Source organism: Humulus lupulus, chromosome 5 (assembly GCF_963169125.1).
Source record: "Humulus lupulus chromosome 5, drHumLupu1.1, whole genome shotgun sequence".
Taxonomy (NCBI): domain Eukaryota; kingdom Viridiplantae; phylum Streptophyta; class Magnoliopsida; order Rosales; family Cannabaceae; genus Humulus; species Humulus lupulus.
In genome coordinates, this window is record NC_084797.1 from 196,992,782 (window position 1) to 197,064,870 (window position 72,089).

Here is a 72,089-nt window from a genome sequence, read left to right on the forward strand (position 1 = left end):
GCGGTGTAGTACAGGAGAAGGGTATTTCTAATGTTTCAGATTTCTCTTCTTCTCATGTAGACTCTAAAGCAGCGAGCCTTGTGGAGCAAGGCCGCCGAATCCAATGAAAATATTCTGTTGGAATGTACAAGGTCTGGGAAATCCTTGTACATTCTCTGCTCTGAAATCCCATTTGGAGGTGTTTAAACCTGATGTGGTGTTTTTATCTGAAAGTAAATTGACAAGAAAGCAGGTAGAGGAAGTGGTTGCTAAAAGTGGGTTTGATAGATTTTATGCAGTGGATAGAGTTGGTTTGAGTGGGGGTCTGGTATTAATGTGGAATGAAACTCTTGTTGTTAGAATAAATTCTTTTTCTCGTTTCCATATTGATACTAATATAGTTGATGCGGAAGGTGGTTGCTTCCATTTTACTGGTATCTATGGAAATCCAGAGGCTTCTCAGAGAATTCTTACGTGGGAATTATTACGAAGAATTAGTGAATCGGTGCGGGGGGCCTGGTTATGTGGAGGGGATTTTAATGAGATTTTGTCTAATATAGAGAAGCAGGGAGGGAATGATAGGAGCATGGAAGTAAGGGATAGGTTTCAAAGAATGCTGGATTATTGTGCTTTGGAAGATCTTACTAAGGATAAGATGACTTTTACCCGGTGTAATGGTCATAAGGAAAACTTTGTTATGGAAAAATTGGATAAAGTGTTGGGTAATATGGATTGGGTTGATGCTTTCCCTGAATTTCAGATCCAATATTTAGACTGGTGGTGATCTGATCATAAAGTTATGGTGTTATCATTTGGGAAAGAGAGTTGTAAAAGCCAGGACAAACAGAGGAAGCATTCACGTTTTCATTTTGAGGAAGCATGGTGTGAAGAGGAGGAATGTAAACTGATAATTGAAGATAGATGGATGAATGGGATTTATTGTACAAGTCCTGGAATGTTGAAAGCTAAGTTGGGGGCATGTGGGCATGGCCTGAATAATTGGAATATTGACAAGAGGAAACAACTTCATTGTAAGATGGCAGATATTAAGCAACGTATGACAGATCTGTCCTTGGAGATGAATCAAAATAATTGGTTGAAGTTGAAGGTGGAAGAAAGACAACTCAATGCGTTGGTAGGGAAGAATGAAATGTATTGGAGACTACGTAGTAGAGCTATTTGGTTGAAGTGTGGAGATCGGAATACAAAGTACTTTCACCACAAAGCGTCTCAGAGGAAAAAAAAGAATTTTATTGGGTCTTTATTGGATTACTCTGGTGTGGAAAAGAGAGGGAAAGAGGATATTGCTGAGATTTCTAGCCGATACTATGATGATTTATTCAGATCTACGAGACCTTCCTTTGAGCAATTTACTGAGGTGCTTAGTAGGGTTCAACCAAGAATTTCAAGGGAAATGAATGACCAGTTGTTAGCTAGATTTACCGAGGAGGATGTCTTAAGGGTAGTAAAAAATATGAATCTGATTAAAGCACCTGGGAAGGATGGTCTCCCATCCTTATTTTTTCAAAAATTTTGGGACATACTTAGATCTGATGTTACTAGGGTATGTTTGGAGGCTTTAAATCAAAATACCCCTTTGCATCAACTAAATGAGACTCTAATAGCACTAATCCCTAAAGTGGACAAGCCTATAAAGATTGAAGAATTTCGTCCTATCAGTTTGTGCAATGTGGTGTATAAGATCATTTCAAAGTGCCTGGCAGATAGACTCCAAACTAGTCTTCACTATGCAATTTCTAGCTCCCAAAGTGCTTTTGTTACTGGCAGATTGATACATGATAATGTGATTATTGGTTTTGAAGGACTTCATTGTATGCATAATGGTAGGTTTAGGAATGGTGGCAACTTAGCACTCAAACTGGATATGTCTAAAGCATATTATAGAGTGGAATGGTGTTTTGTGGAGGCAATGATGCTTAAGCTGGGATATGATAGAAGATGGGTGGCCAAGATTATGAACTTTATTAGCTCTGTTTCATTCACTTTTCTAATTAACGGTGAGATCCAGGGAAGAGTAATCCCAGGTAGAGGGCTACGACAAGGAGATCCCTTTTCACCATTTCTACTTCTATTATGTGGTGAGGCTTTGTCTTGTTTGATTAAGGATGCAGAACAGCAAGGTCGTCTTCATGGACTACAGTTTGGACGCGATGGTGTCACGGTATCTCATCTCTTCTTCGCTGACGATAGTATCATGTTCTTAAAGGCTAATAAGGAAGAATGTCTCTGTTTGAAGAATACTTTGCATTCTTACTCACGTGCTACAAGTCAAGTTGTGAATTTTTCTTAATCTGAAATATGTTTTGGATATAAAGTCAGCCCTTCATCTTATGATCTCCTTGCTGATATATTTGGTGTGAAGGTTACTGATCATTTTGGAAGATATTTGGGGATGCCATGCTATGTAGGAAGGACAAAGAAGGAAATATTTAAGTATATTAAAGATAGGATTTGGAATAAAATACGAGGGTGGAAGAGGTCGTTGTTTTCTTCAGCTGGAAAGGAGGTTCTTATTAAGGCAGTCATCCAAGCGATGCCAAATTATGCTATGAGTTGCTTTAAGTTTCCTAAAAGCCTTATTAATAATATTCATAGTTTAGCTGCAAAATTTTGGTGGGGTTCGACGGAGAGGAAGCGGAAAATACATTGGTGTAGGCGGGAAGTTTTGTGTACAAGGAAAGAGCGGGGGGGACTGGGTTTCAAAGATTTAGAACTTTTTAATCAAGCCATGTTGGCTAAGCAGGTTTGGAGATTGGTGAGGTTCAAAGATTCTCTTGTTGCTCAAGTGTTGAAACATAGTTACTATCCAAATGGTGAGGTATTGGAGGCAAAGGTAGGTGCGAAGCCTTCTTTTATTTGGCGTAGTCTGCTATGGGGGCGACAGATAATTTTGAAAGGATATAGGTTGCGTATTGGTTCGGGAGAAGAGGTTCGAATTTTGGAAGATAAATCGTTGCCTAGACCATGTCAGTTTTCTTTTTTTGATAAGCCGATCCTGCCAGACAACTTAAAGGTAATTGATTTGAGACTTCAATCGGGTGAATGGGATGTGGAGTTTATTAAGGTTGTCTTTAGTAAGGAATATGCAGATATTATTATTGGAATTCCGCTTGGATCTCTGGATAGTTCTGATAAAATCATGTGGCATTTTAGTAAAAATGGGGAGTACTCTGTACAGAGTGGATATAGAGTGGCTATCCAAATGAGAGAAATTGTAGAGGGTTCTGATATGAGTGATATGGAGTATTGGTGGAAGAAACTTTGGGGGTTGAAGGTGCCTCCTAAGGTTAAACATTTTTTATGGAAGCTTAGACATAATTGGCTTCCAACTGCTATGTTGCTAAGTAGAAGGGGTATGGCTGGAGTAAGAAGTTGTGGTAGATGTGGTATGTCAAACGGAATGGAGGATTTGTATCATGCTATTTGGGGATGTTCTGCTATAAAGGGACTATGGAAGGAGGGAGGATTTAAAGCTGTGATTAAGAGAATCTCCAATGAAGATCCTACTGCTTTTCTGGTTCGTATTGCTAGAGTCTTACCTATTGACAGATTTGAATATTTTGTTACTCTTGCTTGGCAGGCCTGGTATGTGAGAAACTATGGTATTCATCAGAAATTTGTTCCTCAAAGGGGGGCAATATTGGAGTGGACAGCAGGGTACCTTTCTGGATTTTGGGAAAGGAATAACGGTGTTAGAGGTCGTGGACCTCGCCCACCTCAGAAATGGAAGCCACCTGATATGAATGAGCTTTTGGTTAATGTTGATGCTGCGATGGATGTATCTAATGGCTGCTGTAGTACTGGGACTGTGGTGAGAAATCATCTTGGAAATGTAGTAGCATCTCAAGGTACATTAGTTGAAAGACCCTTCTCCCCTCTTCTTGCTGAATTGATGGCCATTAAACATGGAATTGGACTGGTCTAATCTTTAGCTCTAGAGAGGTGTATGGTGGAATCAGATTGTAGTATGGCTGTTGCAATGCTTAATAGACCACCTGAGGAAAGTGGGACATTTGATTTGCTGGTTGCTGATATCTGTAGGGAGGCATCTGAAGTTGGCCTCAAGGGTATAAGATTTAGTCCTAGAACTACTAATAGAGTTGCACATTGTATAGCCAAGAATGTTATTCATTGTAAAACTTCTGGCTTTCGGGATGGAGGAGTTCCTCCAATGGCTGCCTCAGTTTTGCTGGAGGATATGCTTTTCCCTGTTTAAGTTTGGTTGATGTCTGTATTCTCTTTCAAAAAGAAAAATTAAAAAATATTTTGAATTACACAAGTGGCATTGACGTGGCAATGCCACATCAGTGCCCAAAGTGTCAAATCATCTTTTCATTAGGCATATAGAAGGTAAACTAATGAAAGTCCCACAACTCAATAATGGGAATAGTTATGACGGAATTTTTAACAACTTAAAAAATTCAGGGGACACGATTTGAAAGTTGTAATGATTCGGGGAAAAAAATCATATTTATTCTTTATATATAAACACCATATCTAGTTAATATTAAGGAAAAAAAAACAAATATAACATAACACTTATTTTAAATTATTATACTCTTCTTTTATTATTTTCTTCAATACGTTTGTACAACAATAATCAATTTTGTAATGTTCATCAATATTTTAAAGAATGAAATGAAATTAATTGAATAATAATCAATATTGGACAATATGTGAACAATTATCAAAGTTAAGGAATCAAAGAACACATTAATACAATTGATATATTAAAACACAAATATGAGATTAAAATGCTTGACGAAATTATGAAAGAAGCAAAATTAAGAGTTTTGGAAAAATGATTTTCTATTGATTAACTATAGTAGTACAATTGCATCAACTATAAATAGAGCTCAAGGAACTAAGAAGAAAGCTAACAAAAACTCTAACATAAAAGTTAAATGTACAGCAGTCGACAACTAACTAACCAACAAACAACAGATTAGTTATAATCTATTACTAATGAGCATGCTTAACAGTCCCCCTCAAACTCTGAGTTGGAAGAGTTTCAACATTGAGTTTGTAAGCAGAGGAAATCTTGAGCTTGATATACCCTTTGTAAATCAATCTGTTATTTGGTCAAAAATTGGACATGCCAAATTTCTAATTCTTTTAATCATTTTTTCTAACAAAGTAAAGATTCAACTCTATGTGTTTGGTCCTAGCATGTAATATTGGATTTGTAGCTAGCATGACAGTGCTAAGGTTAATTGCCACATCACACAATAGGGTCCCGAGGCAACCTAATGTGTAGCTTTTTAAGTAATGATCTAATCCATGTGAGTTCAGCAACCAAGTTTGCTAAATTTCTAAACTCATCTTCAGTAGAAGACCTTCATATTGTTTTTTGCTTTTTCAATTGCCAATCTATCATATTTGAGCCAAGAAAAATGCAGTAGCCATTCGTAGATCTTCTATCATCCAGATTCGCAGCCCAATTCGCATCACAGAAACCAAGATCAGGTGAGTCAGCCTTATGAATGTGCAAGCCAAAGTCAACAGTTCCTAATAAGTACCTCAATATCTTTTTCACTGCACACCAAATTGGAAAACTTTGTTCACACTAAAAGTTATCTCAGGTCTAGTCGCAATTAAGTATTGTAAAGCATCAACAATTGACCAATAAAATTAAGTACTTTCTATAAGATCATTTCCATAAGATGATATAACCGAAGACCAGTATTCATTGGTGTTGAATGAGGCTTGTCAAACTGAAATATAGCTTGAGCAAGCAAATCTTTTAATTACTTGGTTTGAGAGAGGTGAACACCTTCTTCTATGTGAGTTACTTCAATGCCGAGGAAAATATTCATCTTTCCAAGATATTTTAATACAATTTTTTTGTTTAAATCTGAAATATGAGATGTTATGGTCATAGAATAGCTACTTGTCAAAAGAATATTGTAACGCCCTGGATAGCCAAGACCATTACATTGTGTATTTTAAATAGAGCTGGACTTGCTAATCAAGTTATTTAGATTATAAACCTTTTTATGATTTATTTTATTGATGGGATTCCATATTTGGTTATGACTAGGTGACCGCTAAAGGATCAAAGGATTGATCGTTCTCAAGGGTCGTTCTTTTACAAATTCTTGCTCGAACCCGAGGTAAGAAAACTGCACCTTGTGTATATGTGACATGCATGGTTATTCTTGATGCATGTTGGATGTTTAAATGTAATGGATATGATGCACGAGAAACATGTGATTAGGGCATGCCGTGAATATTGAATATGAGGTTGTTCAGAGCTTGAGCCTCTGTGTTTATGCATGATCCTAATTGTGCTAGTAATTATTGAGTAAGTATGCCAAATGCCCTGTATCTGGATATTTGACATATGATATATGTTTGGTGGCATTGCTTACTTGTGTATGGCACTGACTAGTCAAGGTCGGCACTGGTCGAGTATCACAGACCTAACAGCCGAGAATGGCATAGCGTCATGAACGCAGAGCCGATTAAAAGATTAGATCTAATTGATATCAGCATTGAATGACTCTAAGGCCTTAATGCTGGACCAACCCTAAGGTCGATGAATCTTATAAGCGCTTGACTAGTCTAAGCTAGATACTCAAAGCCAGGGCCTAAGACCTAGGTGACTGCTTATCACATGGCTAGGGAACAGAGTTCCATGGTTATGACTCTATGGCCATGAGGACGGTTATGTTGGTGACTAGTCATCATGCACCTATCATGTTTAAGCTAGTGAAAGGTTCACTTATCTATAAAGCCCCGGTGACCCTATCGTCACATGGCTATTGGGAATAAACCCACCTTAGTGACTATTACAACTGTCACTCTTCTATTTAAGGCTAAAAGCCCTGGTTGATTATTATGATCATTGGTTGATGTGTTATACTCAACAATACGTGAATTCATTTGCCTGCTTGACTAGGGCTATATCTGCTAGGCGTGTGCCTTATGATTTGATGACATGTTATTACTGTTCATGAGCATATTGAGTTTTCTTGCTGGGCTTCGGCTCACGAGTGCTACGTGGTGCAGGTAAAGGCAAAAGAAAGCTGGACCATCCTTGAGTTGGAGAGCTTAGGTGACGATGTGTACATATGCAGCTGCTCAACCGCCACGGCCGAGGGTTTGAAGAGGAACTAGGGTTAAACCCTATTTTGCCGCTTAGGTCGGCCTGTTGTAAATATTTTCTTGTAATAGACCTTTAAATTATATTTTTGGGATCTCAATGTATACAGTAAACGTTCTAGTGAAACGTTACATTTTAACTAAAAATTTTAACCCCTAAACCGCTAATCATACTTAGATACACAATTTTGGCGAAATGACTCGATTAGCGAGTTTAGCACTGTTTACAAGGCACACCGTAACGATCCCTGGAGTTTGGGGCGTTACACTTATCATCCGTAGACTGATGGTAAATCAGAGAGGATTATCCAAATTTTGGAGGACATGCTGAGAGTATGTGTATTAGACTTTGAACGGTCCTGGAATGAATATTTGCCTTTAATAGAACTTTTCCAATAATGATAGCTACCAGCTGACTATTGGAGTGGCACCTTATGAGATGATGTATGGTAGGAAGTGTAGATCACCCATTCAATGGGATGAGATGGGTGAGAGGAAATATTTGGTTCCTGAGGTAGTTCAGAGGACCATTGAGGCCATTGAAAAAATTGGAGCCTGGATGCTAGCTTCTCAGAGTAGACAGAAAAGTTAAGATAATCTAAAACGCAGGAACGTGGAGTTCCAAGTGGGAGACTATGTCTTCCTTAGAGTCTCGCCATGGAAAGGGGTGAGGAGATTTGGGGGAAAGGGCAAGTTGAGCCCTAGATTTGTAGGACCATTTGAGATCCTGGAGAGGATCGATCAGGTGGCCTATAGATTGGCCTTATCTTCGGTACTGTCGATCGTACATAATGTATTTCATATTTTGACACTACAGAAATATGTGTCAGACGGGACTCATGTATTGAGTTATGGGGATCTAGAACTGGAGGCAGAGTTATCCTATGAGGAGCAGCTAATTCAAATATTAGACAAGAATGACAAGGTCCTAAAGAACAAAACCATACCTTTAGTTAAGTTATTATAGAGGAATAGCAAGGTCGAGGAAGCAACATATGAGCTAGAGTTAGATATGCAAGATTAGTATCCCGAGTTGTTCATGAAAAATTTTGAGGACGAAATTCCTGTAAGGGGGGATAGTTGTAACGTCCAAAATTATCTAATAAGGCTTAGGGCCTTTATTAGGGGGCCATGATGGTAAATTATGGAAATTATGTTTTTACGTGATATATATGTGTATTGTTATTATTAGAAAAACTTATACAGGATTTTTATTTATTTTCATGTAGATCTAATATTAAACAAATTAATGAGATAACCTATAACATGTTTTTGTTGGGGTTTTATGCCCTAATTAAAATCCAAATTCTTTGTAATCTCATTTTATTATCAATAAAAGAATAGAAATCATTTTTTGACTTGGTCAATCACTTTGCTCACATGTTTTATTTTCATGATCATTTGTTTAATATAAACTTCTATTAAATCCCGAGCATATAGCTAATCTTATTTATAGTGACGTAATCACAGTGGAATATAAATATGATTATATGTTCAAATTAAGTTAGTCCTAAGATTAGTCAGTGCACCGGATTTACACTGACTTGCCAATCTACGATATGATCTACTTACACATTACAGTGTTATGTTCTTTCCAGAACATTAGCAAAGTAGATAATATCGAATGTATTTGTTACATCGGACAGGACCGATATTGACAGTTGATAAGATAAGTAAACATACCGTTATCTATTCTAGTCATATCATATAGTTGACCATAGGTCAATTCAATCTCAATTCCGAGTGGTTAGTATTCTAACTAATTGTATTATTTGAGTTCTTTGACTTGTTCGTTACCAGCTTACCCTACAGACTAGCCCATACTTACATCTTGGGAACTCGGTAGTATAATTGAGTGGGAGTGTTAATCATAGATATGAACATCTATAGCTTCTGATGAAGAAGTGAAACGATGGTTTCCTTTTAGTTTGGTTGAAGGTGTTAAATGATAGAGATCTCATTTCAGTAATTAAATTAGTTTACTAAAATATCATTTACAAGGAACTAAGTGTTTTAAGGATAAAATACAATGAGGGGTAAAACGGTATTTTTAGTCATATCTCATTGTAGACCGTCTATAGAGGATTGAGTGACAATTATGGTTGTAACAATGGATAATTAATAGCGTATCTATATTTGTTATAGAGCGTTCTATGAATTCAAGAGTGCAATTCCAAGTCTATAGTGGAGTCACGAGGAATTAATAAATTAGTAAATTTATTTGTTAGATTTATGATAACTTATTGGAGCTTGATTTCATAGGCCCATGGTCCCCATTGTACCTTGGATAAAATCATCTAGATAGTCTCAATTAATTGATTTAATCATCAATTAGAATTATCAAAGTTGACCAGGTCAATTTTGGATAGTTTCACAAAGTTGTGTAATTTTGAGAAGAAAAGAGAAATTATAGCAAATTTATTAATTAAGATAAATTGGTATCTAAATTAATAAATAAATTTAAATCAATGTTCAAATTATAAATAATTAATTTGATAAAGGATTTAAATAATTATTTAATTAATTAAATCAATAGAAAATAATACAGACCTTGATTTTAAGTCCAATGGGCTTATAATCAAATGGGAAATTTCACGGGCCTATAGCCCATGATAATTTCGACCTAGGGCTTCAAAATGGCTGTTATTTTATTGATTTTTTAATAAAATTAAATGGCCTAATTGAGTCTATAAAAGGAGTGCTTAGAGAGAGGTCAGTGAGAGACGACAGATAAGTCTCAAGTCAGATTTTCTGATAGTTTTTTATTCTCTCTAAATACAAGTCCTTTTCTAAGCCTCTTTGTTATTTTATCTTCTTCTCTCTATATCTATCTCATGTGTTGAGAATTGCCCACACTAGTCTAGGTGGTTCTAAGGATACATTGGAAGATCGTGAAGAAAATAGAAGATCGGTTCAGTTTCTTGATAATACTCTGCGACAGAGAGGATACAAGAGTTAGAGAAACTGAAGGAAGGACTCTTAATTCCGTTGCGTATACTGTAAGTATTATATTATTTGTTTCTCTTTGAATTCAATTTTAGAAACATGTTTTAGGCTATCTCGTATTAATTTGTTTAATATTAGATATACATGAAAATAAATAAAGATCCTGTATAAGCTAATTGTAACGCCCTGGCTACCCCAGAACAGTTACGGTGAACGGTGGACCGGAAATTTGACTCGCTACCCAAGTCCTTTGGTCAAAAACGTGCTCGAAGTGTAATTAACAGGTTAAGTTATAAACCAATAAAAAGGAAATGGAGATTTTCATTACAAACAGCTCTGCAGAGCTAAACAAAACGTTTACAAGCAGTTCTCAGTACAAAGTGGTCACTACTGTTTTAAATTTACAATCCCGCCGACCTAAGCGGCAAAAATAGGGTTAACCCCCTAGTTCCTCTGAGAACTCCCTGGCCGTGGTGGTCAAGCGGCCGCATATGTACACAACACCACATCAGCTCTCCACTCAAGGCTAGGTGAGCTTTTCTTTCCCTTTACCTGCACCACATAGCACCCATGAGCCAAGGCCCAGCAAGAAAACATAACACTTTTCAATAACATTATCAAATGATTATCTTTATAATCACACTAAGCATAAAGCTTTCAAACAAATGAGTGAACATCACATGATTCAAGAGGGAGAATGGCTGCTAGGTAAGCCACTAGCCTCCAAGTGCTTATCTCATTCATCGACCCTCGAGGTCGGTCAGGCATTAATGCTCTTTGAGCCATTCAATGCTAATGGTCGATTAGATCTAATCTCCGTTGGCTTGCGTGAACCACGCTAAGACCGTTCTGGCTAATAAGTCAGCGCTGGGTGACCAATGTCCAGTATCACTACCGAACTTGACTAATAAGTCACAGCTTCATAGCTGATACTAACACCTTTGCCAATTCTGACTAACGAGTCAGTGCAACGTGACCAGTGCCCAGTACCACTGCCGAACCTGACTAATAAGTCACAGCTTCACAGTTGATACTAGCACCTTTGCCAAACCTGACTAATAAGTCAATGCTATGCATAAGTGAACAACATATGCTAAGCATTCCATGTACAATCCATGTCCATATTACACAATCAACATGCCTCACGAATATCCATGCATGTCACACTAGGGGTGCAGTTTTCTTACCTCCGGTTCGAACTATAACGAATAAAAGAGCGACCCTGAGAACGATCAACCTTTTGGTCCTTTAGCGATTACCTGGTCATAACCAATTATGGGATTCCATCAATAAAATGAATAATAAAAGGTTCCCAAACCAAAACCTAACCTCCGGGACCTCAAACACTACTCAACCGGGTAGTAGGTTCAATCCCGAGGCCTTAGGTTTGAATCCCCAAGCCAAAAAGCCAATTCTGGCCAAAAAGCCACTAAGGGCCGCGGCCCTCCTTGGCCATGCCGCGGCCCGCCCCTCAAACAGAGGCGCCCAAACTCAGACAGGCACCTTTGGCCGCGGCGCACCTATGCCATGCCGCGGCTCAACACCTCCTTCAGCCAAAATCCAGCATCGCACCAGAAATTTCCCTGCGTTTTTCCCCTTGGAACCAGCCCTTCAAACCAACCCAAAACCTCAACCTAACACCCATTTAAACCTCCAAACATCACCCATAACTTCCCCTCATCAAAACCCAAGTAAAACACCACAAAAACTCCCCTTAATTCCAACTTTCCACACCAAAATCTAGAGCTGAAATCTTAAAACGAAAACAGAGCATACATGAAAACTAATGGCTAAAAGCTTACCTCAAGTTCAGGTTATGGTTCTCTTCCACAGTGGAACACTCTCCCAAAGTACCAAGGCCTAGCTCCCAAGCTCAAATCCTCAACAAGATCACAAGAACTCACAAGAAAGATGAAGGAAGGAGAAGGTACGGGAAGGAGAAGAAGAATTGTCTCTGTTTTACTCTGTTTATTCTACAGCCTTCCAAACTTCATATATATCCAAGCCAAAAGACTAAAGTACCCCTAGGTCTTTTAAAGCTTCTATAACCACTTCAAGGGTAATTTTGGCACTTTCCACCTACACCGTTAATCATAATTAATGCTTCCCAATTCCATCTAATCTCAAAATTCTCAAACACCAATAATTCACCTCCCGTTACCCTTTAATACCCGGTAACACTCTAATCATTAAAACACCCCGAGACTCACCTCGAGCCTCGAGCTTAAGCCCGTTATGACCAAACCGATATTTAACATTCCTTGATCGTCTCATGCCAAATGGCTCGAACAAACCCACATCATAATGTGGTCTCAAATTATATCACCAACATGCGAACAAATAATCAATTTACCCTCAACGGGCCAAATTACCATCACACCCCTGTGGATAGAAATATGGACTCACATGCATGCATTTCACATCATATCATAATATAATCAACATATACATGCATTTTATCAATTAATAACATAATTAAGCAAGTATGGCCCTCCCGGCCTACTATTCACGCCGTTAAACACATCGGAGAATTCGGGGCATTACACTAATCCAACAGTTTTTAAAATTGAATTCATAGAGAAACGAAGACAAGAATACTTACAGTATACGCAGGGGAATGAAAGAGTCCTTCCTTCAGTTTCTCTAACTCTTGTATCCTGTCTGTCGCAGAGTATTATCAAGAAACTGAACCGTTCTTCTAATTTCTTCACAGTCTTCCAATGTATCCTTAGAGTCACCTAGACTAGTGTGGGCAATTCTCAACACATGAGATAGATACAGAGAGAAGAAGAGAAAATAACAAAGAGGCTTAGAAAAGGACTTGTGTTTAGAGATAATCTAAAACTATTAGAAAACCCGTGATTAAACTTATATGTCGTCTTTTTGACTTCTCTCAAGGCACTCCTTTTATAGACTTAATTAGGCCATTTAATTTAATTAAAAAATCAATAAAATAATAGCCAATATGAAGCCCTAGGTCGAAATTATCATAGGCTTTAGGCCTGTGAAATTTCTCATTTGATTATAAGCCCATTGGACTTAAAATCAAGGCCTATATTATTTTCTATTGATTTATTTCATTAAATAATTATTTAAATCATTTATCAAATTAAGTATTTATAATTTGAACATTGATTTAAACTTATTTATTAATTTAGATACCAATTTATCTTAATTAATAAATCTGCCTTAATTTCTCTTTTCTTCTCAAAATTACATAACTCTGTGAAACTATCCAAAATTGACCTGGTAAACTTTGATAATTCTAATTGATAATTAAATCAATTAATTGAGACTATCTAGATGATTTTATCCAAGGTACAATGGGGACCATGGGCCTATGAAATCAAGATCCAATAAGTTATCATAAATCTAACAAATAAATTTATTAACTTATTAATTCCTCATGATTCCACTATAGACTCGAAATTGCACTCTCGAATTCATAGAACACTCTATAACAAATATAGATACGCTGTTAATTATCCATTGTTACAACCATAATTTTCACTCAATCCTCTATAGACGGTCTACAATAAGATGGGACTAAAATATCGTTTTACCCCTCATTGTATTTCATCCTTAAAATACTTAGTTCCTTGTAAATGATATTTCAGTAAACTAATTTAATTACTGAAATGAGATCTCTATCATTTAACACCTTGAACCAAACTAAAAGGAAACCATCGTTTCACTTCTTCATCAGAAGCTATAGATGTTCATATTTGTGATTAACACTCTCACTTAATTATACTACTGAGTTCCCAGGATGTAAGTATGGGCTAGTCCGTAGGGTAAGCTGGTAACGAATAAGTCAAAGAACTCAAATAATACAATTAGTTAGCATACTAACCACTCAGAATTGAGATTGAATTAACCTATGGTCAACTATATGATATGACTAGAATAGATAATAACGTTATGTTTACTTATCTTATCAACTGTCAATATCGGTCCTGTCCGATGTAACAAATACATCTGTTCTTATCTACTTTGCTAATGTTCTGGAAAGAACATAACACTGTAATGTGTAAGTAGATGATATCGTAGATTGGCAAGTTAGTGTAAATCCTGTGCACCGACTAATCTTAGGACTAACTTATTTTGAACATATAATCATATTTATATTCCACTGTGATTACGTCACTGTAAATACGATTAGCTATATGCTCGGGATTTAATAGAAGTTTATATTAAACAAATAATCATGAAAATAAAACATGTGAGCAAAGTGATTGACCAAGTCAAAAAATGATTTCTATTCTTTTATTGATAATAAAATGAGATTACAAAGAATTTGGGTTTTAATTAGGGCATAAAACCCCAACACTTATATGATCATGTGAGTTATATTATAATATGACTTAGTATGCATGTTTAGCTGTATTAAATATGCATGTGGGCTCGTTTCTTATCAGAAGGGCAATTTTTGTAATTTGGCTCGTTATGGGTATATTTGGCATATATGTGATATATGTGTGAGACCACATTATTATGTGGATATATTTGGGTTACTCGGCACAAGGCAATCCTAGGGAGAAAGTTAGCAAGAAAGTCACAACAGGACCAATACTTGACTCGGGGTGAGTCAAGGGGTATTTTAGGTATCTAGTACATTACTGGGATATTGGGTAATGGGAATGAATATTTGAGAATATATTGGGATTTAGAGAGATCAGGAGGGAATTCTGGGGATTTTGACCATTTAACCCTCGGGGACGTTTTTGGTACCCCAGGCCTTGGGATTTACTTAAGGTTACTTGAGCCTTAAGTGAACTGACAAAAATAGAAAACACGTTCAAACTCTCTCTCTCTCTCTCTTGTGATCCTTTTTGACGCTCAATAGCATTTTCGAAGGAAACTCGAGTTTTAGGACTCATATTCAAGCAAGGTTAGAGTCATAACGAATCTATGGGAGATTAGAAACTTGATAGCTGGTGGATTTAGAGGGAAAACAACTTAATCAGAGGTAATTTAAGCTTTGAATTTCTGAGTTTCTGTTTCCTTATGTTTCTTGAGTTTTGATTTGGATCTTATGGTTCGGCGAGTTTTTGATACATTTGAATGACAGGTGTTGTTGCGTGGGACATTCTAGGGATGTTGTGAGATTGAATTATGGGTTTGGTACAGATTTGGGGTGAGATTGTAGAGGTTTTGGATATGAGAAATCTGAGTTCGTGGGGACGCACTGCGGCCCTGTTCTTGGGGCGTCGCGCCCTCATGAACCCAGAAGACTAGATGGCTTCCCTGAAGCAAGGTCGCACCACGGCACCTGTAGGCTGCGCCCTGGCCCATGTTCAATGATAGGAGAGGTTGGGCCTCTAACTTGGGTGGTTCGCGGCTCAAAGCTTTGCGGCCACAGCGCTTAAGGGATTTTGGGCCTTGGGTAGGTTTTGAGTGCGCAAACTCAAACCTAAGGGCACGAGATCAATTCTACTACCTAGTTTAGTAGAATTCGATGTCCCGGAGGCTAGGACTCAGTTCGGAAGCCTTTATTTGCTCTTTATTGATGGGATTCTATACTTGGTTGTGACTAGGTTATCACTAGGGGCTCGAAATCAGGATCGTGTTCGAGGGTCGTTCTTATTTTACATTACACTTGGACCTGAGGTAAGAAAACTGCACCTAATACGTGATGTACATGAATAGGGCTTGGCCTAAATGTTGAATAAACATCTAATTAGGGCTTGGACCCTTGTAAATGTGCATGATTATGATTATGCATGTGATTGTTGATTAAGCATGTTGAATGCTCAGTATCTGGATATTTGGTATGTGTCTACATTATCTAATTGCGTAAAGTATTGACTTATGAGTCAAGGACGGCAATAGCAAAGAGTGCTAGTTGAAAAGCATTGACTTATAAGTCAAGGGTGGCAATAGCACGCTGAGTGTTGGTTGATATGGTTAAACCTAATCAGGTGCACATCATACGCTTGTCCGACCCAATGGTCGTGGAAAAATTTAGCACTAGGTACGCTGAGCATGCTCCAAGGCTGGTTATACAAAGGCTAGGGCAATGGGCCCCAAGGTGACTTAATAGTCCCATATCCTAGGGCGTTGAGGCCCGATATGTTTTATTAATCATGTGGTTTGGGAAACGGGCCCCAGTGTGATTCATTAATCATTTAATTAGGGATAATGGCCCCCATATGACGTTGTAATCATTTATATGAATGGTATGCATGCATGAGTAGGGTTATTACTGCTAGGCCTAATTATTATGGTTTGGTAACATATTATTAACTACTTATGAGCATGTTTAAGTTTTCTTGCTGGGTCTTGGCTCACGGGTGCTATATGGTGCAGGTTACGGAAAAGGGAAGTTGGACTAGCCATGAGTTGGAGAGCTTAGGTGGAGACATGTACATATATGGCCGCTTGACCACCACGGCCAAGGTTTCTCAGGATAACTAGGGTTGAACCCTATTTTGCTGCTTTGGTCGACGGGTTGTATCTTTTGAGTTGTAATTACCCTTTTGGAATTGTAAACAACTTTGTAAACATTTATTTTGGGATCACGTGTACAACTTAACGTTTTAATGAATATCAATCCCTTTTGAACGAAATTTTTAACCCCGGACAGCTAATCACATTTAGTTGCACGTTTATGGCCAAATGACTCGTTTAGCAAGTTTAGCACGATTTAAAAGACACAGTGTAACAGTCTTGGCTGACCAAGGCGTTACACCCCCATGAGAATTGGAGAGTGTAACTGGGACCCCTCAATTACCTCCAATTACATAGTTATTGTATAATTATATGGTCAAACAAAATAACAAAACTGAGTAATTACTCCGAATGACACTCAATTCCAATTATAAAGTGGCTTTCCAAACGCACCCTTAGTGAAAGCATTACAAAGCTTTAACAAAATCCTTGGTTGCTTACAAGCTTGAACCAAAGATTCCTAGTGAGAAAATCGGTAATACTTCACACACAACCACTTAACCACTCCTTTTCCCACTTTGATGTGCTCATCCATTCATAAACTTTCCGAGGACAAACTTAACTCCCATGAGAGGTGGCACCACCTCTAAGTTCATATCGGTGAAGTTCTTACAATATCTTTGCCACCTTTAAAGATGTTTGTTGCACACAACTAAACTTCATTAAAAGCTTTAAGCTTAACCATCATGTTTAGTAGCAACCTACACTAACCATCCCTAGATGGGACTCAACAATATGTTATTGTTGAAACTATCCACTTATCAATGACTTATTCTTATCTATTGAACTCTACACTTAAATTTAACGAGCGTTAAGTTGGGTTGCCATCATTGGTCAATCTATATTTCTAGAAGTTTCAATCTCATCCCTCTAGATGTAGAACAAACCAAACCTCTTGTGAGAAGTTTGGTGAACGAATCCTCTAGGTTCTCACTAGTCCTAACATATGAAATTGATATGATTCCCTCTTGAATCAATTGTCTCACATACTCATGTCTTAGACTTATATGTCTAGTGTATTGTCCCAAATTCCATAATGTGGTAAATGCCTGGATTAGGGAGCCAGGAGGGCCATAATTGATTTAATATGCAATTATGTGATTATATGCATGATTATGTGAGTTCTATTATTATATGATGATAATTGCATGCATGTGGGCCCACTTCTTATTAGAAGGGCATTTTTATCATTTTGACCCGTTAAGGGAAAAATTGTATATTTATGTGCATGTTTGTGATATATGGGTTAGACCACAGTATTATGTGGATATGTTTGAGCTTTTTAGCATGGGACGATCCTAGGATGCAAGTTAGCGGTTTGATCATAACGGAGTTAATTGTCGGGCTCGGGGTGAGCCTGGGGTAATTTGATACTTAGTACATTACCAAGAATAAACGGGTAATGGGATATGATTTAATAATTATTTGAGGATATTGGGAGTAACGGGAATAGGAGGACGTTAATTATGATTAACGGGATAGATGGGAATTGACAATTTTGCCCTTGCTTAGCTTTCAAGGATTAATTTGGACCTAGGGGTAATTTTGTCATTTAGGTTGTTAGATAGACTTAAGTTAGCAGGTTGTAGAAGGAAATAAGCAGCAAAAACAGAGTTTTCCTCTCATGACTCTCGATCATCTCTTCCTCTTCTTCTCAGTTTGGAGTTTTGAAGAAAATTAGGATTGAAGCTTGAGGATTTAAGGTTTGGGAGTCTAGGATTGTATTGCAGCAATTGAGGGGTTCGATTCAGGGATTGAGGTAAGGTTTTATGTTTAAATTTCAAGGTTTACTATGTTGTTAAGGTGATGTTTAAGCTTGATGTTTGATTGTGTAATTGGGTGTTTTATGATGTTTCAAGTGGTATAAAGCTTGGATTTTGATGTTAGGTTGGTGGAAATGCTGTATAAATGCTTGGTTGGGATTTTGGAATTGTTTGGTTGAATTTTGATTGAGGTTTGGATTGAGAAAAATACAGGGGATCTGGGTTCGTGGGGTCAAGTTGCGACTTGAATGCATCATAGAGTCTCCCCTGGGTTCTGTCTAGCCGGCGCGCTGCGACCCACAGGGGCAAGTCGCGGCCCGCTCCTGGTACCCTAGACAGGGGGCTCTCTGTCTTGGGGGTGATTCGCAGCCCTTTGGGGCAGCTCGCTGCCCGGCCCGTCTCTTTTGTGCCAGGATGGGTTTTTAAGGAGTTTTAGGCGCGACTTTTCATTTCTCTAAGCTTGGGGTCGAATCTACTAACCATTTTAGTAGGATTCGAGGCCCCAAGAGCAGATTTTTAGTCCATGAAATTTTTATTGATTATTTTATTGATGGGATTGCATATTTGGTTATGACTAGGTGACTGCTAAGGGACTTAAGGACAGATCATTCTCAAGGGTCGTTCTTTTATTATTTCACGCTCGAACCAAAGGTAAGAAAACTGCACACAGTATGTGACATGTATGGTTATTGATGAGGCATGTTGAGTGCTCTATTTATGGACATTGGTTGCATTGTAAATTCCTCATAGCTTTACTTACTTGTGAATGGTGCTGACTTATAAGTCAGAAATGACATTGGTGTTTAGTATTGGTCGTGAAGTTCTGACTTATCAGTTATGATCAGCAGTAGTACTGAGCACTGGTCGTATGGTATTGGCTTATGAGTCAACAGCGGCATTAGCGTGTTTAACGTAGGCTGAAATGATTAGATCTAATCAACATGACCATTAAATGCCTGACCGACCTATTGGTCAAAGAAAACCAAAGCGCTTGTCTAGTCTAAAGGCTAGTTACTTAAGGCCAAAGCCAAAAGGCTCATGTGACTGAAACGTCATATGGCTTGGGGCGTAAGACCCCAGAGAAACTTATTAGTCATCTATTCAGGGAGACTTATTAGTCATCTACTCCAAAGAGACTTATTAGTTATCTACCCAGAGAGACTTATTATTCATCTATCCAAAAAGAATTATTAGTCATCATCTGATTAGGGTTGCAAGCCCCATAATCATTTAATATTATTTGTATACATGCAGTAATAATTTTTCTTGCTAAGCCTTGGCTCACGGGTGCAATGTGGTTCAGGTAAATGGAAAGAAAAGCTCACCCAACCTTGAGTAGAGAGCTTAGGTGGGGATGTGTACATATGCGGCCGCTTGACCACCACGGCCAAGGTGTTTCTCAGGGGAACTAGGGTTTAACCCTATTTTTGCCGCTTAGGTCAGCGGGTTGTAACTTTTATACTGTAATGACCATTGTGGATTGTAAATAACTTTGTAAACACTTTTATGGGCCCATGTACAGTTTAACATTTTAAATAAAATATATCCATTCATTTTTATCGAAATTTTCACCCTGGCCTATTAATAACACCTAGATGCACGTTTATAACCTAATGACTCGTTTAGCGGGTTAAGCACTATTTAAAGTACACAGTGTGACGGTCTTGGTCTATCCAGGGTATTACAACTTAGTATCAGAGCGTGCCAAGGTTTAGGGTACCTGTAGACTTGTTGGGCAAGTACACTCGCCACTAGAGACAAGCTCGACTCATGGTTTGGTAGCTATTTATGTCGATATGTGTTGAACTTCTTCAATAGAATGTAAATGCTTTACCGAATGCATAAGATACACAAATAGGACTGGCCCTTGACTGCTGCATGATGAGCAAGAACATTCTTATTAGCACTGATATTGCTAGAACATGCTTATTAGCATTGTTAATTGTTAATTGCTAAGTGCTAAATGCTAAATGTTATGATCATGAATTAACATGCTTATTGATATGATTGTGGAACATGGATGAATATCTGCATGATCTTGGACCGTGAGGCGGCAAGAGGTTTAGTTATCACTACCTAACTGGTCGTATGGATTATTGCAGCAAGGTATAGGTTGAATGAATCATTCCAAGGCAGATAGAATCATCAGCTGGCCAGGATGATCAGGGCCAGAATGACAGACAGGGTCAAGAAAATGACCAGAGTCAAATCCCTCGGCCAGCTCTTGCTAACTGGCAGCAGTTTTTTACTGATTTACAAGCTAGAGTAATGAGGCAGGAAGAATAAATCTGCCACCTGAGACAACAACAGGTTCTTGTTGGGAACATTTTGCCAGAGGCACTAGTTGTAACGGTGCCAACAGTTGAGCAGTTGCCCGAAGCTGAAAGTAAATGGGAACCTCTTTATAAAAGGTTCAGGAAACAGCACCCTTCAGTTTTTTAGGGTAGTGCAGATCCAGCTAAATCTAAGCAATGGATGAGCATGGTTACCACCATCCTTGACTTTATGAGGGTGTCTAGTAATGATATGGTGGCTTGTGCCACATACATGTTTCGGGAGGAGCCCGAATTTGGTGGGAAGTGATATCCCAGACCAGAAATGTCAATGCCCTGAGTTGGGAAGAGATTCAGACCATGTTCAATGAGAAATACTATAATGATGCCATCAGGGTGGCACAGGTTGAAGAGTTCAGCAGATTACTTCAGAGCAACACATCAGTGCCTGAATATGCTCTGAAATTTGATAGATTAGCAAAGTTTGCAATGGAATTGGTGCCCATTGATGGGACCAGAAAGGAGAGGTTTCTCTAGGGGCTATAGTCTATAATAGCCCATGATATTCATATTACCACTGTGTATGGAGTTACTACTTATGCACAAGTGGTTGAGAAGGCCCTCATAGCTGAGAGCGCAGAGAATAAGATCTGGCAGGACAATGCATCCAAGAGAGACTTTAGGAGGGTGGGACCTCCATTTATAGGTTCAAGTAGGGGCGGAGGCCCTAGTGATCAGAAGAGGAAGGCTCGTGATGCCTTCCCAGCTCTAGATCCTGACAAGCAACCACGTGGTATGACAATGGGCCGCCAGGGTGGGAATGAGGCCTTGATGACTTATCCAGAGTGCCCTAGGTGAAAGAGGAGCCATATGGGGGAGTGTAGGGAAAAAGCTTGCTTCTTATACGGAGTAGTAAAAAATTTCAAGAAAGACTACCCGAAAGCAAGAAAGGGGGAACCAAGAAAGGAAGACAGCTCGGCCCCAGCTCGAATGTTCGCATTAACTCAGGCAGAAGCTGAGGCTTGTCCCTGAGAAGTTACAGGTCGAATTTTTAGTGCTGGAACCCCTTATACTGTTTTGATTGATTTTGGTACTACACATTCTTTTGTTGGTAGTAAAATTATTGGTAGACTGTGTAGACCATGTGATTATTATGTTGTGGGTTCACGACCTTATTACCCACTGGGGAGTTAGCGGTATCCAGAAGATGGGTCAGATCATTGCCAGTGACAGTAGAGGGCAGAGAGTTATCAGTTAATTTGATAGAGTTGGTTATGACTGACTTTGATATATTCTGGGTATGGATTGGTTAGTGAACCATGGGGCAACCATAGATTGCAGAAGAAAGATGGTAAGCTTTGAACTTGTAGGGGAGGATCTTTTTGTGCTTGTTGGCACTGTGCATGGACCCCATATACCTATGATATCTGTTCTGAGGGCTAGAGATCTATTGCAAGGGGGTTGCATAAGATTCTTAGCCAGTGTGGTTGATACCACTCAGGTCATGCCAGTGGGACCAGAGGAGACCAGATTAGTGTGTGAGTTTCTGGATGTGTTTCCAGAAGATTGACCAGGGTTGCCACCACACTGAGAGATTGAGTTTGTGATTGAATTGGCACCAGGGACGGAGCCAGTGTCTAGGGCACCTTACAGAATGGTCCTAGCAGAATTAAAAGAATTGAAGGTTGTAATTCCCCGACTAATTCTAAGACCCCGGACCATTAAAAATACTAAGCATAACTACTATTTTGGAATACATATATAGGATAATAGAACTTTATTATAAAAATCCAAAATACGGGATCCCATTTTTATTACATAAAATCATAAAGAAAACAAAAAAAAACTTTATTTAATTGTTTAAATACTAAATGCGGAAAAACATAAATACATAATTGAAAAGACTTGAAACAAGACGTCATCCTTGATCTTCCAGCAGTCCATTCATTTAGTCCTCTCCCAATACACATGCCAAAGCTGCCATGAATCCATCCCGCCTTCCAAGCTTATTTTCCTGCACCATCTAAAATAAAAAGGAATGAGCCTAATGCCCAGCAAGGAAAATCTACTACAAAATATCATAAAACATAAGATGAAAACATAAATCATAAAACGTATGACGTAAAAACGTAAATCATAAAAACATAGGACTACAATATTAATGGTCATAACCCATTATCGTAGTATGTGATAGAAACCATCTAGGTCCTCTTGCTACTATTCGAGGTAGGTTTAAACACAATACAGTATACGATAAACCATCTAGATCCTCTTGCTACTATTCGAGGTAGGTTAAATCATAACTATAATCTACGATAATGATAAAAATCTTGGGATTTATTTGCTATCTAAGCAACTATATTTCCCAAGTGACTACAACATAAAACATATTCATACATATATACATAGCACATAAACATAACATAGCATATAAACATATCATAACAGATACAATCTAACCTATTTTCCTTACCAAAAACCGGAATATTGGAGACAAGAACGGGATGGAAAACTCCTAAAATCAAACAATAAGATCCATAAGTTTTCTAAAGAAATGGAGATGAAAAGAAGTTTTCTAAACAAGATAGAAACTTACCGAAAACCTTAAGTTTCAAGAAACTCAAACACCTAATCAAAAGTCATAATAACAAGTTAGGATCTGAAATAAAATAAAAGAACTATAATGAATTAAACCTGAAGATAAGAATACCTTGGACAGACTAGGACTTTGATATACACCTCAATACCAAAATGTCACTCTATCTTACTTCCCAAGTGTTTATAAAAGCTTAGATTGAAAAGCTTTTAACCCCAAAACTCTAGTGTTTCTCTCTAGATTGAATTTAGCAGCTTGGAGGCTCTGAAGAATGCTTGAATAATGAATGAAATGGCTGAGTGAAATTTCCTATTTATAGAGTTCAAGGAGTGAAACTAACCCCTCTTAAAAAGAATAAATATATTAATAATAATTGAATAAATTTAAATTATTAGTTTAGCAAATGCCCAAAACTCGGTCAAAAACGTTCAAGAGCAAATCTATGTTGTTGAGGCTGTTTCTAATTCGGTTTCCACAAAGTTTCAAAAATACCAAAAAGAGTCAATATATCTCCCCCCATATGTGATATATCGCCTACCCCTATGTCGTGAGCCTTCGTGGTTTCGTTCGTGCGAAGTCGACGTGTTTCCCGTATCAACCTTAGGCGATATATTGGCCCCTTATAGCTGTGATATATCGGCATACACTGATATTTTAAACACGTTTTTGCACACTTGAAGTATGTTAAAACAATTTTGACTAAGTAAAACGTGATCCTAACAGATGCTGGAAGGTTCTAGACCTTCTAGGTCTATCCTTTATTAATTTATTCATATAAAATCCTTAATAAACATGCATGTGACAAGTGTCACATTCTTAATTATTCTATCTAAACCTTAGGTTATAATAAATAATATTTCTAGGACCAGCTATATTAATCAAACCTTATGTTAAAATTAATATTTATATACTATAGGTTAAACTTATAAAATCCATAACTATTTCTACAAGTTTCCAACTAAATCCTGGCTTGAACCAATAATCACGAAAACTAAAATACTACAAGCTACTACTACTGCTGTCTAGCTAAGTAAAATTCTGAGACACTACAAAGGTACAGCTGCAGGAGCTGTTGGACTTAGGTTTTATCAGACCTAGTTTCTCACCGTGGAGTGAACCAGTTCTATTCCTTAAGGCAAAGGATAGTTCTCTGATGATGTGTATTGATTATAGATAACTGAAAAAGTTAAAAATCAAGAACAAGTATCCTCTGCCAAGGATAGATGATTTGTTTGACCAGTTGCAAGGTAAAAGGGTATTCTCTAAGATAGACCTTCGATCTGGTTATCATTAGCTGAGGGTCAAGGAGGGAGATATACCGAAGACTACTTTTTGTACTAGATGTGAGCATTGTGAGTTCCTAGTTATGTCCTTTGGGTTGACTAATGTCCCAGTTGCTTTTATGGATTTGATGAACAAAGTGTTCAAGGATTATTTGGACCAATTTGTGATAGTTTTCATCGATGATATTCTAGTTTATTCTCAGTCAGAATCAGAACATGAGCAACATCTGAGGTTGGTTCTACAGAGACTGAGGGAACATAGACTATTTGCAAAATTCAAGAAGTGTAAATTCTAGTTATCTCAGGTAACTTTCCTTGGGCACATTGTCAGTAAGGAGGGGATTAAGGTGGACCCAGTCAAGATTGAGGTAGTTAGAGATTGGTCAAAGCCAAAGAATGCTTTAGAGGTTAGAAGTTTTCTTGGGTTGGCAGGTTATTACAGATGTTTTGTGGAAGGATTCTCAAAGATTTCCACTTCATTGACTGAACTGATGCGCAAGAATCAAAAGTTTGTGTGGTAAGACAAGTGTGAGAACAGCTTCCAGTAATTAAAGCAGAGGTTGATTACAGCTCCAGTTCTGAGACTTCCAATAAATCAAAAGAAGTTTGTTATGTACTGTGATGCCTCACATCAGGGTTTGGGTTGTGTTCTGATGCAGTCGGGGAAGGTGATTGTTTATGCCTCACGTCAGCTGAAAAAGTATGAACAGAGGTACCCCACATGAACAGGGGTACCCCACTCATGATTTAGAGTTGGCGGCAGTGATATTTGCATTAAAGGTATGGATACATTACCTTTATGGGGAGAAGTGTGATATTTATACTGACCACAAGACTCTAAAGTACTTCTTCACACAAAAATACTTGAATATGAGACAAAGACATTGGCTGGAGTTAGTAAAAGATTGTCATTGTGAAATTCTATATCATCCAGGAGAGGTCAACGTGGTAGCAAATGCATTAAGCCGAAAGGGTTCGGGATAGATTTTCAATGCTAGACCGATATCCAGAGAGTTAGCAGAGGATATGACCAAATATGGCATAGAATTGCTGGTAGGCCAGTTGGCCAATATTATGCTACTATCTATGTTGTTGGAGAGAATAAAGGAAGTTCATTTGGGTGAGCCACAGTTGACCAAGATCAGAGAGGATGCTCTAGTCAGAGTATCCAGATATTATACACTGTAAGATATGGGCTTATTGAGATACAAAGGCCGAATATGTGTTATGATGGACACTACTATGAGGTGGGAGATTATGGATGAATCTCATACTACTCCTAACTCTTTGCATCCAATCACCATAAAGATGTATCAGGGTGTGAGATCATTGTATTGGTGGCCTGGGATGAAGAGGGATGTAGTAGAATATGTGGCTAAGTGCTTGACTTGTCAACAGGTCAAGGTTGAGCATCAGAGGCCAGCAGGGCTATTACAACCTCTAGACATCCCAGAGTGGAAATGGGAGGACATCGCGATGGATTTCATGGTGGGATTACCTAGGACTATTGGTCAATATGATTCAGTATGGGTTATTGTGGAGCTATACCAAGTCAGCTCACTTCCTATCAATGAGGACTACATATATACAGTTGACCAGTATGCAAATCTCTATGTGAGAGAGATTGTGCGCCTTCATGGAGCACCGAGATCAATCGTTTTAGATCGGGACCCCCCACATTCACTTCCAAGTTCTAGGGAAGTTTGCAGAAGGTCATGGGTAGACAATTGAAGTTCAGTACTACTTAACAGATGGACAATTTGAGAGGACGATCCAGATATTCGAAGACATGCTGCGAGCATGTGTGCTGTACTTTGGTGGGTCCTGGAGTAAGTATATATCTTTGATAGAGTTTTCCTACAATAATAGGTATCATTCGACCATTGGAGTGGCTCCTTATGAGATGTTGTATGGTAGGAAATGCATATCTCCTATTCATTGGGATGAAACAGGGGAAAGGAGATACTTGGGTCCAGAGGCAGTTCATAGGACCAATGAGGATTTTGAGAAGAATAGAGCTCGGATGCTCGCTTGTCAAAGTAGACAGAATAGTTATGCAGATCCCAAACGCAGGAATGGAGAGTTCCAAGTGGGAGACTATGTCTTTCTTAGAGTCTCACCATGGAAAGAGGTGAGAAGATTTGGGAAGAAAGGCAAGTTGAGCACTAGATTTGTAGGCCCATTTGAGATCCTGGAGAGGATTGGTTAGGTGGCCTATAGCTTGGCCTTACCACCGGCATTGCCGGTTGTGCATAACGTATTTTATGTTTCAGCTCTTCAGAGATATGTATCAGATGTGACTCATGTTTTGAGTTACGAGGATCTGGAGCTTAAGGCAGATCTCTCCTATGAACAGCCAGTCCAGACACTAGATAGAAAGGAGAAGGTCCTAAGGAATAAAACTATATATTTGGTTAAGATATTATGGAGGAACAGCAAGGTCGAGGAAGCGGCCTGAGAGCTGGAGTCAGATATGCAGAGTCAGTATCCCGAGTTGTTCAGGTAAATTTCGAGGACAAAATTTCTGTAAAGAAGGGATAGTTGTAATGTCCTGCCCCAACTAATTATAGACCTCGAACCAGTAAACATAACTATTATTTTGGAATACATACATAAAGTAAAAGAACTTCTTTAAAAATCCAAAATACGGTACGAAATATAAAATATGGTATGGGATCACATTGTTTAATACATAAAAACATAAACATAAACTTAATTAATTGTTTAAAAAAAACTTAAGTGCGGAAATACATAAGAACATAAATTAAAGACTTAAAATAACTTCATCCTCGATCTACTGGCAGTCCATTCAATCAATTCATCCCCAATACACATGCCAAGCTGCCACGAATCTATCCCGCCTTCCAAGCTCATTTTCCTGCACCATCTAAAAATAAAAGGAATGAGCATAATGCCCAGCAAGGAAAATCTACTAAAAACATATATCATAAATCGTAAGACTATATCATAAAACATATGACATAAAAATGTATATCAAATAGGACTACAATATTAATGGCCATTAAATCATTACTATGGTATGTGATTAAACCATCTAGGTCATCAGTCTACTAATCGAGGTAGGTCAAATCACAAGGTAGTATATGACAACCCACCTGGGTCCTCTGTCTACTAATCGAGGTAGGGTAAATCATAACACTAATCCACGATAATGATAAAAATCTAGGGGTTTGCTATCTAAGCAACTATAAGCCCCAAGTGACTAAAAACATATTCATACATATATACATAGCACATAACATATCATAGCATATAAACATACCATAACACGTATAATCTAACCTATTTTCCTTACCAAAAATTGGGATACTAGAGACAAGAACGGGATTGGAAAACTCCTAAAATCAACAATAAGAATCATGAGTTTCTAAAGAAATGGAGATGAAAAGAGATCTAAACCATCAAGATAAAAACTTACCGAAAAACCTTAAGTTTCAAGAAACTTAAACACCTAACCAAAAGCAATTATAATGAGTTAGGATCTAAAGAAAATGAAAGAAAATAAAAGAACTATGATGGATTAAACTTAAGGATAAGAATACCTTGAATGGGCTAGAACTTTGATCTACACCTCAATACTGAAATAACACTCTATCTTACTTCCCAAGTGTTTATAAAGCTTAGATTGAAAAGCTTTTAAATCCCAAACCCTAATGTTTTCTCTCTAGAATAAACTTAGCAGCTTGGAGGGTCTGAAGAATGCTTAAATGATGAATGAAATGGCTGAGTACTAGGTTGTATTTATAGAGTTTAAGGAGTGAAACTAACCCCTTTTAAAATGAATATAAATTGAAAAGATTTGAATTTTCAGTCCATTAGATGCCCAGAACTCGGTCAAAAACGCTCAGGAGCAAATCTAGGTTGTTGAGGGATGATTCTAATTTAAATCCAAAAAGTTTCAAATATAGCTCCAAGAGCCGATATATCGCCTACCTAGGCGATATATCGCCCCTACCTATGCCCCAAGCTTTCGTGGTTTCGTTCGTGCGAAGTCGACTTGTTTTCCGTGTCTTCCATAGGCGACATATCGGCCCCTATAGCTGCGATATATCGGCATACGATGATATTTTAAACACATTTTTGCACACTTTCAACATATTTGAAGTTTGTTAAAACAACTTTGACTGAGTAAAATGTAATCCTAACAACTGCTGGAAGGTTCTAGATCTTCTAGATCTATCTTTTATTAATTATTCATCTTAAATCCTTAAATAAACATGCATGTGACAAGTGTCACACTCTTAATTATTCTATCTAAACCTTAGGTTATAATAAATAATATTTCTAGGGCCAGCTATATTAATCAAACCTTATGTTAAATTAATATTTCTAAACTATAGGTTAAACTTATAAAATCCATAACTATTTCTATGAGTTTCCAACTACTACTACTACTACTGCTGCTGCTGCATTCTAGCTAAGTAAAATTCTGAGACGCTACTGCTACTGCTACTACTACTACTGCAACTGCTGCTACTGCTACTGCTATTGTTGCTGCACCTGCTGCTACTGCTACTGCTACTGCTGTCTAGCTAAGTAAAATATTGAGACGCTACAATTCTCCCCTAATAAAAAGAATTTTGTCCCCAAAATTTACTTACCAAACAACTGTGCTAGGATATCTTCCTCCAACTCCCACATTGCCTCCCGTTCTGAACTATTACTCCATAGGACCTTGACTATCGGAATACTCTTAGACCATAATTCTTTCATCCCCTTCTCTAAGATGCTAACCGGTCGTTCCTTCTGGAGTGCTATTGTATCGTACTTGAGGACGTGAGATGGTTCTAACACATATCTACGCAACATCGAGATGTGAAATACATTGTGGCTACTGCTAGAGCTGGCGGTAGGGCTCATCTATATGCAACTATTTCCACCTTGTCCAATATCTCTAAAGGACCTATAAATCAGGTACTAAGTTTTCCTTTCTTCCCAAACCGCTTCACTCCTTTCATAGGAGATATCTTTAAGAAGACTTGATCTCCGACTTTGAATTCCATATCTCGCCACTTGGCATCTGCATAACTCTTTTGTCGACTCTGAGCAGCGAGCATATGCTTTCTAATCAGTTCCACTGCATCTTGAGCCTCTCTAACAGCTTCGGGTCCAAGAAGTTGTCTTTCTCCTACTTTGCCCCAATATAATGGCGGCCGACACTTCCTAGCATAAAGTAACTCATAGGGTGCCATACCGATCATTGTCTGGTAGCTATTGTTGTAGGAGAACTCTATAAGTGGAAAATACTTACTCCACGATCCTCCGAAGTCTAGTACACAAGCACACAAGATATCTTCTAAAATATGTAGGGTACGCTCGGACTGTCCGTCGGTCTGCGGATGAAATGTCGTACTGAGACTTACCTTGGTACCCATGGCTTGCTGCAAGCTTCCCCAAAATCTTGATGTAAACATCGATCCTCTATTGAATACTATGTTCTTAGGTATTCCATGCAGTAGTACTATTTCTCGAGCATAAATGTCAACGTACTGGTCAACAATGTACATAGTCTTGACAGGCAGGAAGTGAGCTGACTTGGTGAGTCTATCTACCACAACCCAAGCTGAGTCATGTTGCTTATTTGTTTGTGGTAAACCTATCACGAATTCCATGCCTATATCTTCCCACTTCCATTTTGGAATACTAAGCAGTTGCAATAAGCCTGCAGGTCGCTGATGTTTCGCTTTCACTTGCTGGAAAAATAGGCATTTGGATATATGTTTTGCTACGTCTTTCTTCATTCTCGGCCACCAATATAGTGCCTTAAGGTCGTGAGTTATCTTTGTCGACCCTAGGTGAACAAAGTACGGGGTAGTGCGTGCCTCTTCTAAAATCTTCATCTTAATTCCATGGTCATTCAGCACGCACACCCATCCTTTATATCTCTAGAACCCATATCCTAATATGGAAAAATCTGTAGTCCTGCCTTCTTTGAGTGCAGCCATATGTGATATTAACATGTCATCATGCCCTTGCCCAATCCGTATATCTTCTAATAGACTCGACTAGATGGACAAGTTAGCCAGTTGACAAATGACTACTTCTATTCTGGCATTAGTCAGCTCTTGTTGTAGCGGCTTTTCTATTCCGGATAACGCTACTAGATTTCCATAACTCTCCCGACTTAGCGCATCTGCAACTACATTTTCTTTTCTTGGGTGGTATAGGATTTCGCAATCATAATCCCGTACTAGTTCTAACCACCTGCGCTGCCTCATGTTGAGCTATTTCTACGTGAAGAAATATTTTAAGCTCTTGTGGTCTGTATAAATCTCACACCGTTCTCCATAAAGATAGTAGCGCCAGATTTTCAATGCAAAGACCACTGCTACCAACTCCATATCGTGTGTTGGATGGCGTTGCTTGTATTCCTTCAGCTGCCTTGAGCCGTACTGTATCACTTTGTCATACTGCATCAGCACACAACCTAAACCTTGCTTCAACGCTTCACGGTATACTACAAACTTGTCGTTGGGTGTCGGTACACAAAGTACTGGTGTGGAGCATAATTTACCCTTGAGCAATTGGAAGCTCTCTTCACACCTATCCGTCCAGTTTAACTTTTTTTGTTTCTAGGTCAGGTTGGTAAGCAGAGTGGCTATCTTAGAAAAGCATTCTACAAATCTATGTTAATAGCCTACTAGCTCGAGAAAACTTCTAACTTCTGACGCATTCTTAGGTTTTGGCCAATCCTTCACATCCTCTATCTTAGCTGGGTCTACTGCGACTCCGTCTTTGGATACTATACGACCGAAGAACGCTACTTGCGAAAGCCAAAATTCCCACTTCTTGAACTTGGCGTAAAGTTGATGCTCATTCAATCACAACATAGTCAATCGTAAATGTTCCTCGTGCTCGACTTCGTCCTTGGAGTACACCAAAATATCATCAATGAACACTATGAAGAATTTTCCCAAGTAATCCTTGAAGACCTGATTCATTAAATCCATAAATGTGGCTGGAACATTGGTAAGACCAAAAGACATAACTAGAAACTCGTAATGTCCATATCGAGTTCTAAAAGTTGTCTTCGGTATATCCTTTTCCTGTACCTTGATCTGGTGAAAACCGGACCGTAGATCAATCTTTTAAAATGCAGTCGCTCCTCAGAGTTGATCAAATAAGTCATCGATCTGGGGTAGCGGGTACTTGTTCTTAATTTTCACCTTGTTCAGTTCGCCGCAATCTATACACATCTGCATGCTACCATCCTTCTTCTTCACAAATAGAACCGGTGCTCCCCATGGAGAATGGCTTGGTCTGATGAAACCCAAGTCTAAGAGTTCTTGTACTCCTTGAGTTCAATAGGTGCCATCTGGTATGGTGCCTTTTAGATAGGCTCGGTTCCCAGTACTAGTTCGATTGTGAAGTCAATTTCATGAGTAGGCGGTAACCATGGTAAGTCGTCAGGAAATATCTCTGGAAATTCCTTTATAATGCGGACTTCTCCAACCTTGAGTGGTGTTTCTTGTGCCACATCCATGATGTTTGCTAAGAATGTGTGGCATCTTTTCTCTATCATCCTCTGGGCTTTGAGAGATGAGATAAGCAGTGTTCATTGTCTTGAAACTTTTCCCATAAAACATAGTCTCTGACCGTCAGGAGTTTCGAACGTCACTCGCTACGTCTGCAGTGGATGGTTGCGCCATGCCTTGCTAGCCAATCCATGCCCAGTATTACGTCGAAGCCCTTGATCTCTAAGTCTATCAGGTCTCCTTCTAGTTCTATGCCCTCGATTTTGATCGATACTCCTCATACTATTCGTGATGATAGGACTACTTCGCCCAAAGGCAATTCTGTTACAAACCTAGTTCTAAATATTTCACAAGGTTTGTATAATTTTTCTATCATTCCTAACGAGATATACGAGTGTGTTGCTCCCGAATCAAACAATACTGAACATATATTATCGAGGATAGGAATCTAACTTGTGACCACTTGGTTACTAGCTTCGGCTTCTCCCTTGGTCAAGGAAAAGACTCTCGCTGGAACCATCTTGTTGTCCCTCTTTTCTTCTTGGTTGAGTTGTGGACACTCCTTTTTCTGATGACCTTCCTGGCCACAATTGTAACAACCCTTAATGATCGCACGACACTCCCCAGGATGTCTTTTCTAGTAATTGGAGCACTGAGGGTATTCTACGTAACCTGACCTGTTATTTCTGTTGTTTGTCCGTGCTCTTTTGTCATTGTCGGCCTGCTTACTATTAGGATGCTTCCTTTTCTAGCCATTATTGTTGTGCTGGTGGTTGTTGATGTGGTTTCGACCATTCTGAGTCTGATTCTGTTGCTTGGGTTCAGACTTGCTGGCCTCCTCCTTACTAATGTAGGCTTGGAGTCTTTCCACCTCTATAGCCATTTCTAGGGCATCGACATAAGAAGTGGTTCCAGGATTTGCAAGCTTGACTCCCAGCTCAATCTTGGGTTTGAGTCCCATGGTGAACTTGGTAACCCTCAAGAAATCAGTTGGGACCAACTCTGGTGTGAACTTGGCTAGTCGAGCATACTCGACTACTGTCAGGTTGCCCTTCTTTAGACTGGAAAATTCTTTCACCCTCGTAGAGATGACAGCCAAGTTGTAATACTTTTTGTGAAACAGCTCCACAAATCTAGCCCAGGTCATGGTGGCTACGTCATGAGTCTGTAGTACTAAATCCCACCAGATTCTAGCATCCTTCTTTAGAAGAGAAGAAACGCAGGATATGCAATCTGCATCATCGAGGTTCATATGTGCAAGAATCGACTCTACATTCCTTAGCCATTCTTCAGCCTCAAAGGGGTTTGTTGTCCCTTCAAATTTTGGAGTGTGCTGCTTACAAAAACGCTCGTAGATTGTCACTATGTACTGAGCTGGGTAAGGCACATAGTTCGCCATCGGCCATCCCCTATTTGGAAATCCTACTTGTTGGGGTGCTTGAGCCACTGGCTGAGGTTGTGGCTGAGGCTAAAGCTGGGGTTGAGTCTAAGGCTGAGTCAGTTGTCATTGTTGCTGCAGCAGTTCTTCCACTTGTTGACATAGCTTGACAATCTCAGCGGTGTTGTCAAATGGTGGTGGTACGTTTCTATTGGCAGCAGCATTTCTAGCATGTGTTCCCCTTTTTCGGACTTGAGGGGCTTCGTTAGTCTTGTTGGTAGTGCTGGAGGCATTACCATTCGTGCGTGCAGGCCTTCTTAGCGCATCTTCAGCAAAGTTCTAACAGTCGTGAAAAACATGTTAGAGCTTACCCTAATAGGCTATAAGGCAAAACTTAGTCTAAGCAAACATAACTCGGACTTATCAGTTATGATTTCTTATGAAAAATTATGTAAGCCTTCTTTATAATTAGGGTGTGTTTCTATACTTAGAAAATCAGCCATCTTTATTATTTTGTAAGTCTGTTTCTAATCATCCCATATGCCTTAATTCTCAGGATCGAAACTCGACGTTGTTCCAAAGTTAACCATATTGAGAGAGGGCTGGGATTAGTAAAATTGTTCCCACTGCTATGGCCCCCTAAAAATCTCAATACAGAACCCGGTACATTGATTTGTATCCACCCTCACTGAACTCAGTCATTATTTATTGAATTTATTATTTATTATGATTGTAAAAAAATCAAACTCATACATGTCATTCAAAAATAACAACTTTTTTCATTTGGAAAAAGATTTTCACTAACTACAATCATAAATTCAAAAATAAATGAATAAACAAAACTAAAAATAACTAAGGTAAATCTAAAAATCAGGATCCTCTACATCTGAGCCTTTATCTGACATATCATCATCTATTTCTTCATAATCATCATTACTTTGAGCCTCGAAACTACCTCGGGGAATTTTCATTAAGATTTTATGCTTTTTTTCATTAGTGAATTGAAAATCAAACTAGAGGTGAACCTTAGTATAAGGAAATAAAATCTCATGGCTATCGGTAAATCATCTTCATCATCTATAGTCTCCCATAATTCTTCTAATATTGAAATAACAGAAGGAAAATCTTTAAAAAGCCTAATTACTTGGACATATTGTTCCATACCTCTCATCATAATTTTCTTAGTAGTTTGAAGGTGAACTATCTCCTTGTGAAATTGGATCAATCTTTGAGTGATTATTTCTAACACTCCAATTGTATTCCTTGGCTCTCTAATCCTTTTCAATGCCTCAATAGCTCGGATATCATGATAGGTCAAAGCTCTATTCATTCTTAATTGAAAACATAATGACTAAAACGTTAGCTATTAATATAAACATACTATTCATAACATAAACACTTACATTCGCAGTTAGATCTGGACATTGTGCGTGTGTATCAAGGAGAACTTCATGCATATGAACTATGGGCTCTAATACCAATTGTAATGCCCCGACTAATTCTAGAACTCAGACCATTAAAAACTATTAAACATAACTACTATTTTGGAATACATACATAAAGTAATAGAACTTCATTAAAAATCTAAAATACGGTACAAAATACAAAATATGGTATGGAATCCCATTGTTTAATACATAAACATAAACTTTAATTAATTGTTTAAAAAAAACTAAGTGCGGAAATACATAAGAACATAAATTAAAGACTTAAAATATCTTCATCTTCAATCTACCAGCAGTCCATTGAATCCATCCATCCCCAATACACATGCCAAGCTGCCACGAATCCATCCTGCCTTCCAAGCTCATTTTCCTACACCATCTAAAAATAAAAGGAATGAGCCTAATGCCCAACAAGGAAAATCTACTAAAATCATATATCATAAATCATAAGACTATATCATGAAACATATATTATAAAACATATGACGTAAAAACATATATCATATAGGACTACAATATTAATGGTCATTAACTCATTACCATGGTATATGATTAAACCATCTAGGTCCTCAGTCTACTAATCGAGGTAGGTTAGATCACAAGGTAGTATATGATAACCCATCTAGGTCCTCTGCCTACTAATCGAGGTAGGGTAAATCATAACACTAATCCACGATAATGATAAAAATCTTACAGTTTGCTATCTAAGCAACTATAAGCGCCAAGCTACTAAAAACATATTCGTGCATATATACATATCACATAACATATCATAGCATATAAACATACCATAACACGTATAATCTAACCTATTTTCTTTACCAAAAACCGGGATATTGGAGACAAGAACAAGATTGGAAAACTCCTAAAATCAACAATAAGAATCATGAGTTTTGCAAAAATGCAGATGAAAAGAGATCTAAACCATCAAGATAGAAACTTGCTAAAAAACCTTAAGTTTCAAGAAACTTAATCTCCTAACCAAAAGCCATAATAATGAGTTAGGATCTGAAAGAAAATGAAAGATAATAAAAGAACTATGATGGATTAAACTTGAGGATAAGAATACCTTGAATGGACTAGAACTTTGATCTACACCTCGATACTGAAATAACACTCTATCTTACTTCACAAGTGTTTATAAAGCTTAGATTGAAAAGCTTTTAAATCCCAAACCCTAGTGTTTTCTCTCTAGAATTAACTTAGTAGCTTGGAGGGTCTGAAGAATGCTTAAATGATGAATGATATATCGCCCCTACCTATGCCCCGGGCTTTCGTGGTTTTGTTTTTACGAAGTCAGCGTGTTTTCTGTATCTTCCGTTGGAGACATATCAACCCCTCTAGCTGTGATATATCGGCATACAATGATATCTTAAACACATTTTTGCACACTTTCAACATATTTGAAGTTTTTTAAAACAACTTTAACTGAGTAAAATGTAATCCTGACAGCTGGTGGAAGGTTCTAGAGCTTCTAGATAAATCTTGTATTAATTATTCATCTTAAATCCTTAAATAAACATGCATGTAACAAGTGTCACACTCTTAATTATTCTATCTAAACCTTAGGTTATAATAAATAATACCTCTAGGGTAAGCTATATTAATCAAACCTAATGTTAAAATTAATTTTTCTAAACTATAGGTTAAACTTATAAAATCCATAACTATTTCTATGAGTTTCCAACTAAATCCCGGCTTTTAACCAATATCCACGAAAACTAAAATACTACAAGTTACTAGCTAAGTAAAATTTCGAGACGCTGCATGTCCCAAATTCCCTAATGTGGCTAAATGCCTGGATTAGGGGGCCAAGAGGACCATAATTGATTTATTATGCAAGTATATGATTATATGCATGATTATGTGAATTATATTATTATATGATGATAATTGCATGAATGTGGGCCCACATCTTATTAGAATGACATTTTCATAATTTTAACCTGTTAAGGGCATAAATTTATATTTATGTGCATATTTGTGATATAGAGGTGAGACCACATTATTATGTGGATATGTTTGAGCTTTTCTGCATGAGACGATCCTAGGATGCAAGTTAGCGATTTGGTCATAACAGGGTTAATTGTCGGGCTCCGGGTGAGCCTGGGGGTAATTTGATACTTAGTACATTACCAAGAATAAATGGGTAATGGGATATGATTTGATAATTATTTGAGGATATTGGGAGTAACGGGAATTGGAGGACGTTAATTATGATTAACAGGATAGATGGGAAATGAAAATTTTGCCCTTGCTTAGCTTTGAATGATTAATTTGGTCCTAGGGGCAATTTTGTCATTTGGAATGTTAGATAGACTTAAGTTAGGAGGTTATAGAAGGAAATAAGCAGCAAAAATAGAGTTTTCCTCTCATCACTCTCGAGCATCTCTTCCTCTCCTTCTCGGTTTGGAGTTTTGAAGCAAGTTAGGATTGAAGCTCGAGGATTTAAGGTTTGGGAGTCTAGGATTGTATTGCAACAATTAAGGGGTTCAGTTCAGGGATTGAGGTATGGTTTTTAGTTTAAATTTCAAGGTTTACTCTATTTTTAAGGTCATGTTTAAGCTTTATGTTTGATTTTGTAATTGGGTGTTTGATGATGTTTCAAGTGGTATAAAGCTTGGATTTTGATGTTAGGTTGGTGGATATGCTGTATAAATGCTTGGTTGGGATTTTGGAATTGTTTGGTTGAGTTTTGATTGAGGTTTGGATTGAGAAAAATAAAGGGGTGCTGGGTTCGTGGGGTCAAGTCACCACTGAGTTCTTGCAAGTCGCAACTTGAATGCATCCCAGAGTCTCCCATGTGTTCTGTTTAGCAGGCACGGCGCGACCCACAGGGGCAAGTCGCGGCCTACCCTTGGCACCCCAGACAGGGGGCTCTCTATCTTGGGGGCGCACCGCGGCCCTTGGGGGCAGGTCGCGGCCCGCCTTTCTCTTTTGTACCAAGATGGGTTTTTAAGGAGTTTTAGGCGTGGGTTTTCATTTCTCTAAGCTCGAGATCGAATCTACTAACCAATTTTGAAGGATTCGAGGCCACGGGAGCAGATTTTTAGTCCATGAACCTTTTATTACTTATTTTATTGATGGGATTTCATATTTGGTTATGACTAGGTGGCCGGTAAGGGACTTAAGGACAAATCGTTCTCAAGGGTCGTTCTTTTATTATTTCACGCTCAAACCGAGGTAAGAAAACTACACCAAGTATGTGACATGTATGATTATTGATGAGGCATGTTGAGTGCTATATTTATGGACATTGGTTGCATTGTAAATGCCTGGAAACTTTGCTTACTTGTGAATTGCACTGACTTATTAGTCAGAAACTACATTGGTGTTTAGGATTGGTCGTGAAGTTCTGACTTATCAGTCATGATCGGCAGTAGTACTGAGCACTAGTCGTATTGTTTTGGCTGATGAGTCAACAGCGGCATTAGCGTGTTTAACGCAGGCTGAAATGATTAGATCTAATCAACATGACCATTAAATTCCTGACCGACCTATTGGTCAAAGAAAACCAAAGCTCTTGTCTAGTCTAAAGGATAGTTACTTAGGGCTAAAAGGCTCAGGTGACTGAAACTTCATATGGCTTGGGGTGCAAGACCCCAGAGAGACTTATTAGTCATCTATTCAGAGTGACTTATTAGTCATATATTGAGCGAGACGTATTAGTCATCTACTCCAGAGAGACTTATTAGTCATCTATCCAGAGTGACTTATTATTCATCATCTGATTAGGGCTGCAAGCCCCAAAATCATTTAATATTATTTGTACACATGCAGTAATAAGTTTTCTTGCTAAGCCTTGGCTCACGGGTGTTATGTGGTGCAGGTAAAGGGAAAGAAAAGATCACCCAGCCTTTAGTGGTGCTTAGGTGGCGATGTGTACATATGCGGCTTCTTGACCACCACGGCCAGGGTGTTTCTCAGGGGAACTAGGGTTTAACCCTATTTTTGTCGCTTAGGTTGGCAGGTTGTAACTTTTATACTGTAATGACCATTGTGGATTGTAAATAACTTTGTAAACACTTTTATGGGCCCGTGTACAGTTTAACAGTTTGAAGAAAATATATCCATTCCTTTTAATTGAAATTTTCACCCTGACCTATTAATTACACCTAGATGCACGTTTATAACCTAATGACTCGTTTAGCAGGTTAAGCACTATTTAAAGTAGACAGTGTGACGGTCTTGGGCTATCCAGGGCATTACGTCTAGACTTTCCATTATAGACTTTATAATATGCTTTAGCTAAAGTGCCTTGATTATCACAATGTATCAAGATCTCTAAGCCAGTTGGACTATTTTTGATTTGTGGTAAAGCTATAAACTCGACTTCCATGGTTGAGTGAGAAATACAAGTTTATTTCTTAGAACCCAAAGAAACTACACCCCCACCAAGTGTAAATACCCAACCCGTGGTGGAGAGATTGTCTCCCACACCTGATATCCAACTTGCATCATAATATATTTCAAGTATCTTTGGAAATGTAGGGTAAAGAAGGCTAAGTTCCTTAGATCTTTTAAAATATCCAAACTATTTCTATCGCCTTCCATTGCTTGATACTTAAATTGCTAATAAACCTCCTAAGTTTACTAACCACATATGCAATATCTGCTCTAGTATAATGAGCAGCATACATTAGGCTACCTAATCCAATTGAGGGACTGCCCTACGCTTATTCTTTTCAAGCTTTTAGCTTGAATCAAATGGTGTATTTGCCTCTTTCATTTTGAGATGGCTAAACTTGTTAATTACTTTCTCAATATAGTGGGCTGGACTTAAGGCATATCCTTCATTATTTGTTCTAACTTTGACACCTAAAGTGGTATGCACCTCTCCAAGGTCATTCATTTGAAATGTATAAGAAAGAAACCTCTTTGTTCTTATGATGTCACTCATGTCGTACTCAAAACCAGCATATCATCAACATAGAGACAAACTAAGATGACATAGCCATCACAAGTCATAGAGTATACGCTCTTGTCCGTATTATTGTGTCTAAACCCATCCAAAACATTGCCTTCATCAAACTTCTCATGCCATTTTTTGTTGCTTGATTTAAACCATATAATGATTTAACAAGCCTACACACTTTATGTTCATTTCCTTTTAGAACAAAACCTTCTGGTTGTTCCATATAGACCTCCTCACTGAGATTTCCATTTAGGAATGTCATTTTGACATTTATTTGATGAACATAAAGGTTATGTATTAATGATAAGGAAAATAACAATCTAATACAAGTAGTCCTAGTTACCAGTGCATATGTATCAAAGTAATTTATTCATTCCTTTTGTCTAAACTATTTGGCTACTAATCTAGCCTTAAAAGTTTGTATGGTGCCATTAGTGTGATATTTCTTTTGAAATATCCACTTACACCCAATTACTTTTGAACCTTATGGAAGGTCAACCAATTCTCAAGTGTGATTTAACATAATTGAATCTATTTCATCATTTATTGACTCCTTCCAAAAAGCGGAGTCTCTCAAGGACATAGCTTTTTGGTAAGTTTAGGGATCATCCGCAATTTGAAGAACCATAGGAAGGTATAGTATATCCACTTGAGAGCATTTCTCATTTGATCCTAATTCTTTGAGCATTTAGCTTTTTCTATGCAATATAGGCTGCTCTTCAACCTTTGATGGTGTCTCATCTTGAAACCTTATAAGTAGAATATGTTTTTTGAGGATTGTTGTCACTATTAAACATATTCTCAAAGAATTCTACATCTCTAGATTCAATTATTTCATTGGATTATAAATCCAATATTCTATGGCTTTGTTATTTGAGGCATAGCCCACAAATACACACCTTATAGCCCTAGGACTCAATTTGGTCCTTTTAGGATATGTGCTCTTACAATAAGTAAGGCACCCCCACACTTTAAGATAGCATAAATTAGGTTTCTTTTCTTTTTATATCTCATATGGTAATATTTGATTTGTCTTTAAAGGAATATGGTTTGAAATATGATACGTGGATAGCAAGGCTTTACCTGTTAATTCATAATTAAATTTAGCATATAATAGTGTGACATTAAACATTTCTAGATAAGTAATGTTCTTTCTTTTCACTATACCATTTTGTTGGGGGCGTATAAGGAGTTGTACATTCATGTATTACACCATGCTCTTCACAAAATATATTGAACTCATTTGAAAATATTCACCACCTTTATCACATCTAAGTACTTCTGTCTTTCTATCTAATTAATTTTCAACTTCGGTCGTGTATACTTTAAAAACATTAAATGCTTCATCTTTACTCTTAAGCAAATAGACACAAGTATTGTAATGTCCCAAAATCCCTAATGCAGTTTAATGGTCGAATTAGTAGGCCGGGAGGGCCATAATTGTATTATTATGTCATTAAACTACTATGTGCATGTTTATGTGAATTATATTATAATATTATGTTAAATACATGCATGTGGGTCCACATTTCATTATAGCGGCATTTTGGTAATTTGGCCCGTTGAGGGCATAATTGTATATTTTCATGCATGTTGGTGAATCATTGTTGAGGCCACATAATAATGTGGATTTTTTCGAGCCATTCGACATGAGACGATCTATGAGTAACAAGTTATTGGTTTGGTCATAACTGGGTTGAATTCGGGGCTCGGGGTGAGTCTCGAGGTGATTTGATGATTAGAGCATTACCGGGAATTAAAGGGTAATGGGATATGATTTTATTAGTATTTTAGAATAACAGGAATTGGAGAGTGTTAATTATGAATAACGAGATAGGCGGGAAAGGACGGTTTTGCCCTTGGGGCTGTTAAAGGATGAATTTACTACTAAGGGTATTTTGGTCATTTGACCTAGGCTATATTTATGTTGAAGGCTGTGGAAGGTTAGCCAAAATAGAGCTTTGTCTATCACCCCCATGATCATTATCTTTCTCTTCTCCTTCCTTTGAATTTGTAAGCAAGTTTGGGGATTCAAACTTGGAGATTGAAGCTTAAGGTCTTAGGCTAGTGTTCAGCCATTGAAGAGGATTCAACCTAAGCTTAAAGTAAGGTTTTAGTTCCATTTTATAGTTCCTTGCCCTGGTTTTGTGCTGGTTTTAAGGTTTGGAGTTTTGATCATTAAAATGGGGAATTTGATGAAGTTTTGATTGGTGTAAAGCTTAGATTTTGATGCTTATATGGTAGATAAGTTGTGGTAATAGTTAGGTGGCTTTGCATTGTGAAAAAAAAAGGGAAAAAAAAGGGGTTTTTGGCGAAGTTTCAGGTGGGGTCGCAGCTCTGTTATAGAGCGTCGCGGCCAAAGCTCATTGAAGAAGAAGGGAGAAGTTGCTAGGCCATTGGGCCGCGACATGGAGAAGGAGGGTCACGGCCCGTGTTGGGGAATGAGTGTGTGACCACTTCTGGTTGAGGAGGCGGACCGCGACATGGTGAGGTAGGGTCGCGGCCCTTAGTGGCATTTTGGCCAAAAGTGTGTTTTGGCTTGGGGATTCAAACCTTAGGCCTCGGGATCAATCCTACTACCCGGTTTAGTAGGATTCGATGTCCCGGAGGCTAGGTTTTGGTCCGAGAACCTTTGTTCTTCATTTTATAGATGGAATCCCATAATTGGTTATGACTAGGTGACCGTCAAGGAACTAAAAGGTTGATCGTTCTCAAGGGTCATTCTTTTACTAATTCTTGCTCGAACCAGAGGTAAGAAAACTGCACCCTATATGTGAGATGCATGATTATAATTGAGGCATGTTGAGTGTTTAAATGTGGACAGTGATTGCATATCAAATGCTTTGCAGATCTTGCTTACTTGTGAATGGCACTGACTTACTAGTCAGAATCGACAATGGTGTCAAATCTGTCTATGAAGTTGTGACTTACTAGTCAAGTTCGACAGCGGTACTGAGCACTGGTCGTATGTTACTGACCTACGAGTCATTAACGGCATAAGCGTCATGAACGTAGAGCCGATAAAGATTAGATCTAATCAACATCAGCATTGAATGACTCATCATGAGCATTAATGCCGGACCGACCCCAAGTTCGATGAAAACTAAAAGCGCTCGCCAAGTACCATGACTAGTTACTCAGAGCCAGGGTTAGAAGGCCCAGGTGACTATATCGTCACATGGCTAAGGGTGCGGAACCCACATTAGTGACTCCATGGTCACTCAGTTGGTTTACATTGGTGACTTGCTCATCATTCACATATCCTGTTTAAGCTAGTGACTCGATCACTCATTTGAAAAGGGTACGGAACCCATATTAGTGACTCTTGCAACTGTCACTCCTATGTTTAGGGCTATAAGTCCTCAATGGTTATCATGATCATCATTTGATATTATATACATGCAGTAATGAGTTTTCTTGTTGGGCTTTGGCTCATGGGTGTTATGTGGTGCAGGTAATGGGAAAGAAAACTCACCCAGCCTTGAGTGGAGAGCTTAGGTGGCAATGTGTACATATGCAGCCACTTGACCACCACGGCAGAAGGAGTTTCTCAGAGGGACTAGGGGTTAACCCTTCTTTTGCCGCATAGGTCGGCGGATTGTAAATTTTACACTGTAATGACCATTTTGTATTGTGAATAACTTGTAAACGTTTTTATGGGCCCATGAGCAGTTTTATGTTTTAAATAAAATATATCCTTTCCTTTTTTATTTTTTTCCACCTTAACCTATTAATCACACCTAGATGCACGTTTATAACTAAAGAACTCGATTAGCGAGTTAAGCATGGTTCAAAGTACACAGTAACTGTCTTGGAGTAACTAGGGCGTTACAAGTATACCTAGAACAATCATCTATAAAATGATAAAGTATTTATTTTCAATCCTAGTTAACATTCCATTCAATTCACATAAGTCACTATGTATTAAGTTTAGCAAATTATAATTCCTATCAACGTTAGGAAAATGTTTCCTTATCGTTTTAGATTTCACACATAGTTCACATTTATCATTCTCAATATTATTCAATCTACATTTAATCACTCTTTTAATAGTACTAAAACCTACATGTGTTAATCTATTATACCACAAAGTAATAAAATTTGAAACAACCACATAAGTAGAAGATGTAGATGCTTTATTATTGTCAATCAAACAATTAGAAGTACAAAGTTTAACCATTCCATCACAAGAACATCCCTTCCTTACAAAGTTCTCTCCTTTAGACAAAATTAGCTTGTCGAACTTACGCACTGCATTGATGCTCAGTTTGCTCAACAAATTTCAACTTACATGGTTCTTATTCATGTCCGGCACATAAAGAACATTAGGGAGAAGAACCTTATTGTCGGATGAGTAAATGAGATCATTTGTGCCCTTGAATTCTACCTTAAATCACATCTCATTCCCCATTTGAATCTCATGACCATCCCTTGTCTCTTCAAAAGTTTTGAAAAGAGTCATATGTTACATGAATGATGACACAAGTATCATATCACCACCCTTGTATCTTCCCTTGGATGGCATTGACTTCACTAAATGTTGCAACAAATTCCTCTTCGGTTGCATTGACCTTAGGTCCATTATTGTTATTATAGGCTTTCCTAAACCAACATTCATTGGCTAAGTGGCCTCCTTTTCCACACACAAAACAAGGCCCCTTAGAACTCTTAAATTGCCCATCATTCATCTTAGGACCTATAGGGTTTTCTTCTTTTGCTCTGGGGCTTCTTGTGACTCTTACCCTTGGGGTTCATGAACTTGGGGAAGAAGGGGTTTTTCATCAAAGGATTTAAATTCCATGTATTGAGTAATATGGAACTTCTTAGTACCTTCTTCTTCAACTTTATACATGTTTTCTAGTGCCTCCCAAATCTCCTTTGCGGAAGTGGTGTTGGTGTAGAGATCATATAATCGGTCCAAGAGAGCATTAAGAATATGGCCACGACATATTGATTCATCTTCTTCCATTTTCTTCCTTTGTTTGAGCACCTCTTGAGATCACCCTCTTTCGGTGGATCTAAAGCCTTTAAGTCTTTATTCAAAATGTATGAGACCTTCAAGGTAGTGAGATGGAATTTTATCTTCTCTTGCCAATGAACAAAATTTTAACCACAAAGATATCTAGAAGAACAAAATCTTATGACATAAAGTTGAGAGCAGAGATTGAGGAACTTTCTTCTATGGTGGTTAGACTTAGAACTCAAAATCAAAAAAAAATAGAGAATTTGAATGTTGGAAAAGTGTGTAGTCACCTCCCTAATTTTACAACTCTAAACAGTAAGTAAAATATAAATATCAAAAGTAATAACACAAAAGAAGACGGAAAACTCAAAACAAAGAAATGCATAAAGAGAAAAGATGGCTCTATTGCCATACTATGAAAGAAACAAAACCAAAAGATATAGGGAAAATGATTCTATATTGATTAATTGCAATAATACATTAGCTATAAATAGAGCTCAAGGAGCTAAGAAAAAAGCTAACAATAAAATAACATAGGTGGCTTCAATAATTCCACAACAAAAAAAGCTAACTGTATAGATGTTGAGTTTGCCGACAGATAATGAGAAATTTGTGGTTTACTATGATGCTTCCGGACAGGGTTTAGGGTGTGTGCTGATGTAAGCTGGTAAGGTGATAGCCTATGCATCGAGGCAGTTAAAGGAGTATAAGCAGAGATATCCCACGCATGATCTAGAGTTGGCAGCGGTGGTATTTGCGCTTAAGATTTGGAGACATTATTTATATGGTGAGAAGTGCGAGATATACACTGACCATAAAAGTTTGAAGTACTTCTTTACTCAGAAGGATCTGAACATGCGCCAGAGATGGTGGGTGGAGTTGGTTAAGGATTATGATTATGACATCCTATACCATCCTGGGAAGGCTAATGTGGTTGCTGATGCATTGAGTCGGAAAGGCCCAGGACAGTTGTTCAGTTCGAGACAGATATCTGATAAGCTAGCTGAGGAGATGACTAGAGCGGGTATAGAGTTGGTGGTTGGTCGATTAGCCAACATCACTCTTCATTCTACGCTCCTTGAGAGGATCAAGAAAGTGCAGGAGAATGATTTCCAATTAAAGGGTCACAAGGAGAACGTCTTAATGGCTAAGGAATTTTCTATCTCGGAGATGGGGTTACTGAAGTACAAGGGTCGGATCTGTGTTCCGATGGATTCTGATATCCGGCGGGAGATCTTAAATGAAACGCATACCACTACCTACTCCTTATATCCAGGTATGACGAAGATGTATCAAGATCTGAGAGCTTTGTATTGGTGGTCGGGCATGAAGAGGGATGTGATGGATTATGTGGCCAAGTGCTTAACGTGTCAGCAGGTCAAGGCTGAACATCAGAGGCCAGCTGGGTTGCTGCAGCCTCTAGAGATTCCATAGTGGAAGTGGGAGGATATTACCATGGACTTCGTGGTTGGCTTGCCGAAGACCGTGGGACAGCATGACTCGGTGTGGGTGATTGTGGATAGGTATACCAAGTCCGCCCACTTTCTACCAGTTAGGACGATGTATACTGTGGAGCAATATGCCGAGTTATATGTGAAGGAAATTGTTCGACTTCATGGGGCTCTGAGGTCGATAGTATCCGATAAAGACCCCACCTTCACCTCCAAGTTTTGGGAGAGTCTATAGAAAGTTATGGGCATGCAGTTACGGTTTAGTACCACTTATCATCCCCAGAAAGATGGACAGTTTGAGAGGATGATTCAGATATTGGAGGACATGCTACGAGCCTGTGTGCTAGATTTTGGGGGATCTTGGAGTAAGTATGTCCCTTTGATTGAGTTCTCATACAACAACAGTTATCAAGCGACTATCGGAGTGTCTCCGTATGAGATGTTTTATGGGAGGAAGTGCAGGTCACCTATCCATTGGGATGAGGCAGGTGAGAGGAGTTATTTGGGTCCTAAGATGGTTCAGAAAACCAATGAAGCAATAGAAAAGATTAGAGCCCGAATGCTCGCCTCCCAGAGTCGCCAGAAGAGTTACTCAGACCTGAAACACAGGAGCGTAGAATTCCAGGTCGATGACCATGTGTTCCTTAGGGTTTCACCTTTGAGAGGACTGAAACGGTTTGGTGTTCGGGGCAAGCTGAGCCCTAGGTTTTTGGGCCCCTTCGAGGTTCTAGAACAGGTTGGGGAGGTAGCTTACAGATTGGCAATGCCTCTAGCCTTATCAGGGGTTCATGATGTATTTCACGTATCCATGCTCCGGAAGTATGTGTCAGATTCTTCGCATGTGTTGAGTTATGAGAATATGGAGCTGGACCAGGATTTGTCATATGAGGAGAAACCGGTTCAGATTCTTGACCGGAAGGATAAATTTTTGCGAAGCAAGACCATCGCCTTGGTGAAAGTGCTGTGAAGGAACAGCAAAGTTGAGGATGCGACATGGGAGCTTGAATCAGATATGCAGGAGCGGTATCCCGAGTTGTTCAGGTAATTTCGGGGATAAAATCTCTGTAAGGAGGGGATAGTTGTAGATACCCAAATTTGCTAATAAGGCTTGGGGCCTTGATTAGCATGCCTGGAGGGAAATAATTGTTATATTGTATTAATATGTGAATTTAATGAATATGTGATTAGAAGTGCATGTGTTAGGTGATTAAATATGCATGTGGGCCCCATTTGGCTGTTAGGGGCATATTTGTAATTTTAGCTCGTTGGGGGCATAAATGTTATATTTATGTGTATTGTGATTGATACCACGTGTGGGTTGTGATATAATCGTGATGCACGATCCGAGACGATCCTAGGGAGCAGTTTAGCTAGAAAGTCACAACGAGGTCATACCCGGCTCAGGAGGAGCTTATGGGTATTTTGGGTATATTATAAAGTGTTTTGGGAATTATTGAGTGGCGGTTAGTAATTTAGTAATGGTTTAGATTCGTCGGGATTTAACGGGGATTTTTAGGCGTACTCGAGGACTTAGCACAATGTGATAAAAGACTAAATCGCCCTTTGAGGGATATGAGGACTTAGGCTAACTTAAGGGGGTAATTAGGTCATTTTAGGCAAATGGATACGCTCAACTTGGGGGCTGGGACTCTAGAAACACTTAACCAAAGAAAAACAAAATAGGAAAAAGGGAACCAATTTTCTCTTTCTCTTCCATTCAATGCTCTCCCTCTCCCTCTCTAAGGTGACTGATTTTAAAGGATTTTAGGCCAAAGTTCAAGGGATTCAAGGCTAGGAATTGGGAGATTGACCTAGGCTCAAAGGTAAGTTTTAATCAGTTTCTTGATTGAATTCTGCTGAGAAATGTTAAGGTTAAGAGCTGATATGTGTTTTTGCTTGGTGGGTTCTTGGGATGAAGCTTGGCTAGATTCAGTTTGGGAACCAAAGGGGATTAGCTTGGAGTTGGATTTGGAGGAAGCTCAGGGACAAATTTCTACTTGAGGTAAGGGTTTCATGCGTCTCTGGTGTGTATGTGCAGTTGTGGTTTAAGTTTCTGGTTTGTGGTTTGAGTTTTATAAAGTTTTAAACCACAAGTTGAATTATGGGTTTGATAGGGTATTTGGGCTTGTTGTTGTTGTTTTTTAGTAGCCATGATGTATATTTGGGGGTTTAGATTGATTTTGGACTTGGGAGTACCTTGGGGTTGATTTGGAAGAGTTTTGGCTCGGGAAAATGTTTAGGAAAAACCCAGTTTTCTGGGTTCGTGTATGGGCACCGCGGCACGGAAGGATGCATCAGGGGAAGGGCACCATTCTGGGCGCCGCGGCCCCTATAGGGTGGTGCCGCAGCGCTAGACCAATTTCTGGACGAGGGAAAAATGTGTTTTTGGGGTTTTGGCTCAGGGGGCTCAGGGGATTCTTCCACTACCTTGTGGGGGAAACGAGAGGTCCCGAGAGCTCGAGATTGGTTCTGGGAGATTATTATAAATTGGTTAGTAATGAGAGTGCTATATATGTGTTGTGACTAGGTTTTCAGCGAGGCTCGGATTAGAGGACCATGCTCGAGATTTTAGTGCTCAAGAAGCTCGGGACACAGGTAAGAAAACTGTTGTACCCATAGAGCAGGGCGAGGCCTCATAGGTGTGTTGCAAGGCACGACCCTATATGACTATATGCTGGGCATAGCCCATTGATTATGTTAATACATGTTTAAGTGTTTGATTAATTATGCTATGTATGTAATTATGTGGATGATCGGCGAGAGCCGGGAACGGTGAAGGCCGAGAACGACAAGGGCCGGGAACAGCGAAGGCCGAGAACGGCAAAGGGGCCGAGAGCAGCGTTTAGCACGCGGAGTGCGAGTTTCCAGGGTAAGACCCTAAAGGATACCTGGGATATCCTTATGGTATGCACCGCGAACCCAGGGCCTGGTAAAGCGCCTGGGACGACACAGTCGTATGTGTGTTTAGTCTGTTGGCGAATTTGCTTTATGTTGTGTGATTGATATGCATATGTTATCTATTTGTGTGGAGTTTTCTTGCTGGGCTTCGGCTCACGGGTGCTCTGTGGTGCAGGTAAGGGCAAGGGGAAGATTGGCCAACCATGAGTACGGAGAGCGTGAGACAACGCGTACATGTCTGATCTGCCTAGCCGCCATGGCCAGGGGTATTTTTGGGAGTTGCTTTGTACTGAATCTTATTTTGTCGTGTAGTCGACTTTAAACACATTTTGAGTTGTAAATATTTATAAATAGTATTTTTGGGATCCCTATTGTAAAACACTTATAATTTTCAATGAATGATTACATTTTCAAATTATGTGATTTTAATACAGTTTAGTTACACTTTTGAGCTAAATGCTTGGTTAGCAAGTTAAATACACATTTTAAACTCACTTAGTAACGGCTCTAAGGTAGTAGGGCATTACACCACTTTGAATCAAGTCACATTAATACTAGCATCAACATTCACTTTAACAATGCTAGTCAGAGATGAGCCTTCAACTTGATAGGGAATTCAACTTTTATATGTGTTGACCAGTATTTTGGCCAACGACATGAAGTCAAATAAACGATATGAAATTAAAACTGAACTTTAGAGTATAAAAATGACACAAAGGATTTTATAATGGTTCAACCCCAGAGATTGACAATAACCTACATCCACTTACTGTAGTGAATTCTCAAACCCACGATCAAATGAGCTTGTGTCAACTGAGTTTTGTAAGCTTAAGAGAATACAAGATTCAGTGTATAAAAGTATGAAAATGTCTAGCTTATTGTCTAGAGTTTCAACCCGTATAATGACAGCTTAGCTTAGAAATTGACAGCCTACCTCCTAATGATTCACTAAACCCTCTATTTATAGGTTTAGGAATTTACACAAATGGGTCGTGGGCCTTACAAGACATGCATAACAAGCAATAACAAAATATGCGTAAATAATACATTGTACATTTAAAATAGGAAATATCTATTCAATATCTTTGTGCTAACTAATTCTAAGCATTTTTTCTGCAACATACAACCAACCCTGGTCGAGTGGGCATCGACCAGACTAGTCAGTAACGTGTGGTAGATTGTTGAGTGAAGCTTTGACTAAGTCTTGACCAGTTGTATGATGAATTTTCCTACGATTCTCTGTTAGCTGGTCGAGGGCCGATCAGACTCTTCAAAATTTACGTTGTCGTTCAACCGCCACGTGTCAAGAATCCATGCCACACCATCATGCCAGTCTTTAAGGAAAACAATATGCTTTAGAGAATTGCAACATGCCACCCTTAATGTCCAAACTAACAACCAGTGAGTGTCTAATATATCAACCTTTTCGAATAACTTATATATTAGTCACATTTCATCCTCTCTTTAACAATCTAATTTTCAACCATGAATCCATAAATAACACAATCTCCACTCCAACTTAACACACAAGAATCGGAAATCATCTCCAACTCTAATCTAGATTATAACACCAATAATGACAACCTTTATAATATAATACATGGTCGTTTACTCACAAATAAGTCATTAAAATTTACTTAAATCCCTTTGGTTAGTGATGTTTGTCACCTAAAATATTTGTGTTTCTTTATATTTGCATAGCTTTGGGACTTCTCAATACTTTTTAGGGTCAGTTTGGTACAACTTTTTGAAAAGCTAAAAGTTGCTTTTTGAGAAAGTTTTGCAATAAAGTGTCGGTATTAAAAGAGCACATTAGGTGCGCAGTGGAGGTTTTAAAAAATTGTTTTCATCAATTACCAAGCCAAGATCAAATATACATCTATACATTAATTCTAAACACATAACATATAGATCTAATACCTTTTGTAGCCTATAAAGTGGCATCGTTATCTTCTAGTATAAAGTAACGAACATTCAATCCTTGCTTGTTGACTTTGAAATTCACACTAAGAACTTTCAAGCTAATCATCAACACACTAGGGCGTGTGCGGGCATGTAGGGTGTCAAGAACAATTTTATGTCTCGAGATGTACTCAACAAATGAGATATAGAGACTTGGAAAAGAGATTTGAGATAATGAAAAACGTATCAATGAATTTTTCGAGTGTATGAAAACTTATGTTAGATAACTTAGAAAATAACTATACATAGTCTAAGTTTAATCTAAATAAGATTAGGTTTTATTTAATTAATTAATATTTTAATCAAATAAAAATAATAATTAAATAATAAATAATTCAAATTGTAACTGATAAAATCGAACTATTCAAAATGGGTCCTACCCTAGGGTTGCATTAGTCACTATGCAAGAGTAATGACTCAGGTGTATGGCACCCTATGGTAACTTCTAATTTTCTCATTTATTTATTTTATTTAATAAGACAAAATATTTATTTATTTTATTTAATAAGACAAAAAATGTATTTATTTAAAATATGCATTGACATGAGTTAATTCAAAATTAATTTTATCTTATAAAACCTAATTTAATTATTATCTTATGATAAAATAATATTATTCTCTCTCAATATTAATTAGGACGAAATGTTTTCTCTCTCAAACTATAGCACTTGTAGACTATTGCCCCCCGAATTTTTTTGTTTGGCAAAAATACCCCCCGAACTATGGCACTTATAAACTTTTGCCCAAGTAACGGTTTAATGATGTGGCAGTTGAAAAATATTAACAAATTATTTTTTATTAATTAATTGATATCAAATTAGAAAAAATAAATAAAAATCATTTACAAAATAAAAATTAATAACAACTTATTTTTTATTTATTAAATTATATAAAATCGAATAAATAAAAAATGAACACACATAATTTTTTTTAATCCAAAAATAATTGTTTTAAAACAAACTAAAATCTATATTTCTAAACTAAATTAAAATCTTTAAACTAAATTAAATTAAAAACTCAACCAGATCAATATGTCAAATGTAGATTATTAAAGACATTTAGAAAAAAATCATGCAAAAAATTAAAGATTTTAATTTGGCTTAGTTCAAAGTACAATTTAGCTTAGAAACATCGAGTTTAGTTTTTTCAAAATCATATTTGGATTAAAAATTATTTATGTTCATTGATTTTTTTATTTATTAGATTTTATATAATCGAATAAATTTAAAAATCAGTTGTTATTAATTTTTTATTTTTAAAATGATTTGTATTTATTTTTTTCTAATTTCAAATCAATTAATTAATAAAATATCATTTTTAAATATTTTTTAACTACCACATCATCAGACCGTTACTATTTTGGACGGAATGGGCAAAAGTCTACAAGTGATATAGTTCGGGGGTAATTTTTCCAAGCAAAAAAATTCGGGGGGCAAAAGTCTACAAGTTTTATAGTTCGGGGAGGGGGGAGTATTTTGTTCCATTAATTAATTCAAAATCAATCAAATTATAATAACCAAGGTTATTATTTTCTTATAAGATCCTTCAATATGATTTTAGGTTAGATTTAGCTATGACTTGAGTTGTCGAATAAAGATTATTTTTAAGTTTAAATTATTCAAGATATGATTTTATGACTTAGAAATAATTATAGTTTGGGTAATTATAATTATTTTAGCATATGATTAAATTAGTGTATAGTTTTATTAAGTATTAAATGCACATGTTATTTGATGGATTAAGAAGTGAACATGTGGCATTAAACTAAGTCCAAGTTTTAGAATTAAAATGAAAACCAAAATAGCTTAGTCTTAGGTTTGGCACAAAAATAGGAAGGATTTGACTTTAAATTTTAAAAATAGGCAAGATTAGATCTATTTGAATTAAGTGACTATGTGTCAAGAAGAGTTAGATAAATGAAGATTTAAAAAATTTAATTTAAGTAGTCAAATAACAAAATCAAATCAAATAAAACATTAAAAGGAAAAATACAATTTCGGTCCCTATATTTTTCCTCAATACGCAATCGCCCCCTGTGTTTTGTTAAATGACAATTCAGACCTTGTATTTTACAAAATGGATCAAAATAGTACACTAAACTCAATTTTGGTCAAAATATTTTCAATTATAAGATCAATTATTGGGTCGTTAGTAATGCGATAAGTTCAGAGAAGCGGAGAAAGTGGTCGAGGAGCTAAGAATGAAATATTATATTTAAAAATTTTTTTTACCAAAATTGGGTATAAGGTACTATTTTGATCCATTTTGTAAACACATACAATCTGAATTGTCATTTAACAAAACACTAGGGTCGATCGCGTATTCGAGAAAAATACAGGGGACAAATTGGTATTTTTCTTTTTAAATATGACCATATTGCCCCTGATTTTAATGATTTATTTGATTTGATTTGATTTTTTTTATTTTAAAATGATTTAAAAGTATTTTCTAAAATAATAAAACAAAAACAAAAAGTTTATATAAATTAATCAATTAAAAATAAACAAAAATAAAATAACTTCTAAACTTAGACCCAAAAATTAAAATCAACACCCTAAACTTAAAAGCCAAAATTTAAATTGAATTCAAACAAAATAGTTTAATTGAAACTTAAAAAAATTATTAGGTTTTTAGTTTACTTTAATTAATTGTAAAATATTGCTTTAGTTTTTTTATATTTGGAATTAAAAATATTTATGTTTATTTAACCAATTAAAATAGTTTTATCAAATATTTTCTTAAAAATTAATTAATTTATTTTTATTTAAAAATTTATTTTCGATTACTTTTTCATTGATTAATTTATAAAACATTTTTTGTTTTATAAATTTGGAAAATATTTTTAAATCATTTTAAAAGAAGAACAAATAAATCATCAAAAAGAGGGGCAATATGGTCATATTTGAAATTTGTGTTAACCAGATCCAACGGAGGGTACCAAACTAGTAAGAATTGTAAATAAAGGGTATCGAGTGATCATTATTATAAACATATGGTATCAAGTGTGTATTTTGATAAAACATAGGGCACCAAGTGTGCATTTTGATAAAATACATGGTACCAAATGAGTATTACTCTTAATTAAATAATCTTATTTACTAATTTCATTATTACTCCACTATGAATATGGAATTGTATTCTTAGTTATTATAGAATTATATTTACTGAATTATCGTGTAGTCCATTGAGATAATCACTTCATGCAGTTTTGTTCTCCAATTATTGGCTCGCAAATTAGAACCTTGTCAAAATTACTATATTACCCTTCTAATTACTTTATGTTCCTTAAGTATCCTTAGTTCACTATTGAATAGTTAATTTATAATTATATTATAAAATTTAAGCTCAATAATTATTCAGTTCCAGAATTAACCCTTAAAGGAACCAATATACGATCGGTTAGGAAATGTTGGACTCTAAATCTTGTAAGAACATGTTCCCAGCCACCCACGTCATTGAGTCTCCAAAACAAAAGTCATTAGTCTGATATATAAAGAAACACTAACAAGCAAATCAAAAGACTCAATAAACATGAATAGGAGTTCACGACTACTCAGGATTCAAACTGATCTACATATGATCATCATATTGATATACATTAAGTCTTTATGGAAAACATAAAGTTTATAAAGAAATTAATTCACATCGTTCCTCTCATATATAATCTAATCATAAAAAGTGCATTCACTAAAATATCTATCCACATCAGTAATCAAGATTTAGATCACATGCATTCAAAGAATGCTTAGCGAATCATACTAGCAACCATTCATTGAAGATTCCTTACTTCAATATGTTGTTGATTATTCTATTCATTATTTATGATATTAATCCTCTCATACTCATACACGATCATGCTCTCATAAATAATTATGGAATTTTATGATATTTATATAAATTATTCAAACAATAATCTAGACATTCAATTACAGGAAAAATGCACTTTTATTAACTTTCAGAATAAAATGTATTTACATTTGCTTTCAAGGCATAAATCCTAACATAAAGTTGTTTGGTAAATAGTTAAAGAATTTATGGAGAAGCTAAAGTTAGTACAACCGAGCTTTAGAGTTTAGCTTATAGATAAATCTATTATTATTTTATATATTTACTAATTTATTATATAGATTATTTAAAATAAAAATATTTGAAAAAATAAAATAAATAAAAAGTAATTAAAAATTAAATTGTAAGAAATGTTATTTTTTATTTTGTTCTAAATAATATTTTATATTTTTATATTTATTAGATATTTTAAAATGTTGTTTAGTGATTTTCAATCAATAAACCATTCAAATTATATAGTTTATCAAATATCATAAGGTTATATTTGCATATCGCAATGCTTTCAAATTATAATTTGAAATTCCGTTTTTAGTAATTACCAAATTAATTAAACCATGTGAATTAATTAAAGTGTAGAATGGTAATTAATTGTTTAAACAGATTGTAGTTCTGTCGGGACAGAATCCGAACTTGTCACGCAGAAACTGAACACAATAAAAAGACATTGCAAAAACAATAAAGAACACAACAAATTTTTACAAGATTCAGAAATCATTTCGGATAACCTACTCCTTGGGCCCACGCCCAGAGAATAAAACCAATTAATAAAGGATCACAAGTACAAAATATTAACTTAAACAAAACAAGACTCTCTCTTGAGAATTGCCGCAACTTTGTTGTACTTCTCTTCACTAATCTAATCTTCATTGAAACGCTCAACCACTTGAACTCCCTTCAATGGCCAGCAAGTGCTTGCATCCTCCCGACGCAAGGCTTGTAAAAATCCTCTCCCGAAGACTTATAAAAGTTGTGTTCAAATTACAATGTGTATTCACTCATGAACGTGGTATAAACTTACCACATAAACTAAACTCTCATATTTCTACAAGATCACGTGAATACTATGATCTTGAATACAAAGAAGGAACACAAATATTACAATACACTCACAAATTATGCATCTAAGAGTTCACTTTTTCTCACTGCCTTTAGAGCCATATTTATAGAGTCCTTTTTCATGCTCATAAAGGCTGAGAAATAATCTCCTAATAAAGGCAAGAATAATTGAAGATATTCTTGATTGATAAAGAATTTCCTTTTTTAGAAGATGATGATCCGACAGATACGATTATGGTGGAGACAGCTAATACCTGTGACGGATCAACAAACTCAAGATAGAAATAAAAATTAATGACAACAAAGATTTAGTTTCCTCATTTTTATAAACTTGAGCTGCACGAAAATATATAGACAAATATTCCAGAAATGACTTTGAGTAAGTACTGAATATTTGCAAGATATTACTTCCCTTTATAATCAAATTGTGATAAAATAAAGTTAAATAAGGAATGTAAATATTCCACAAATCACAAGAAAGGGGAACAAAAATTGATCTTTTAATAAAAAATATATTTCTATAAAATATGCCAATTTTAGGGTTTACAATCTCCCCCTTTGGCAATTTTATAGACAAAGCATATCTATTTTTAAAAATCCCTGCAAATCACAAGTGAGTGCTTAAAATAACCAAAGCATAAGACAAAAAATTGTTAACAAAAACAATGAACAACTGCAGGTCAACCAAAATAATCAAAGTACCAAAAAATAGAGTTACTCTCTCTCCCCCTCATTGTCTAAGAAAATGCCAAAGAACAAAGGAAACGATACCAAAAGAAAGACACAGCTAGTGTTCTTTTACATTTATAAAAAGCAAATAAAAATAAATCGAAAGGAACGGTAACCGTCATGGAGCAGGAGTGGTGGATGCATTGATAATGGCCAACAAAGCAAGAATTTGGCGCTGAGTATCCTCCATGAGAGTGAACCAGTCAGAGAGACTTATAATTCATGTCTGGATAGAAGCAAGATCAGTCAGGACAGCAGGAGTGGCAGGCACAACATTGCCAGACCCAGAACCAGCCAGATTAATGCCTTTGACCTTTCGAGTTGTGGACGGAGCATGGTTGTCTTTGACAGTGTAGGTAGGACCAACCAAAGGAGAAGTCAAGGTCTCGTGAGACTTCTTCAAAGGACGCTGAGAGTCCAAAAGTTTGTAAATGACTTGCGGAAACATCAAGTGTTGACCCTTGCGTTTGGCACCACTCAAGGACATGATTTGATAAAAAAAATAGCAGCAAGATCAATGGTGACTCCAGTCCCAATTTTGAACAATAGAAAAACCAAGCACCTTGCGAATGAGTGGTAGGCATCCAATTAAACATTGCGAATTTGAAAAGAGCACCATAATAGTGAGTGAGATCCGAGACTCGTGGAAAGGTGCTTGGTTCCCACACCATAGCTTGACCAACTTTAAAGAACGCCCTAGACTAATACTTACAAAACATTCGCATAACGTAATTTATAAAAGAATACCATCCATTATTAAAGTCTCAGGGGGACTTATTTAAAATCATGCAAGTTGGCGCCATAAGTTTAAAATAAAACATAGGTTTTTATGCAAAGTTCAAAGAAAACCAATTAAGTTAAATAACAGAGTCCCACTGATAATTTAGGAAAAAGTCCCTTAAAACAAAACATAATTTAAATGGCGTTCTACGTTGATCGTTTTATCGTCCATAGGATTGCCCCACGCCATACACTCCATGATGAAAGAACTCCTCACGTCACCACGCGTGCCATAGAGAAATCCTATTTGCTACCTGGAAGGAAAGTAAGGGGGGTGAGCTAAAAGCCCAGTAAGGAAGTACAAGCAAATAAGCAAGTAAGAAAACAACAAAAAACCAAACACTAACATTCATCTAAGACATCATGGTACGTCATAACGTAATCGTAACATATCATCATATCATAACATAATCGTACATATCATCATATCATAACATAATCGTACATATCATCATATCATAACATAACGTAACATATCATCATATCATAACATAACGTAACATATCATCATATCATAACATAAATGTGACATATCATCATATCACAACATAACGTAACATATCATCATATCATAACATAAATGTGACATATCATCATATCACAAACATACAGCATACATGATGAGCATGGAACGCTAGTTGTCCATGTCACCCTATGAGGTAAACAGGAGATCACTGGTCCTTGAATAACCTCGGCGCGTCCGCCCTAGGAGTCACGTCTCAATGTCCTTAGTAACTCGTTCGATGTATCTGACATCGTAATCTGTTTGATGTATCTAACATCGTAATCTGTTTGACGTGAGTTACGTCTCAATGTCCTTAGTAACTCGTTCGATGTATCTAACATCGTAATCTGTTTGATGTATCTAACATCCATACACATATCACATTCAACATATCATCACGTTATGGCATTCATAATTCATAATAATTTATTCACACAATGGTCTTACCATTCATACCATTCATAGCATAAAATCATAGAATCTATCTAACTTCCTTACCTCAGGTCCAAGCTAAGAATTTCACAATCTTTTCAACGAGCCTATATCATAATCAAAATAACGTTTCTTAGGTTCATAAAATTACTATTTTGCCCTTCCATACAACTCATGTGTGCATGGGCCATCCACTCATGATAATAGTTACACTAAAACATGCAATTATCACCAAAAAGAATAATGCTCGTTCTACCCATTTTACTAACATGATTGCTTTATAAAAATTACATAGTTGAATAATAATCATGATTTTGGACGTAAAAGTTGATTTGCATGTAACATGCATACGTGGGAATGTTGCGTAATAAAGACGTTTTCAAAAACGATAATTCTACATTTCTTGCTTTTATTGTTTGAAAATCAATAGCCATATTACATGCTTTATTTTTCTTTAAAATTTCTAAGTTGATTAAATTTCTCAAAAATTTATTTTATTTTAGCTCAAAATAAAATATGTGACATTTTCATTAAATAAATATTAATTTACCAAGAATTACCCAACAAGCTTGGATTTAATTAAAATACCTATTTTAATATGTTTCTTTAGAAAAATATATTTTGTCATTGTGTTACATAAATGATGTGAAAAATATATTTTAAGTGTGGAAAAATACATTTTGATTTAATTTATTTAAGACTTAGTTTTTAAGTAGTAAAAACTCATATGTGACAATTTAATAACAATTGTTAACCTTTTTTAAAACAAACTTTCAGCCACTATTTATTTTATTCAAAAATCACAAATAAATAGAGTCTAAATATTTTCTCAATCAAAATAAAGAAAATCATTATTTGTCAAAATATGCATTCATACCATTAAAATATCATTTTTCAATATTACCATAACTTAGGAAAAATAATTTATTCTAAAAATTACTCAAATTCATTTTTAGTGAAACTTACTTCATATTTTATTACAAAATTCCAGCAACTAATATTTTCATTAAAAATCACCATATTCAATTTTATAAACTCATATTTTCTCAAAATTCAATAAAAATTCTGTAGGAAATTAATTGGGTAAAATATCATAACATGAGACTTAAAATCCTCTTTTAATTTCATAAAAATTAACACATTCATCAAGAACATTATTTATGCATGCAACTCATCTTTTTATCAACTTTTACCCAATTATTTTGAAAAAAACAGCAAGCTTAATTCTTTGTAAAACTCAACTTTTGTCTTAAAAATTACATAAAATCATTCATGCCTAAAATCTCATTATGCTCTTATAATATGCATGATTCTAATATCACTAACATATTCACATGAATCCTTTTAAAAACCATTTGTTGCAATTCCATGAAAACCAACAAAACACTATCAATGAAATAACATATAGTAATTTATAAGCACCATATTCACATATGCCTTATATTAACCTAACATGTTTCTATCATTATTTTCATGCATCTTATAATTTAATCATTCAAAATATAACATGCATCTAACAAAATTTCATGATCAACATATCAAGATTACCACTTATTCTCTTACCCATATATCATAGGTCCTAAAACATGGATCAAATATATTGTAAATCACACAACATATCAAGAACACCCTTGGGTGTACCTAGGCCGAAATCACCATACAAGTATTCATAGATTATTACAATTTTTATGCATAGCAAAATCAACATCACAACCCTTAAACACAAATCATACTCTCACAAAATCCAAATCCTATACATCAATCCTACCAAAATCAACCATTAGCACCATTAGCAAAACCTCATATACAACCCACCAAAAACAATATAAGGCTAAGGAAAAGACCATTACCTCTCTTGATTGTAAAAATCAAGAACACAAAAGATCAATACCCCAAACTCCACACCCTTGTTCAAGCCTAGGGTTTTTATGGGAAAGCCACCATGAGGAGGAGGAAGAACCCAAACACACACAAGAAAATAACACAAATCAAAATCATATTATCAAAAAAAAAAAAAGATTATGCAAAGAGAAAACAAGAAGACATACTCTAGGGGGTTCCTCTTCACTTTCTCCTTCCTTCTTCCTTTCTTTCTTTCTTCCTCTCTCTCTCTCTCTCTCTACACGCCACTCTCTCTCTCTCTCTCTCTAGGTCACGGCAGCCACACACACACACAAGAGCAATGGCTCTTCTCTCCTTTCATAGCCCCTTTATCACAAATCCCCCCATAAAGTCTCCCCAAAGACAATAAGGTAAGTTTCCATTTCTCTTTTATTTTTCTTAATTTCTCTTTATTTCAAAAAGATACAAAGGAATAAAATGTGATCATGCCTATCCCCAAATGATCATGGTCTTCAATTTTTGATTTTTACCATCTTAAGGAAAGTATTCCTTTCCCACTAGGTCACACGCCCAACTCCTTGTTTCCCTCTTCTTTTCTTTTTTTTTTATAAATAAATTACCCAAATAAATCTAAAATAAGGAAACATAAAATGTGTAGAAAATCTACACATGTGCACCATGCTACCATGCACTAGCACACACTAAATCACTAGGGTGCATTACTATCTATCATGCACCTTAGTGCATTCCACCATAGCTCACATAATTACCTCATTTGTCACACATAAATAAAATGTAACACTAATAGTAAAATAACATGTTACACAATTATTCACTTATTAAATTAATTAACCAAAACATTTCTAACAATTAAATAAAATAACAAACAATCAAATAAAACAAATAAACAATTAAATAAAATAACAACACTTAATTAAAACAATTCATCACACTTAACATTTAAATCAAATAAAGCACAAAATTTAAATAATCTAAAAAAAAAATTTGGTGCACTACACCAACCAACTCAGACAAGACTTGATCCTTTGCAAACTCAATAGAATCATCAATCTCAATAGGAACAAGATTGAGGGCCTTAACAATTTCAGAAGGACCAAACTTATACCAATGTCCCCTAACATACACTTTATGAAACTTAAAAGAAGACTGGTCTAACAACTCATCATTCAAATTGGCATAAAATTCCTTAACAACCCGAGGCACAAACCTAAACAAAGATCGCAACCAACCCCTTTCCTCTAAAGTAAGTAAGACCCCAAAAACACAATGAGGAGCAAAAATGAAATTACGCTCACTAATAAAGTGACGATGCTCATAAAAATGCATGTTTTTCTCATTATCATTAAAACAGAAAGTAAGAGAATGAGCTTTGAAAGAACCTGAGGTACGGACAGGGGCACCTTTTTGTTTAGTGAGTTTGGAAGACAATTCGGGAAATGCCAATGGTGTGGTGCCCTTTGGTTCAGATGCAACAGGCGAGGCTTCTGATGGGTCTTCTTCAGATTCAGTCTCCTTCGCCAAATCATCAAGAGGAACTTCAGGATTTGGCTCGGTCAGGGAAGGGTCCAACTCAGGCAGTGAGTCTTCCATTTTAGGAGAAACATCCTCCGACAAGGTGCAATGAGGTGGGTTGAATATTTTCCTTCAATTTAAATCAGGATAAAGGAGATGAATCAAGAGATGCAACTGGTACCTTTTGTTGGAGCCACTTTGGCCTTCTTGCCTTTCTTTGTTCCAACAGCTTTGGTCTTGCGTTTGCCCTTTGCCTTAGGGGTCAAAACATTAGGAGATAACGACGATTCAAAGTCATGATCAGATGGATCAGACACAACTTCAGTGGAGATTGATTGGGAATGACTTGTAGTCAAGGCAGGTTTGGCTTTTATTTGACCTCTGGGAAAAGTAACTCCATTACTTGAAGCTCCAATTACAGTAGATCCTATAGGACCCGGAAGAGCAAGAACTTTATTTCTTGCTGTGGTTTTAGGTTGACGACCTGTAGGAGGCGAGACAGTAGGGATTGATGCTGGGACGGGAGGAGTGGCAGTGGGAACTGACTCAGGAACTGTCTCCTGCTGAGACTTCACAGATTTGGAAGATGAACCATGGCCTCGAGTCTTCATGGCTACTAAGAATGAAACAAGTGAAGCACACAAAGAAAAAAAAACCTAAACACTTTGGTTATAAGTGAGAGAGACAAACAAGAAAACACTGAGTATGAAACAACCAAAGTGAATCTGAATATATAGAGTATTCAATGCACAAATGAGACAAGTTCAAAAATGGGTAACCAAAAATGGGTAACTAGATTTTATGTGATAAATGCCAAAATATCTCCCTTTTTAAAACAAATTCTTTCACACCTCAAAATTGCAAACTTTTTGAATATTTGAGAATATATTGAGATAAAACAAATAAATTGCATCAATAAATTTTTCAAACCCTTTTTTTTAAGTACACGGTCCAAAGCAGATTTTCTTTTATCATTATTTGTTTTAAATTACCGAAAATAGAAATACCATATGTGTCCATGTAAGTGTCAAGTCCTGTTCAAAAGAAACAAGATAACCATATTTTTCACAAATTAGATAAATGAGTTATAATTCAAATACTAAGTGACCATAATTTGAAAAATATACCAATCACAAAACATATTTTAATCAATTCATTATATGTATGAGTCTTACAACCATCTTACACAGTCTAGTCAACAGACATGTGTGTATGTGCATGTGTAATCAATTTGGCGTTTCTTTTTGGCCTTTTAAAGCTAGGGTCATTGCTCATATTTGGAAATTGTAACCATAATGGAGGATATAACTCTTATACTGATGGTAGCCCTTTACACTCGTAAAGTATCCTCCAATATAATTGCTAATTACCTGGTACCAACTTACTCAGTGTCGGCTTTCCCACATCAGTATAGGTAGCTCTTTTCCAAAATGGAGCCTGAAAAAGAAACTGGATTAAGGAATGCTCATACAAACATAATGATTTGATCAAATATAAATTGGATGGTCTATAATTTTTCAAGTATGGTTTTTTATTCCAAACAAAGTATAAGACTTATAACGTTCATTTTCTAAAATACAAAAAATATGCTCATCAAATTTCTTCCAAATAGGACAAGAGATTTACACAAATACATATGCAAGGCAAGATAATCAATTTATTGGCAATTTCAAATAAAAAAAACCCCCAAGGATTCCCTAAGGGAGTCGAATATGACCGTGTCTAAAGCTTTAGTAAAAATATCTGCAATTTGTTTGTTAGTCTCAACATATTCTAAAATCATTTTTTTTTTCAACAAGTGATCTAATAAAATGATTATGAATGTCAATATGTTTGGTGCGAGAGTGCTGAATAGGATTTTTGGAGATATTAATAGCACTTGTATTATCACAAAAAATGGTTAAAGTTTTAATATCAAACCCATAGTCTGCCAACATTTGTTTCATCCACAAAAGTTGAGTACAATAGCTTCCAGCAGCAATGTATTCAGCTTCGGCTGTTGATAAGGAGATGGAGTTTTGTTTTTTACTATGCCAGGAGACCAAATTGTTTCCTAAGTAAAAACAACCACCACTTGTACTTTGCGATCATCAGTGTTTCCTGCCCAATCTGCATCACTATAACACACAAGGTTAGAATTTGTTTCTTTGGAGTACCAAATGCCTAAATCAAGAGTATTATTGATGTAACGAATAATTCTTTTTATAGCAGTCACATGAGACTCCATGGGGTTCCCTTGGAAACGAGCGCACACTCCAACACTGTAACTGATGTCAGGGCGACTAGCAGTTAAGTATAGGAGACTCCCAATCATACTCATGTAAAGAGTTGGATAAACTTTCTTCCCATTCTCATCTTTAGATAATTTGACCGTAGTACCCATTGGAGTTTTAGCAGGTTTAGATGCATCGAGTCCAAATCTTTTCACTAAATTTCTTGCATACTTGCTTTGTGTAATAAAAATTCCCTCATCTGACTGCTTCACTTGAAGTTCTAAGAAAAAATTGAGTTCTCCTACCATGCTCATTTCAAACTCTTCCTGCATCTGTTTCACAAATTCCTACACTAGAGAATCATTAGTAGAACCAAACACTATATCATCAACATAATTTGTGCTATCAAAATATTTTCATCAACATTTTTGATAGAGAGTGTTTTGTCTACTCCCCCTCTCTTGTACCCCTTTGAGACCCAAAAAATGAGTTAGTCTCTCATACCAAGCCCGTGGGGCTTGTTTCAGCCCATACAAAGCTTTTTGCAATTTAAAAACATGATTAGGGTTGTAAGGATCCTCAAACCCTTTGGGTTGTTCCACATAAGCTTCTTCATTCAAAAATCCATTTAAAAAAGTGGATTTTACATCCATTTGGAACAATTTAAAACCAAGAACACATGAAATAGCTAGTAATAATCTTATGGATTCAAGTCTTGCAGTAGGGGCAAATGTCTCATCAAAATCAATTCCTTCAACTTGAGTGTACCTCTGTGCAACTAGTCTAGCTTTATTTCTTATTATGGTCCTAAATTCATCAGTTTTATTTTTAAATATCCACTTTGTACCTATAACATTAGTATGACTCGATCTAGGGACAAGGATCCATACCTCATTCCTTGTGAATTATTCTAGCTCTTCTTGCATAGCATTGATCCATGATTCATCATTTAAGGCTTCCTTCACATTTTTTGGTTCTAATGTAGAAGTAAAACAAACAAATTGAACCAAGTTTACATACCTCTTTCGAGTGACCATACTCTCTTCAAGATTTCCCAAAATAAGATCAGAAGGGTGATTCTTTTTTACTCTGGTTGATGGTTCTTTTTGAACGGAGTCAGAGGAAATAAATGGATTTTCCTTCTCTGTTTGTCAAGTTGTTGTTTCGACAGAATCAACATTTGATACATCAGCAGTGGAAGCTGTTGCCTCCGAAGGTTGTGTTGTCAGATCTGCCATTTCTTTATGATGTTGAACATAAATGAGCCTGTCAATTTCCTCCTCATGGGAGTACTCAAAAAAAATCTTTTAAATCATCTACAACCACATTAGCTGATTCCATAATAAATTGGGTTCTCATGTTATAAACACGATAAGCCCTGCTATTGGTGGAATATCCAAGAAAAACTCCCACATCGCCTTTGGCATCAAATTTTCCCAGACTCTCACGATTTCTAAGAATATAACACAGACACCTAAATACATGAAAATAATTGACATTGGGTTTTCTTCCTTTCCAGATTTCATAAGGAGTTTTATTTGTACCTTGACGCAGAAAAACACGATTAATTGTGTAACAAGTTGTATTAATTGCTTTAGCCTACAATTTCTTTGTGAGTTTTTTGCTATTTAACATAACTCTGGCCATTTCCTGCAAAGTACGATTTTTTCGTTCCACTACCCCATTTTGTTCAGGGGTTTTAGGAGCAGAAAATTCATGATAAATTCCAAAAGATTTACAATATTCATCATAAATAGAATTTTTAAACTCCTTACCATGATCACTTCGTATTCTTACAATCTTTCCAATGTTACAATTTTTTTTTAACTCTAAGTCTTGTACATAGTGTTTGAAAAGCTTCAAAAGTATCTGATTTTTCTCTTAAGAAAGCTACCCAAGTAAATCTAGAAAAATCATCCACACAAACAAAAATATATCTCTTACCATTAATACTTTCAACCTGTATAACACCCATGAGATCCATATGACATAATTCTAACACATTTGAAGTATTAATATCAGATAATGCTTTATAGGAAATTTTTAACTGTTCTCCCAATTGACATGATTCACACTTACCAAGCGATTTTTTACCCAGCTTGGGTATACCACGAATGAGACTTGCATTAGCAATCTTTTTCAAGTTTTTTAAATTTATATGTCCAAGTTTTTCGTGCCACAAGTCAGTATTATTAAAACTTGATGAAGACGCATGACATGTGAATTTTTGTGTGAGTGTGTAACAATTATCCAAAGAACAAGAACCTTTGAGAACAATGTCAACACTTTGATTTACAACATTACACTCATCATGTGAAAAATTAACAACAAAACCTTGGTCACAAATTTGGCTTATGCTAATTAAGTTGGCTTTCAACCCATCAACAAGAAGCACATTTTTCAGTTTCGGTAACCCTTCAATGTTTAGAGTACATTTACCTAAACTATTCCATGCCATTCCATCCGCAAATGTAACTACTCCACACTTCAAGGATTTGAAGTTGGTAAGTATGTTGGCACTACCTGTCATATGTCTTGAACAACCGCTATCAAAGTACCATGAACTAGATGCATGTGTTTTATGACAGGTAAAGGTAGCCAAGCAAACAGAGTTAACTTTCTTGACTCATATTGTTTTTTATTTTGAATTTCTTTTGGTCAAGAATTGATTCATACTACCAAAGTGTTTAACATAATTCTTTTTAAACAAATTTAACAGAGAAAAACGCTTAGGTCTTATGTGTCCTTTCATCCCACAAAAATGACAAAATGGTACAAATTGTCCAATGTTTCTTTTTGGAGAAATTTTCTTTAGTTGTAGATCCGTTGGAACAGATGACAACTTCGTGGGCTCTGTAGAGTTACTTGTTCCTGCAAAACGGTTAGTTGGCACAATAGTCGAATAATTCATGGATTTTAAAAAAAACCATTTTTCTTGAGGATTCATATCCATTAGATCCTAATCCACTGTAATCACCATCATTTTTTCCTGCTGAGAGAATATCATCCAATATTCAAGATCTAGGATAAGCATTTTGACACCTTTTTGCAAAAGATCAATTTCTTTACTCAAAGAATTAATTTCATCATTTTTGGAAGCAATAATCATCTCAAGTTCTTCAATTTTTTCAATAAAATTTTTATTATTGCTAGCCATTAGTCGATTCTCAGAGCAATTTTTCAGCCATTGATCATACATTATTTTATAAGACTTTTTTAATGACTCCTCATCTAAGTCAGAATTATCAGAATCAATGTCAGAATTCTCATTATTCTGAATAGAATTATTAAGGCATAACACATCCTTGTAATCAACTAAAGAAAAAATCATACCTTTGTGAACAGAGGTTAAGGCAACATTATTTTCCTCCTCATCACTTTGTTCAGAGTCTTGATCACTCCACGTGGCTATCATGACTTTCTTTTTGTTTAAGGTATTTGCACACTCATATTGAATGTGTCCAAATCCTTCACATTCCCTACACTGAATACCTTTTTTATTAGTCTCAAAGGGTTTAGAAAAATTACCTTTTGGGTCTAATGGATATGGCTTTTTTGTTTCCCAATTTCTTTATATATTTTTGAAAAAATTTTGTCAACAAAGCCATCTCATCATCCGAACTTTCCTTCTTTTCTTTAGAAGATTTCAAGGCAATAGATTTCTCCTTGATTTCTTTTGTCTTACCTTTTTTGTCTAATTTGTTGGTTTAGTTCAAAAGTTCGGAGTGAACCCATCAATTCTTCTACTTTTATTTTGTCCAGATCTTTTGCTTCTTCAATTGCAATTAGCTTCGTCTGAAACCTGTCACGGAGAACTCTAACAATTATTCGAACCAAAACATTCTCTTCAATTTTTTCACCAAGAGCAAAATATTCGTTTGCAATATCTGACAATTTCTCATAAAATCCAGTGAGAGTTTCATTTTCAAATTTTGTTGTGAGCATAACAAGCCTAGAACGCTTAACATCAGCAGTTCCTTCCAATTGAGTTTGAAGGATTTTCCAAGCATCTTTGGCTGAAACACATGAAGAAATCAATTTAATGTAACCTTCACCAACACCATTAAAAATAGCATGTAATGCTTTATTATTGTAACTGGACAGTTTATCTTCAGCATCAGTCCAATCAAGTTCAGATTTTACCTTAGTTGCATCATCGCTTTCTGCTGGAGGAGTCCAACCACTTAAAATAGCTCTCCAAGCATTTTCATCTTGAGATTTGATGAAGGCTCTCATTCTAACTTTCCAATATGGATAGTTCGAATCATTGAGTAAAGGGGGGCGAGTTATGGAGCCTCCTTCTGTGAAAAAATACATTGCAAGAACAAGAACAAAAAACGGAATAAACCAAGATCACACTCAGAAATGAGTGACCCGCTCTGATACCAATTGAAATTTCGTTTTTAGTAATTACCAAATTAATTAAACCATGTGAATTAATTAAAGTGTGGAATGGTAGTTAACTATTTAAAGAGATTGCAGTTCTGTCGGAATAGAATCCGAACTTGTTATGACAGAAACTGAACACAATAAAAAGACAGTGCAAAAACAATAAAGAACACAATGAATTTTACAAAGTTCAGAAACCCTTTTGGATAACCTACTCATTGGGGCTACGCCCAGCAAATAAAACCAATTAATAAAGAATCACAAGTACAAAATATTGACTTAAACAAAACAAGACTCCCTCTTGAGAATTGCCGCAACTTTGTTGTACTTCTCTTCACTAATCTGATCTTGATTGAAACGCTCACCCACTTAAACTCCCTTCAATGGCCAGCGAGTGCTTGCATCCTCCCGACGCAAGGCTTATAAAAATCCTCTCCCGAAGACTTCTAAAAGTTGTGTTCAAAATACAATGTGTATTCACTCATGAACATGGTATAAACTCACCACATAAATTAAACTCTCATATTTCTACAAGATCACATGAATACTATGATCTTGAATACAAAGAAGGAACTCACACAAATATTACAATACACACACAAATTATGTATCTAAGAGTTCACTTTTTCTCATTGCCTTTAGAGCCCTATTTATAGAGTCTTTTTTCGTGCTCATAAAGGCTAAGAAAGAATCTCCTAATAAAGGCCAGAATAATTGAAGATATTCTTGATTGATGAAGAATTGCCTTTTTTAGAAGATACTGATCCGACAGATACGATTATGGTGGAGACAGCTAATACCTGTGTCATATCAAAAAACTCAAGATAGAAATAACAATTAATGACAACAAATATTTAGTTTCCTAATTTTTATAAACTTGAGCTGCACGAAAATATATAGACAAATATTCCAGAAATGACTTTGAGTAAGTACTGAATATTTGCAAGATATTACTTCCCTTTATAATCAAATTGTGATAAAAATAAAGTTAAATAAGGAATGTAAATATTCTACAAATCACAAAAAAGGGAAAGTAAATTCCGAAAATCACTATAAAGGGGAACAAAAATTGATCTTTTAATAAAAAAGATATTTCTATAAAATATGTCAATTTTAGGATTTACATAGTTTACTGTACACACAACATCATGCTTCACCTATTTTTTCCCACAACATAACTAAAACTAATTGTTGAATAAACCACAGCTCCCCCAAACTAGTCATCAATCTTCATATGGATAAGTGAATATTCAATCGGAAGCTCTTGCTGTATTATTTTATATATATATATATTATATACAAAGGAATTTGATCCCATCTCCCTCCCACACCACTCACACATCCAACCACATTGAATTAGTCCCAAGTGGCAGCTCTTGCTTTATTGGTCGAACTTAATTAGGCTAAAGACTAGGACTACTAGTTTGCTATTATAAATAACTCTATTCATCAAAACAAATTGGGTGTACGTTTTAAGGTAGATAACCATTTGATATTCTGTGTTTTTAGAAAGTATTATTTTGGTACCATGTCTTTACAATAATGCTCATTTCGTACCATGTATTTTGAAATCATACATATTTGGTATCCTCTATTTTGTAATCGTACATATTTGGTATCCTAAACTCAATTTTAATTAATAATTTTTTATTAATTTAATCAAAATGCTCTCAATTACATGGGTTTCAAATTCAAATTTAATTACTTAATTACATATAACTGATAACAGTTTGATCATATTGATAAAATTTTATTTATCAAATATGAGTGTAGGGTACCAAATATGTATGAATTTAAAATATAGGGTATCATATAAACATTATTGAAAATAAATGGTACCAAAACAATACTTTGCAAAAAGACGGAGTGTCAAATGAGTAAATTCCCTACTTTTTATGATGTTAAAGCTTTGCTATCTAATTTTTTAGGGGACATCTCTACCTCATGTTGGTCACATTGAAAGTAATTACCTATAAATTAGCTTAGCATGTCCTTAGGTTAGAGAATAAATTTATTTGGATGGAAAAAATATCTCTACCTATCTATAATATTTTTCCTTTTCAATTATACTTGTAATACAATCACTTTTTCAATATATTTTTTAAAAACAATTTTAGTTTCAACCCAAACGAAGAAGAAAAAAACAATATCACATTAATATAAAAATACGAATATGTTTATATTTTATAACCAAATTCCATTTGTTATTGAAATTTAATAAGGGTAAATGTTCATTTGGTACCCTATGTTTTATTGAAATACAAATTTGGTATCATCTATTTCTGATAATTATCAAGATACCCTCTGTTTACAAAAATTACATAGTTTGGTACCCTCCATGCATTTAAATTTTTAATATTCCCATAATAGCCCTCATTTTAGTGATTTATTTTATTTTTAATTGTTTATTATTTTTAAATGATTTAAATATATATTTATATTTTATAAAATAAAATAAATGTTTAATTAAAAATTTAAAATAATTTTAATAAAAAATTTAATTTTAAAATAAATTTAATTAATTATCTGGAATTAAAAAATTAAAAAACTAATTATATAATATTATTAATTAACTTTAAATAAACCTAAATTTTAATTTAATTAATGAAAAAAATACATATTTTACCCAATCTCACCCTCACCATCTATATTGCCCACCCTCCCAATTTCACTCTCATTTTAGTGATTTATTTTATTTTCAATTTTTTATTATTTTTAAATGATTTAAATATTTTTTCATAATTCATAAAATAAAATAAATGTTTAATTAAAACTTTAAGATAATTTTAATAAAAAAAATTATTTTTAAAATAAATTTAATTATTTAAAAAATGGAATTAAATTTTTTTAAAAAACTAATTAAAATCTTATTAATTAACTTTAAATAAACCTAAATTTTAGTTTAATTAATGAAAAAACTCATATTTCACCCATCTCACCCTCACCATCTCTGTTCCTCGCCCTCTCAATCTCACCACTATTTTTTTTGTTTCAAAGTTTGATTGATTTGTTAATTAAATTAAAATTTAGGTTTATTTAAAGTTAATTAATAATATTTTAATTAGTTTTAAATTTTTTAATTAATTAAATTTATTTTTAAAATAATTTTTTATATTAAAATTTTTAATTAAACATTTATTTTATTTTACGAATTATGAAAATATATTTAAATCATTTAAAAATAATAACACAATTGAAAATTAAATAAATCATTAAAATGAGGGATAATTTGGGAATATTAAAATTTTAAATTAACGGAGGGTACCAAACTATGTAGTTTTTGCAAACAGAGGGTATCGATTGATAATTATTATAAATAGATGGTGTTATACCCAGATTTCGAGCCATAGTAAATATGACCTCGAAAGCTGAGTTCGCAATAAATGGTCTCGTGAGGATTAGAGTATCATCTAGGATTGTAAATCGAGCATGCAAAGTATGATATATGATCTCGAATGCGGTGACCTCGAAATGATCTCGATCTCGAAAGGTAGCTCCGAGAACACCTTCATCTTCAGGAACTTTGGAGCATGGGTCTTGAGCTCGATATCCTGTCTCGAAAGAAATGTTAGCTCGGGAGATGTCAGTGGCTCGCACAATGACATGAAACCTGAGATGCTGAAGCTTTGAAGATACGCTATAACCACCTTGAATATCTACAAGTATTGTAAACATGAGATGTAATCCTCATTTATTGATGTAAATCCCCAAGAATCGTGGGAAAATATTTAGTCAGTTATGCATTCCCTGGTCTTCAGGGACGTTTCCTTTTTTATCTGATTAAAGGCATTTAAAGCCATTTATTTTTATTCACAAAAGAGTAACTACCCAAAATATGTGG